Below are 70,021 nucleotides of genomic sequence, written 5' to 3'. Positions count from 1 at the left end.
AATTACCGAATCTTCCTTAATTATATGTGGCTTGCGGTCAAGGAAGGAGTCTTTGAGTGCAAGTAAAGTTAGTTAAGGATAAAAGATAATTATCAAGTTTGGATTAATTATCTGAATTAATTATTTTATTAGCAATCCTAGTTATAGTCTAACACGTATAGGTTTGGTTATAAATACCGAGTTATGGTATGGATTGTAATCTAAGTTTTTGAGTTATTTTTCTTGGATTAATAAAAGTATTGGAGAGTTATTCCAAAACCCAGATATTTTATTTCTGTTAATATCAATTCACCTACGTGATACCTTTGTTTCTCTTCACCTGCATGTCGCTGCCTCTTATCACCTCCATTGGCATTGATGCTCCACCGCCCCCACTACCTGCTACTCCACCTTTGTTGCTGTCGTCACTAGCACACGGTACTACCAAAACTGCTGCCTTCACCAACCACCACCACCACCCAGAAGGGGGGGGGGGGTGAATAAGTGACCCCCTTTTTAACCAATTAACAGCCACAATTTAACACTTATTAAAGGGAACACATCACAAGATTGGTTTGCACAAGAATAGTTTATACTAAATTGCTTGAGAACATTGTACATCTGTTTGGGCGTTGGCTTGCATGCGTGTGTATGCAAAGTTAATGTTACTACATATAAACCGATTCAAATATTGATTGATTTGTAAATCGATATTTGATTCCCAATCTACCTTTAGTCATATTAGAAAAATAAAATTATGCACAATGTCCACGGGTTTATTTTTACTGCCACATGTATCCATTTTTAAGTTCCTTTTGCCCCTATATACATATACTACAAACAACTAAGCTCATTGCCTATACATATACTAGAAACAGTTAACGAAGCTCATTTATATAAATTTAGGAAATATAAATGTGATGGAATCATTTCTCAAAATCAAAGTAAAGCCTTTTTTTAATGCTTCCCATCGTAAACATAACCGAAAAAGGTCTCACTTTCAATGGACGTTTATTGAAAAAACATTTATATAAATTTAGGAAATAGTAAACAACCAAATTGAATACAGTCAGCACAATATAATTCATAATAATTTCACGCATTGTCATGATAGGAAGACAACCAAATTGAAACTTTCATCTGAGCTAGTAAACCTAGAGGCACAAACATAACACTTTGCTTCCTCCAACCGTTTTTCTTATACGTATAATTAACCGCAAGCATCCTGCAAAAGTAAGAAGGTGAAACAAAGCATTTACGTATAAAATAAGATGCCCCGTAAAAATAAAAAGGTAAATATGAAAGAAGTAAACGAATTATTCCATCGTTTGCAAAATAAGGTTATGCCACAGAAACTAGTAATGAGAACTTGTCGATCTTGACTTTTCCAGTTTGCAAAATAAGGTTATGCCACCGAAACTATATGTTAATATGAATATTCATAATAGTAATCTAGTTTGCAAGAACAAGTGACTATGTTTCCAGAATATCTTTAATTCTTATTATAATTTCAACCTGTCCATAAATCATTTCACGAATATTAAACAAAACAATGAGAATAAACATGGAAACAAATGTAATTAGGAAACGTCTGTAAGGATGAAGTTAAACATTCTTACATGACTAAGGGTCCAAGTAGATCAGTTCCGCTTTCGATGAGGCTCTAGGGAACCTCATAATATCCTTAACAATGCTAAACCTTCTATAAGCTTCCAAAGTTCTAAATGGTTGAATGATAAACTTCTCGAGAAGGAGAATGAGCAAGTAAAAGCTTTATAAAAAGCAGTTGGGGTCTTGATCCTTGTAAAGGTTATAGTTCCACAGTTCGCAATTGATTAAGTGCTTGGTCCAAGCAGTCAGGTGATTCCAAATGATTTGATGTTTCCACCTGCATCCATTCCGACTTCTCCTGGACAAAATATATATGCAACACTAGCTTAGAATCCTACTCTTGTAATATAAAGGGAAAATAGAAATTTTACCGTCTGAATATTCACTATACGTAATTCTTCAAGATTCGGTGAGTTTCAAAGCAAACAAAGAACACCATGGAGATGACGCATATCACCAGTTGAAAGATCTTGCATCCTCAGATACTTTAAACTATTATTTGCATGCGGGAACCACTTTGGCGTTTCTGTAGTGACAATCTAGAAGTTGAAAGTCAGATTCTAACTTCAAAATTGTGTAAAACAGTAAAATTTCAAATACAAATTTTGTGGCATACCTTAAGAAAATGACCATCAGTACGAAAGGATTGAACTTTAGGCATGTTAGCGAATATCAATGCAAGATTCGTCCTTTAAGTCTTGCAAAGTCTTTTATGAGTTCGCTAAGAGTTATGCAAACCGAGAGGCAAGACATTGGCTATGCAACAACTCAAGCAACATGGCATCAGGGCAATTCTCGACAACCAAAATCCGCAATTTTGTAGCCTTGATTTTAAGATTGTATACGTTTGTGCACGAATGCATTACCAACTTCATAAGTTGTGGTAAGTTGATCATAGCACTGCCTACTTCAGTAGTAAAATCAATGTTATTGAGAATGGGACTTTCAAGATGGAGAAATCCTTCAAACTGAATTGGTGGCTTCAAGATACAATTATTAAGTTCCAAGTTCGCAGCTCGAGACAAGAGAACACACAAAATGGAAGTTGATAACGTCGATTTGAGTAATTAGCAAGAGTGAGATCCTCTGCATGTTTTGTTGATAAGAAGAATATCCATTGGTCAACTTCTTGGAAGCTATCAAGTTGCAAGTACGGTATATGTAGATAAAATTTGAAGGAGCAAGACATGGTTTTTGACCTTATAAGCCCATGTCCACCAAAAGCTCCATATCTTGCCAACGTTTTGGAAATTTGCTCATCAAAAACCACTGCACTTATTGTGGTCCATTTGTACCTCCACTTTTTACAGAATGCTTGTCCTTACAATATCCCGAATTGGGAGCCGCTCTAAGACTGAGTCCATTAAATGCTCCGGAAAGTTACCGATAGTTACCAGCCTCTTATTAGTATCTGTCATTAGATTTAAGAAAACATAAATTGAGTTATTTATAAGAGAATGGATGGGTATAAAAAATATAAATAACTTGATACTAGTGTTTTTTTGGGGAATGCGGTTCTCTTAACTGTAAATTTCAAAGATTGAATCAATATCAAGAACACGAAACGAATAAACAAACGCACACAACAACTATCAATTTATAGTAAGGAAAACAGTTCAAAGATCGGTTACAATAGCTCTCAATTTATTAAACCCTTCTTAGATAATCGAGGCCGCCCATTACATGGCTCACTTTCAATTTTATGGTCCATATCAATTCATGCTCACTTTAGTTAATAAATCCAATGAGGTTTTGAACCAAAGCAACATGCAGTTTGAATTTATAAAGAAGAAAAAGGAGGCAAGGAACATTTTATTTATGAAAGGCGTAGCAAAACATATATTCGACACATATATATAGTATTATAGTATGATACTTATAAATATATATACAAAAAGGTTAGCTTTAATGGCAGTTCGCAATAAACTATTAAAATAAACTCAACCAAACAGCCCCAAAGGTATCAGAATAATGGTTTGGCTTGGTCTCCGGTTAACCCCGCCTGGATATATAAGATTTAGTGCTTATAAATATATATAATTAGCAAACCGGTGCATAAAATTTGTTCTGGTGATCATTGACAACAAACAACGAAAACCAAAGTAATTAGCCATGTATGAGGATGATGAAATACTGAAATAGAATCTTACATGTGAAACCCATTTATAGTAGCTACCACGAAGTTCTTTTGTTTTAGGGTTTATAGGATTAAAACAAGTATATATATCCCTTTCAAACGTGATTTGAAACTAAAATAACAAGATGTTTATTAATATTGATCAAAGAACTTATGGAAATAATTGACTTACAAAAATAGGCTTAACTTTTTTCCTATTGTCCCAACACTTCATTTCTCACACAACCCCTACACCTCATACGCCATTATTTTCCTTCTCCTGCACCATATCATATGACGCAACACATCACATCACATCACATCACATCACATCTTGCTCCATTATCGGCTGAAAACGAGAATCTCCTGCGCCAACTTTAAATTCCCGTGCTATACTCTCTTGCACCACCAGTTCACTATTTTTGTCTCCCTTCGCCAAAAAGATTAAGTAATTATTTTACAAATTCTATTTTACTGGTTTTTGTGACATTTGTCAATTTCGGGTTATTTTATACTTGTATTCTTAACGTAAACCCGACCCGTTTTGTATCCCAAACCTTTCGATATTATCAAAATGATGAATTGTATGTTAAATATTTGTTTTATAGTTGTTGGATAAAAAAAAAACACCCTTTTCGGTTCTTAAAATTACCCGAAAATGCTCAAAACGAACTCCAGGGACTAAAACTACCAAAATGGAGACTTGAAGGACCCATTTGTAGTTTGTGCTTTCTTGGGTCTATAACCAAGCCATTTTCATGAAACACCCTTTATGAAAGACCTATTCAACTTACCCTATATATACATACCCATCTTTTTCATTTGTGCTTGCTCATTTTTCATTTCTCTCTCAAAAATTCTTGAATTCTAAGGTTGTTCTTCATAAGCTAATCTTTCATTTTAACTAACTTCTTAATACTTAAAGCTTGATGTTACAACATATATATAATATACACTCCTTGTTTACCTTCGGTCTTTCATTTCTCCGGTCTCGGCGGTTGAAATGTCGGGCTAGTAAGGCAAGGTTACATAGAGGACTTTGTAGTCCTTGTTTATATATTTAACAAATCTAACCATATAACTTGTTATACTTGCTTAATTTCTACATATTTTAGTTTATTGTTCATATTTGTCAAGTTCCATGGTATTGGGTATGTGGTGACTAGCCTCGGTTTCATCCCGAGTTGAGAACCGAACCAAAAACCGAACTTTTGTTTAAAAGCATTATTGTTAACTTTTTTAATGTAAAACTTGATATTATTATTTATAAGTTATTTTACAAGTTCCATGGTAATTGGGTATGTGGTAACCATCCTCGGTCTTATTCCGAGTCAAGGACCGAACCAAAAACCGAACTTTTGTTTAAAAGCTTTATTGTTAACTTTTTGAATGTAAAACTTGAGTATTATTATTTATAAGTTATTTTACAAGTTCCATGGTAATTGGGTATGTAGTAACCATCCTCGGTCTTATTCCGAGTCAAGGACCGAACCAAAAACCGAACTAAACCGAGTTCACTCGCTTAAGACACACAAGTGTGTTTTTAGCCACCAAAACTCATATTTTTCTTCAAGATTATATTTTAAATCAATTTTAGTTAATTTCTAAACATACTTGGCATGTCGGTAACCAACTTGATCTTATAACAAGTTCGAACCGATAAGGTCGTATACTCGCTTAACGAACGTTAAGGTTCTTCACAATAGAACTACATACTTGGTTAAGTCTATTTTGATTTTATTGAGTTATCTTATAACATTTATTATTTTGGGAAGTTAACTGTGAGCTTGGTCAATTATCAAGTCTCGAACCGACAAACCCGAACACTCGTTTAAACCTCGTTTTGGTATTCTTATAACCAAGGGTTTTGCAATATCTCATTTTAACCCACATTATTACTTAACATAGGTTGAGTAAGAAAAGAAAAAAACTAATGAATAGAATACCGAGACCCGGTTTCGAGTAAACTTATTTTACAAAACTCGTTTCTTTAATTTCTCAAATATTTACATTTTAAATCCTAAACTTTATTTATTTACTTTATTTGTCATGTATTTTATTTTAAGCCCTTCCAAGACTACCTACTAACACAAGACCCGTTTAATATAGATCAAAACCGATCTCTCCGATTATTCACGACACTATCTTTCAAGTTACTTGTTAATGTGAGTACTTTTTCATCCCCCGTTTTCCATCTTTCGTTTTGGGGGTGGCATTGCATACTTATTCAAATTCAAATGATTTATACTTGAGTCTTAAACCACAACACCTATTGTATATGTTTACTTAAATAAATGCTCGATTTGGTGTTATATGCTTTACATGATTATGTGCAAATTCTTGAATGATGCTAAGGCGGGTAGCCTCATCAAAGTATGATCATACGTTAATTCCGAGTATATATGGTATCCCCATATAGAAAGGTGTCGTCAATGTATTCTTATTAATGATTTCATTATTGTCGTCAATGTATTCTTATTGACGGTTTTATTATCTAAATTGTTGCTATTATTTATTGTTTTCATATACTAGTTGTGAATTTCATACTATATACTTATTGTCCAAAACTATGAAAATTGCTCACCAACCTTCGTGTTGACAAACTCTATTTTATGCAATGTAACAGGTTTGATGTTAGCTTGATTGGATTACTTGAAGAAACTTATTATCTTGGCTTTAGGATATTAGAGAATAAAAGAACAAGTTATTTGTTTATCTATCTATTTGGCATTTTGTATAAACAATTGTTGTGTTATTTATGATAATATGGATTTAAATGAGTTGTTTAAATATTGTAACTTTATAGTGTTATTGTGCAATGAGCAATCATGTCGCGCCTCGACGTTTCCGTCTTCATTGGTCGGGGTGTGACAGTTTTCTTATCTAATTTGTGATAATGGATCAGAAAACATGTCCCACTAGAAGATCAAGGTTGGTCGGCAGTGCACCTCTTATATATATACCTTCTAAACAAAATGCAAGCAGACAATAAAATTTTTTAAGGAATCATAATTTTTCAAAACCCTATCAAATGATGTCGGATTGACATGAAATGTTGCGTGAGGCTATGAGGTGTTACCGGGGCTTAATTTGTGGGGACAGAGAGAGCAACAGTGGGCCATGGTGGTTGTACTTTCTGATTGACAGCAACAACAGAAGAAGATTTTAGTACTATATAACAAACCAGCAGCAGATTATCTAGGACATTACAATAATACAATTAATTTTAAAAAAATTATGTTAATGGTGGGAAGCCGGGTTGTGCTTAATATTCCTCCACATGATGGATGTTGGTGAGAAAAGACCAATCTTGGACAGTCTGAAATTGTTTTTTGAGTAAGCATCGGTGAGTTGATCATCCCCAACAGTGTGAGCTAGTGACCCAAATTGTCCATCTTGAACTTTTTCACAAACAAAATTGAAATCTTACGCAAGATGCTTCATTCTTGAGTGGGAAACGGGATTTGCATAATAGTGATTGGCGCTCTAATTATCACAATAAAAGGTAGTAATCCAAGTTCATACATTAGAGAGTTTAACCATTCTACTTCTGTTGAGGTTGAAGCCACTGCCCGGAACTCAGACTCCATAGAGGAAATGGCAAAAGTTGATTGGTTTATGAAAAAAGATGAATTTGAAATAGTGGGTTTAAAATGAAGTGAGATCATATAGGATTTTAGTTCATCATACCAAACAGTGGGATGTGATGATAAGTGATAATCAGAGGATGAACAGAAGATGGGGTTTCAATTGAAGGAGTTATGGACACGGTGGTGGCAATGCTGCTTTGGTACAGGTACGTTTACTCGTTACATTATGTAATAATGTTATAAACCAGTATATAACAATATACTGGTTATGAATTGAAACTTACAAATCCTATAAACATTTGTTATTCTACCCATCTTTTACTAGCACTATATTTAATGTTTTTTCTAATTTTCCTAGAAAATAAATTTCTTGAAATTTTTTTATATGTAAACCACAAGATTTGCAAATGGAAGAAAATGTATAGATGAAAAGATTTAGAGCTAAAGAAACTACATAGCAGTGTTATCATGATATGATGGCAATAAGGAGGCTAATACCTTATTTGACCTCAGTAATGAAATCATATATCAATGTGATTTTATAGATAGCATTCAAATTTTATTTTTGCAAACAAAGATTAAGAATCTGAAAGAACTTTGGTGATATTACTCTGCACAGTTGCAATGGAATCCACTGCCGATTTTGCAAGCCAACTGATCCCAACTTTAACCCTGTGTTCATCAGTTGGTAGTCTGATCAAGTAGGCTAGTTTCCTAGCTGCATTTTGTAACAGAAAAGAGCCATCATTCAATCTCCGAGGTTTAATGACAAGTAGCAATGGCAAAATAAATAACGGGTCAAAACATAATATTTGGTATGGGTGAGACTTGAGTGGGAGCGGGTCGGGCTGGTTTGACCAAAAACACTTTTTTGTCCAATTTATCTTTTTACTTTTTAATATATAATTAGTTGTCTTGATTACAAAAACTATATTATTTTATTAATAATCTTACTTTTGAAATGAAAAGATATACTTTTGCTAGCTTTTGACCCTGTTGACCCGTGACCTTTTAAGCTAAAAATGAATGGTTTTACCAGTTTGGCCACAGGAAAGTAAATGGGTCAAAATTGCCATATATACCAGTAGGTAATATACAAAAAGTGAAGAATAATTACCAGCATGGCCAATGGGACCCTCCAATGTTAACCCGTCAATAAAACTTGGTGTAATGGCAGCATCGTTTCTCCCTAGAACCATCATCTCACCCAAATTCTGAAATCTGTACACATAATATGTATCAGATATTGAAGTATAAGTACAAATGTGTTTCATTATATTGTGAGTTGTTACCAAGCATTATAATGGTGCTGCAAAACATAACAAAGTCCCATGAAAATTAACATATATTTTTCTTTATTGTTTGTTGTAAAATAAAAATAATATGTGTTCACTATCATTATTATAAATAAATGGATTGACTTAACTTGGTCCATCCGTTTTAGTTAATTTAAAAAATAGGAAAATATGTATTGTGTGAACTGTTGAAATTGACGCAGAAAGGAAGTGATATTTTAGCATCAAACCTAAATGGCAGCAGTGGACGGTTGTTAATAGCAGCCCAAATGTTCCAACCGGCAAAATCTGCTTGCTGAAATGCAACCTGAAAAATCATGACAGCACATCACCAAACACAAGATTAGGACAAAATTATATACTCCCTCTTTTCACACTACTACACTAAAAATCATAATTAAAAAAAACAAAAAAACTAATTATTTTGATCACAAGATTTTGGGGTACTTCAAACAATTTGTCAAACTATGACCAGTCAAAGGTCGGATTCTATTTTGGGACAAAGAAAATTGCAGCATCTTAAAAAGATTACAAGTTAAAATCTATCCAGTAGACTATTGTCAATTCGTCATAGTTGCATATATATTGATGGCAATGATTATGTTTCCCAAGATTTCAATTGAATCTTATATAAATTATTGTTATCAACCCACCATTTGCCACCTCTGCTTTTAACATATTCTCATATATAATACCTGTGCAGTGGCTGGAAGCACTTTTCCTTTTGGATCTCTTAAAGCGGAAGAATCACCAACAGCAAAAATGCGTGGGTGACCCTTGACTCGAAGAGTTTCATCTGTTTCTGCTTGACCTCTACCCGTTACAGGAAGCTCAAAGGGCCAGCCGTTTGGTTCCAACTGTGGAAGTAATGGTTTGTTTCCAACAGTCCACAGAACCAAATCAGCTTCTAGAAGTTGTGTTTTTGCACCCTTTTCAGTAGGCTGTACCTCCAGAACTAATTGTTCAGGATTACTGTCCTTTTCTGCAGCATCTGAACTTGTGAAATCACCTGATTTTCCTATACGGCGCACAAAATATCCTAGTAGAAGTTCAACTTTCCTCGAGTTTAGAACCTGTTAAATAGCTTTTACTTTAAGATGTGTTATTAATATAAGATTCATTAAGGCTTCAGCATGCGATGTAAGACACAATTTAATCTTGACACATTAGGCTATAACTAGAGATGGAAACATGGGTTTGTGATCCGAGTTGGGTGCAGGCCAGATGGGTTCGGGTCAAAAAAGACTATTTATGAGCATGTCAAAACAATTCAGTTGTTCCACCAACATCTTTTTGTATTTTGTGAAGAATAAATATGTCAATTCTGATCACAAAAACTACATATTTATTTTTTTTAAAAATGATATATTTTGAATAAAATGATTAAGAACATTTTAAGGATTTAAATACATGCTAGGTGACTATGATTCATTTAGCCAGTTTAACCAGTAATGACATCATTTAGCTAATTTCCTACATTTGACCCCTTATCAGTAAAATACAACGTGACTTGATCTGTTTTCATATAAGCAATTTTGATCCGTTTAGCCTCCTTCGGGTGTCTCATAGAATCACAACGTATATTTTCGAATCTATACAAACGTCTAGATTGCTTATTCAATAATTTAGATCATCATTGCAATAAAGGTAACTTTTCTACCTACATTTAACACATTAATTACTACCAAACGTCAAAAGGTGATTTGTGGGTCAACTCAACCTGACCATTTCAAATCATAGTAAACACTAAAACACCTGTGTTATCAACGCTTTGCCCGGCATCCCAACCCAACTAACCATTTTACCACCTCTAAAGTAAATGTGTAATGAAATCTTACATGTAAGCTATATAATAGCTTGCATAAGAATTAATTAGCAATAAAAAGTCTCCTTATTACCTTCAAAGCAGCTTCTTTATTTCCAGGAGGTGCAGTTGGTAAGATTGAAGAGTCAACACTGATGGCTTGCACAACTCCTTTACCTTCTAGTCTTTCGGACACTGTAGCTGCCAGCTCAACACCCGAGTAACCGAGTCCTACCACCACCACACGAATTGCTTTTGCCTTACCAAAATACTCGCGCTCCAACTTTGTTAATTTCTCATTTACTTTCTGTATCACAATGTACAAGCTTCTAACTTAGCCATCAAGTTGCAAACATTTGTAGATAATAAAGATAACATAAACTTACCAAAGCATCATCAAGGGTCGAGAAGGGTAGTGCAAATTCAGCAGCACCTGGTATGATATCAAGCTTCGGTTCAGCTCCTAAAGAAAGTACCAGCCTGCCTGCCCACATACAAAAATAGAATTAGCAGCTGCACATGAGCCCAAAGTAATATATTTTTTTAAAAATAATAGAAAATAAAAACAGAAAGTTAATTTGTGGGGTTTCATACCAATCATATTCGATAACAAGTCCACTTTCAAGCTGAACGGTTCCTCCACATCCAGATACGTTAGGCCCATTTGTTCCCACATGGTCACATGGACTGAGGAGTTTCACCCTGTCTTTTAGAAACTGCACGCCGGTGTTTACAAGAAGATCTGAAAACCGAGGAGCAATCTCCCATGCATCTACTTCTAAAATTACTCAAATAAAAATTATATTTAAAGCAATCAGTATACAGTTGTCAAAATTGAGCATTAAACCTTGAATGAAAGCATTTACCTCCGGTTAGAAGCTCATACAACATGGGCTTAAAGACAAAGCGTTCAGATTGATCAACAAGAATCACCTGCAGCAATTATTAAAAATTTGTATATGATACAACCTGCTATTAGGAAAAAAAAAAAAGGAAAGTTATCATGTCAAAAGTCCACCAGTGTTACCTGCGGTTTCTTATCATCAGGCCATGTGAGTGATTCCAGCCTTAAAGCAGTATATAGTCCTCCAAAGCCACCGCCAAGTATGCACACCCGTGGCCTCTATAACAAATAAGTATACAGTGTTAATAAAACGATGATGATTGATTAACCCGTACGCTAACACATACAAAGTCTGGAATTGACGGGTTATTTATAAACATTAATAAAGGCTTGCCTAAGTCCTAACCATACTTGAGTTTTTGAGGTTTGATTTCCTATCTTGTATCTATGTCGAGTAACAAGTAGAATAAAACCGATAAGAGAGTGCAACCTTTTTATCTGGCCATGAATAAGGTTTCACATCCTCTTCTTGAGAAACTTCGATGCTGCCCGCATTCGTCTTCCCCACCGACGTAGAAATAACCAGATTCCTTGAACTACTCGCGAATAACAACGAATTAGAGCGAAATTTTGCGAAAGATGAGCAGTGGAACATTCTTCCCCAGTGAACAAGTCCACCTGAAATACATACAAGATTATTTATTTAAAGTCAATAAACATTTAATCCTTATGAGAAATTCAAGTGAATGATGCTCTATGATTTCATTCAATTTTGAAACCTAATAATCAATTAAGTAACTAAACTACCAGAATAGATTTGATTATTCGAAAAGAAGCAGAGTATTTGAAAATGAAAGCCCTAATAATCTGATGTTGAAATGTTTATAAAGAAGAAAACTTACGATTGAGACGAGGGAGGACTGAAGCGGCCGCATTGAGATGAAGTGCCATTGCAGCGATAATAATAATAATAATAATCTGGGAATTATTACAGACAACACCAACAACAACTACAACAAGATAATGATGAAGAAGAAGAAGAAGAAGAAAATAGAATGATGTGGTGATTTTAACTTCCACGTTCGACTGCTAAACTCATAAAACGAAGAAATTGTACTTTCTATTTATATTTTCCACATAACTATGGGGGTGTTTGGGTTGCTTATTTTTTCCAACATTGTGTTTGGATAAGTTAAAAGTTGTGGGGGTGTAGCTTTTCTACTTATACTATTAAACCAAAAGCATATTTCTACGTATTATTTAATTAGATTTTTTCGTGGCTAGGTGTATAAGTTTTCATTTTTACAATATCCACTTCATGAATGATAACATAAAAAATATATTTTTGGTGGAAATCAAACTCACTACCTTGATTTTAAAATGTTTGTGACTTAATAACTCGAATAAAAATTATTCTTACTAATCTATGTATTTTAGGAAATTATTGATATCTTACGAATCCATAAGATATGTTAGTATGCATATTATTAAATTACCTTTTGTTTTACTTTTTTAACCTCTCGTGTATCACACGATCTGTATCCTAATTAGTTACTTATAACCCTTTAATTCATAATCAACACTTTTATAGCTATTATATTAAATTACAAACTAAATTCACGCTTTAGGTTTTTAATGTTTAAAGGCTTTTAAAGCAAATGTTAAAAGGGTCCAGGTAGATAACGCGGGCTTTTAACCTTAAGGGTCTGTTTGGTATGAGGTAATGAAATGGACGGCGGAATGGAATGAATGTGGTAATTGAATGGACAAATGAATGGAACAAGTTATTACCATTCCAATGAGATGCTTGGTTACCACATGAGAATAAAATTAATGATTACTTTGTATTGTTTGGTAGGTAGGAAAATAAGAAAAAATAAAATTAAAATAGTAGTGAGTGGCGGTGGTGGTGGGAGGTAGGTGGCGGTCGTGATATTGGTGGGCGGTGATGGTGGTTGGTGGTGGCAAGTGGTGGTGGGCAACGGGAGATGATGGTGGTTGGTGGTGGGTAGTAGTGGTGGTGGTGGGAGTGGGTGGTGGCGGTAACGGTGGAAGTGGCAGGCGGTGGTGGGTAGTGGTGACGGTGGGTAGCGGGTGGTGGTGGCGGTGAGGAACGAGGGCGGCAGTGGACGGCAATGGTGGTGGTTGGTGGAGGCGGTGGTGGTGGTGGTGATGGGTGGTGATGGTGGTGGAAGGGTGGTGAAAGTGATGTAGGGTGAAAGAGGGAATAGAATGAAAAAAAAAATAGGGTATGGATGAAATGAAATTGGGGTGTTTTAGAGGGAATGGAATGGACTAGGTAATTGGTCATTCCATTCCTTTGGTAAACCAAACACACTTTTTTCCATTTCCTTACAATGGATCATTCCATTCCGGTCTCTATTCCTGCATACAAAACGCTACCTAAAGTCTTGTTATAGTTTAAAGCTCCGTAAAACTTCACCCTTTAGATTTGACCCCACCATTTTGTCAAAACTATTTCTTTATCGGGCGTTGAAATTTGAAGCTCTCTCCCTTGAAGCCCATCCATTACCGACATGGTGTGATGTTGAGGGCTTTAAAGACCTGTCATGTTAGTTTGAAGCCCCTTACTACTGCATCCTCTTTTCTTTTGTAATCAATTTGTTATTAATTACATCCTTTACACTAATCAATAATCAAAGTTAGCTTTTGAGTAAAGTTTCATTTTCATCCTTGTGGTTTGACACATAATGCGAATTTAGTCTAAAAAGTTTATTTTTTGCATACGGACCCTTCACGTTTTTCAATTATTGCCAAGTACATCCAAATCACTAACCCTATTAAATTTAATCGTTAAGTCAGGGGTAGACATGTCTTTTCACTCTTTCTTTATTATATGAGTAAATTGCCAAAATCGTCCCTAAGGCTTGGTCACATTTGCGAATTTCGTCCAAAAATATTTTTTTCGCAAGCAGTCATATGAGTAATTTTCCCAACCATTGCCAATTTCGTCCAAATTGTTACTCGGTCTAAATTCAACGTTAACTCAGCGGTGTTACCGTCCTTTTACATGCCTGTATAAATTATTATTATTATTATTAATACTACACTGAGCTAAACCCTTTATATGACTAAAAATAAATAATAATAAACAAACGGATACTATATTGGATTCAAACATAGGAATCGTGAGATGTTATATATGTCATCAAACAAACACATAATAATAATAATAATAATAATAATAATAATAATAATAATACGGTTGGGAAAAACCGAGGGTCTACTTACGAAAAAAATATTTTTGGACGAAATTCGCAAATGTGACCAAACCTCAGGGACGATTTTGGAAATTTACTCATATAATAAAAAAAGAGTGAAAAGACATGTCTACCCCTGACTTAACGATTAAATTTAACGGGGTTAGTGATTTGGATGTAATTGACAAGAATTGGAAAACGTGGAGGGTTCATATGCAAAAAATAAACTTTTTGAACTAAATTCGTATTATTTGTCAAACCACAAGAACGAAAATGGCACTTTAATCTTAGCTTTTTGTTTGTTAAATGCTGACATTTATCTGAGTTGCACATGAGAGGATTAATGTAATTTTGCCTCCCCCTTTTTAATTTTTCATAATTTACTTTAATTGTTCCTAGAATATTTTTAATTCAACTTTACATGAAATTACTTTAATCGCGTATAAATATTTTTTTTTTTTAGTTTTTGTGTCTAGTTATGTAATAACGTAAAAGATTCTAACAAAATTATTTTTCATATTAAATATTTTTTTTTTAAATATCTGATATAACATTAACTTATCTTCAAAATTAGAAGGTTATATAACTAGTGTAGTCATAAATCTTAATATAATTTTTACTGTGTTTGGTCTTTAGGTCAAACCTGGCCAAGTTGGCTAATTGGGCTAACTAGAGGTGAAAAAACAACGGTTTTAGAAGTAGAATAATAGAACCGGAACCGGTTAGGCAAGAATAGACTTGACTCGTAAGGTTGAAATCAAGTTGCAACTCTATACATTGAAACTGGTTTGAACCCGTCAAGCCCAACCTGGCCTTGTTAAAACCCAATTTTAAACCCGGGCAAATCCAACCTTTCTCCTTAGAAAATGATTCTGCTTGTTTGGGCCAAAACCTAACTTTTGATATTTGTTAATTGGTTTCTAACAGGTTTTTATGTGAAAATTCCTAAACAGTCCCTACCTTTGATTAATAACAACTAGGTAAAACCCACCGTGTTGCGGCGACATAAGTTTGGTCGGTATCGGTTAAACTCGTTACGGCCCAAACTAAATCCAAAAAATAAAATGTAAACGTCAATAATAGTATCAACACCTGTACAACTGATCATCAAAGAGACATGAATTCAATCGGTTTGACTCATTACGGTATTCGCATTAAACCAAAAAAAAATTAAAAACAAAATGATAAGAAAAAAAGCATCTTTAAAACAAAAATCGGTATAACGTGGACGTTAGTAAAACATGGTGTTGCGGTGGTTAGTTGATGTAGGTATCGGTTAGGTTCGTTACGATAGCATAACTAACCTCAAAAGTGAAATTCGTAAATGAACGTATTTAAAACATAAATCGGTAAAACACCGGCGTTGTTGCGCCTAGTCGGAATCGATAATGTACGTTACAATATCAAAACTGAATCCAAATTTGATTGGCATCGATAAGATTCATTACACACCCGAATTGAATCCAAAAAATCAATGTATAAAAAACACTTTTTTTAAATCAAGTAAAGTATTCTAGAAACTCAATTGCGACACCCGCTTCCGATAATTATCTATAGTATAACTCCGATATCTTAATGTCTTCATTATGACTGCGTTGTTTATTGTATATTATTACACAACTCAATTTTATAACTAATAAAATAGTAAGTATTAACAACAAAGTGAACAAAAAAAAATATTCCTATTTAAAACTGAAGAGGCTAAATTTGCAAACATAACAAAAAGCAAAAAAATTGAACTATTTAAAACTACAGGGATCAATATGTAAACACCAAACTTCTACTAATCATTTCCTTTTCTATGCTTGAAAAAGAACCAAAAATGCATTACTCAAATCTTAAGGGACTAAATATGAAAAAGTTAAAATTGACTACACAGTTTATGAGATCTTTTTTCTTACTTTTTATTAAAAGAAACACTGAAAAAAAAACTATAAAATTACTAAAATGCCCCCAGTACTATAGCAGTCCATTCTCCTTAAATATATAGTATAATGCTCATAACAACAATACAGTATTGACCATCAATACCCCCATTGTTGACATTTTGGTCAACGTTGACTGTTTCCACTCATTCCAAAAACTCCAAAACTCAAAATAATAATAATAAGGGTTAGGTTCACATAAGAAGTTTGATTTTCCTAAGAAGGCTAGGAAGGAGGGTATTTTAATCTTAACACTTTAATATCAAAACCCACTTAAATTAATTTCAAAAACCCACTTACATAAAACCCACTTACATCTTCACTCATCTCCTACAACCACCACCACTCCACCGCCCACCGCCACCACAACCGTCGCCCACCGCCACCACCTTGCCGGAAAAGTTTATGAAAATTTCGCCGGAAAATTTCACCGGAAAAGTCATCAGAAAACAATCCCCCAGAAATTTCGCCGGAAAAAAGCCACCGGAAAACGGACGCCGAAAAAAGCACAATGGAAAACACTATGAAAAACACAATTTAAAAAACACAATGTAAAAAGCACAATGGTAAAAAACACTATGAAAAAAAAACACAATGATAAAAACAAAATTGTATGACACAATGTAAAAAACACAATGAAAAAAAACACTATGAGAAAAAAAAACACAATAATAAATACAATTGTATAACACAATTTTATAAAACACAATTTTGGTAAAACACAATACGTAAAAAACCCACTAATTTTTTTTAATTTTATATAACAATATGGTACTCATATAAAAGATAAAAAGACACTTGTTATTATGGTGAATTTGTTTTCCAATAAAAATGTCATAAAAAAAAGTTATGGACGTTTTAAAATGATGGGGGAATTGGGCATGTGCCTTGCATGTGGAGAGAGAAAGTCAACAAATGTGTTACTCCCTCCGTCCCGGTCAAAGTGTCTTAGTTTGAAAAACACAAAGTTTAAGATGGATTGAATGATAACTTTTTTTGCTAACCAAATAACAATAATGCCCTTGAAAAATGGGTCCACCATATTGTTTATTAATGCTAGTTGTGTATGCTTGAGGGTAAACTTGAAAATTGGCTAATAAATTTTGAAAGTGAACATTTGTAATGGGACAAATAAAAAGAAAAATATGAACACTTTTAATGGGACGGAGGAAGTATTACTTTTATGCCTTTTACCTTGTGTTCACACTTGATTTCCTCATAAACTAATCTCAACCCTCCATGTTCAAAATCAATTGACAAGATTATTTCTTATACTTCCTACAAAAACTATACTTCCTATTATAACCTAATCAATAATAATAATAATAACCAATTTTTATCCTCAACTCAATCAAATTTGACTATGGTCCATATCCCACTCTAAATCCAAATTAATAGCGTGAATATCGCGTACATATTTGTCAAGATTGTATAGCTATCAATTAGGCGTGTTATTAGCTGTACATTATTATGTTTCGATATTATAGGGTCAATCTTGTATTATAAATTAAGAAGGAATGGAACAAGGAAGATCATTCAGAAAATTAAATTTTCAAGGTTGACCCTATAATATGAAAACATAATAATGTACAGCTAATAACACGCCTAATTGATAGCTATACAATCTTGACAAATATGTACGCGATATTCACGCTATTACAAATTAATCTTTAACTTAAAATCATCCCCTCTAAATCCAAATTAGGTCGGTGCCACAACCATATTTAAGAAATAAATTTGGTATCACAAATAGATGGTGCATCCATAGCATGTTGGTTGTTGATGGGTTGGTTAATCTTTGTGATTGATAACCTTTGCTGTCCAAGTTCAAATCCCATCACTTGCAGGTTTTCTTTTGAGTTCTTTTTTTCCATTTTTTTAAATTTGTTTTGTTTCTCTTGAATGGGTCCAGTTTTAGGCCGTTCACAAGAAATTTTTTTGAATATTACAATGAATTTCATTCTCCTTTTTTGCTTTTAATATGTAACTTTTTTTTTAGATATGGTACTGTAATGTAACTAAAACCGATTGAATTCGTAATGCCTAGGTTTTACCGGCCGAATAAACTTCGTTTGAAATGTGTGATAACCAAGACTGACCGAATTCATGTCGAGTCCCCACCGCAATGTCCGGGTTTTACCGACCGTATAAACGTCATTGTAAACATGTTATTTTTGTATTGTAAGCTATATGAGTTTTTTAGTTCAGGTGCCATAATGAACATAACCGAAACCGACTGAATTCGCGATGGGTACATAACCAGATCCCAGTTGCCCCGGCGCAACGCGCCGGGCGAAAAAACTCGTTAATCTTTAACTTAAAATCATCCTCGTAGAAATTGTGCACTTTACTATCCAACACTTCCCTACGAAGACCATCTATCCTGCTTTCACTTTCATTGACTTTTTGGTCAACACCAACCAAAAAATCAACTTTGACTTTTGCATATTTTGAAAAATAAATTTCCTTTTTTATTTCCCTTACAATAAAACTTTTTTTTATAGGTTGAACCAAATCCAATTAACCAGCTTACACCAGTTCTTCCTTGTAGGATTGAACACCTGATAAGTGCCTTCCATTCATTTTACATCTTTGATCTATAAGCATTCTAAATCTTTCCCTATATTTTTTTATTGTTGCATTTTTCTAGCTAACTTTTCGCCACTAAGATTCAAACATGGTTTTGTTGGGCCATAGGGTTCACTAGAAATTACAAGGAACTCAACATGAAGGAATAGATTTAAATACAATAAATACATGTAGCATATAGAGATTTTAACGAGTGAGGTGAATATATTTACATACAGATAGTAAAAATACAAGTTGAGTTAGCTTGGCTTGTGATCTCCCATTTGAGCTGAAAGTTAAGCTCATATTCAACACTAGCGAGACTTGGCAGGTTTGGCTCATTTTTCTTTTCAATTTTTGTTTTACATATTCAAGTAATGAGCAATACATATAATAATAAGTCTACGATGCAGATTCAAGTTAAACTCATTGTCTCTGCAGAATGTTTAATGCAATTCAAATATTCTACCAAATGTTCAACGCAGATGACAGATCCATAAGTTTAATGCATAAACAACCATTTTGTATGTTCAATCCAACCTCATGTTTTTAACTACCTGTTGGCCCCAGAATGATCAATACCGAATCAAATGTTCTAAACAAACAAAATTTGTATGTCAAAAATAGATAAAACACAAAATACATGTTTCCAATACTAGCAAATACATTATAAGCAAGATCTCCTAAAGATTCAAATTTCAAAAGTATGAAATAATATATGAAAACAACTTGCATCCTTCAACAACTTGCTAAAACTAGATTTGACCAATTTAGTCAACTATTTCATCAAATGATCAACTAAAACTAGATGTTGTGCATTTAACTCTATTCATTATTTGGTGAGGGTGTTAGAAGGTAGTGTCCGTGACTTGAGGATACTTCAAAAGCAGAGAGATCCTTACCGAAGATGTGTTTCCATGACTTGTAATAACCCATGGGATCTTCTTTCTCGTCCCCACCATCGTCATCATCATCATCATACACAAGGCTGATACCATACTCCCTGACATTTGCATAATCTGGTCCCTCGCCACCATAGCACATATAAAAAAGTCCAGCAGCTAGATTATATTTCACAGTAAAGTGAATGCTGACTTGATCACCATCTTCAAACTCATTATTTCCAAGCATCCAATGGCTTAACCATACTACAACTACTTCATCACCATGTTTAAACTCATCATCATCTAAGAGAAGATACATCCTAGGTTCGTATGTCCATGAGGAGTTCTTTGTCAAATTCCTTATTTCAATTCTTGAAGGACCAACTTCTTTCATGCTTGAAACCGTCCTCACAACGCACACATTTAGCCCCCGAATCTTACCATTTTTAGGAGACGATTGCAAAGTAAACAATGACCCGTTGCTCCTTTGAGTGAACCACTTTGGAACCCCTTGCCCTTGAAGATATGTACTGAATATTCCATGTTCAAAAAGCATCTGTTGCATGAAAGTTTTATTAGTTTGAATCACATAAATGCATACTAAAAGAGGAAAATTAATTATATAGTAAGAGACTCTACCTGCATTGGAATTCTTTTTTCGGTGTAAGTGTAATATCCATGACAATCGGCAATCGAAAACAGAAAATATTCCAAATATTCTGTATTAATGATCCAGCCTAAACTGCTTAGTACCTCCTCACCAATCTCTGATAGAGCTTGCATTTTGAACTTGTACTGAATCTCAGCCACGTTAATAGAATCAAAATACATGAATTCAGGTAGAGCTGGCTTATCTGGATCAAATGTTATTTGCTCCAATGAGTCGCAACGTTCTATACCAAAATATGTTAATTGAATTGGAGCATGCAAGATTGTTTTCAGGTTACTACACCATGTAAAAGTTAGTCTCTCCAACTTTTTGAGGCTTTTCACACAATCAGGCATGGAATCAACTGGATTTCCATCCAAATTCAACTCCTTCAACATTGGAAGGCTACTAAACTCCATTGGAAAGAATTTATTAGACAAATTACAATTTATAAGAGACAATGTTACTAGTGATCTTGGTAAATAACTCACAAAGGACTCGGAACTTATTGGCGATTTTGGCACATGACTCACAAGGGACTTGGAACTTGTTGGTGATTTTGGTAAGTGACTCACAAGGGACTTGGAACTTGATGATTTTGGGGCATGACTCACAAGGGACTTGGAACTTGTTGATGGTTTTGGTAAATGACTCACAAGGGACTTGGAACTTGTTGAAGACTTTGGGAAATGACTCACAAGGGACTTGGAACTTGTTGATGGCTTTGGTAAATGACTCACAAGGGACTTGGAACTTGTTGATGATTTTGGTAAATGACTCACAAGGGACTTGGAACTTCTTGGTACCGTGGTAGAGAAAGAAGTCCCATGAGACTTCAACTTAATATCGTCATCCTTTCCAACTTTAAATAATTCATCAAGATTTGAGGAACCATCAAATAGAAGTTGAGTGAGGTTCTTTAATCCTTGGATGCTTCTTGGAAGTCTCGTCAACTTATCGCATTTTCTGAGATCAAGGACTTCAAGTTGTGGACACGAAACGCCAATTGATTCACATACCTCAACTAGATTTGTACATCCTGCAAGTGTTAACTTTTCAAGTTGAGGGAGCCCGGAGAAGTGGCCCACTCTAACAAGCTCATAACAATTACTAAGATTGAGAAACTTCAGCGAGCTTAACTGCTGTTAAATTCAAAAATAAATAAAATAAATGTTAGCGTTGCAAAGATACTAAACCTACATTTATGTAAGTCTTAAAAAGTGATCAACAAGATGCTGTATTTTTTAAACATGATTATTTAAACATAAGAGTTAATAAACACATTCAAAATAATTGTTAATATCTATTATCTAATATATGAATTTTTGTTTTCTATAAAATTAAAATTTTATACACCTAAAGATTTTATCACATATATAAAGAGAACCATGAATATAATAATCATCATCGTATTCAATACTTGCAAGATCACAAACCATATAGACTCGATTTTTATATCACATCAAAAGTTCTTTATTTCTTTTTATAAACTATAATTTTGTTAAATAAAAAAAAGAAAAAGAAAAAACTTGTTACTGTAACAACAAAAATTCTTATATAAATATAAAGAATTGTTTTGAACACATTTATTTACAGTTATGTTGAACTAATCAAGTTCAAAGAAAATAAAACATCTTGTTGATCACTTTTTAAAGCATCAAACAAAATAAGTGGAATACCTTGGGCTTCTTCCAAAGTTGTTGTAGTTTGCTATTAGACATGTCAAGGGCTACCATATTCTCCATTTGTATGTCTAAAGGTATATAACTCAAAGGGAATCCATGCATGCATAGCCATCTTAAACCTTGGGGAAAATTCTTGTAGGGTCCACAGAATTGCACATAGTTAAGTTGGAGCAGTCTTAATGTATGCATCTCACTTAAAGCATGTGTCTCGAAACAACCTTTTGTTACACGAGATCTTCTCATGTCAAGGGCAAGTCCTTGAATAATTGTTGTTCTCTAAGAATATTTGAAATGACAAATGATTAAGAAGTTATGTGTATATATAACAATTAACCATCAAAGTACAAATAATATGTATATTTGATTACCTGTTTATGTTGCAACACATCCAAGCACTCATCATGTTTCCATAATATACTACGCTCCCATGGCATCTCAGGTGATTCTTGGCGGACTATATCCCGCCCCATGTCTTGAAGAAGTTGATGCATCATCAATTTATCAGGATATTCAATAGTGAGAAGGCACCTATTGATGAGAGTCTTAACCCCAGATGGTTTGCATACACCACAAGCTTTTAGTATCTCTTCGGTGAACTTTCTATCTTCACCAACGAATAAACAAGCAATATGTTTGAACAACTTCTTATCTTGTTCAGATGTCAATGCGTCAAAACTTATTCTTAGGACCTTTTCAATATTTGGTTTAATTTCTTTCCCTAGTGATTCCAAGATGTCATCCCATGTATCATCATCGTTACGAAAAGAACTGCCCAAAACTTTAAGAGCCAACGGGTGCCCTTGACAGTATTCTACGACCTTTGTTGCCTTCAATTTGTCACTTTCATTGGGTTCATTGCGTCCAAAGGCATGCCAACTTAAAAGTCGAAGAGCTTCCATATCTTTTAAGCCTCGAAGCTTGTGCTTCGTATGCTTTGATGGAGCTTGTGTTTCAAACAACCTACATTTTTCTGTTAACAATTCGTTCTTAGATGTTATAATGACTTTGCTTCCTGTATGAAGGCCTTTTGTCCCTAGTAACGCATCCAGCTGCTCAACCGTATCTATACCATCAAGAACAAGAAGAGTTCTTTTCCCAGAAATTGAGTTCTCAATCCTCGAGGTGCCCACGCTAACATCTTTTATGTCCTTCCAACATCTCGCTTTAGTATCTTCAAGGAGCTGCTTCTGCAAATCAAGCAATCCATCTGGTGATGTACCCTTCCTTTCGGTATCCCGAAGAAAGCAGCTTCTATCAAACTTTTGATAGTGTGACTCAAAGATATAGTCTGCCAAATACGTCTTCCCAATCCCAGCCATTCCCCATATTGTGAGAAATTCAGTGCTTTGCTCGGATCCATCTTTCAAGAATGAAGTGATGATCCTAACTGAATCCTCCATCCCAAACAAATTTGGAATTTCACTCCTTTTGTGTAGCTCTAATCTGCTACTTATATCTTTAACAATTACTTCAATAAGTTCTGTCTCCCTGTGGAACAGATTGCATTAGAACAATTAAGAAGATACCACCCAAGTAACTAGATAAAACAAAAATGATGAGCTTGTCAAGAATCATGTATAATTTGACAAAACTATATAAAAGAGCGTGCAATATATATACATCATAACATTTTTTCCATAAATGAAAAGATTTTTCTTTCAAAATGGGTAGAGAAAGATAGAAAAAACGGTTTCTAGGAGAGAAAATTTTTTGTGTTTCCAAGTGATCCGCCGTATTGTGCATGTGTTAGCAGCTCTTATATGGTGACATGAAAGTTTCGTCAGTGTTTTGTCATTTCAAATGGTGGAACTAGTTTAAATATTTAAGATTTGCCATTTAAAATGGTCAGATCCCAAGAAATGCTATTACATCAAATCAAAGATGTACTTAGTTGTCACATTACATCAAATCAAAGATATACTTGTCTGACGACTATGATTTAAAATATGTCTTCATATGACAGTTCCATAAAATATTCAAACTAGTTCTGCCATTTTAAATGACGGAACACCGATTATACTTTTATTTCACCAGACAAGAAATGACAACACTTGTACAACTCCACAAACTAAAATCATTAACTCTCTTTATTTCAGCCCCCCCCCCCCCCCCTTTCAAACAAAATTCACTAAATAAATAATGACCACATCCAAATCATATTCAGAAAAACTTAATAAGTTTTATCATCCACCGAGCATATACAAGTTCTATAAATTATAACTACCTGCCATTCGCTTCCACTCCTTTCATATTAGCAACATCCGCTAAGGCTTTCTTCCATTTCTGAATCTTCTGAGCCAGTTGACTTCTATTCTCTTCATTTGGCTCCACCTCCATCCTATGTGTATGCTCAGCCATGGCCTTTCCGAAGCTGTTTCGTTGCTTCCTGACATCGGAAGGGATGACATGATAGAAGATCGGGTAAACAATATGATCTTGTTGCTCCATGATGAGTGCAAGTTCATCAAGGCACCATGTTGAAGATGCGTAATTCTCAGACAGCACAATGACAGACGACTTAGATGATTTAATTGCATTCTCTAGTTTAGGTTTTAAAACGTCGCCTATCCGAAGTCCTTCATCGTCGTAAAACGCGTTGATGGCGGCATCCTTCAGTGCATTGAGGAGATGATCGGTGAAGTTATAACGAGTATCCTCACCTCTAAAACTTATAAATACTTCATAACCTGACATTTCAGTAAGATGAACAATGGTGAATAATATGAAAATGGAAGTTTGACAATGGTTTTGTAATTTGATAATGAAGCAAATGGTATGTTGGTTGGTTGATTATTAGATGTCTGATAGTAGTTGAAGTTGACTTTGTCATGCCATCAAAAGTCAAAAGTCGTCCTTTATATTTTATATTTTTTGTTTAATTTAATTTCTTTGAAACCTTCCAAGTAATAAAAGACTAGTTGTATTGTTTTTTATATATGCAAAACAGGCTTTTAAATTACATTCATATTATATCTTGTGTTTAGTTGTTAATACTTTGGGTGTTAAGGACATCATTCGGTATGCATGAACCCAAATCTAGCTCCAAAGCAACCCTATTAAATTAGGTTTCTCAATAGGTTTCATGAACCCGAGCCTACAAATAAAGAATGAAATGTTGTTGGTGATGTGAACGCTTGGGACACGTTGGTGTCACGTAGCTTTAAATCTCCATAACTATTATGTGACCATCCCTCATTGGTTGGTTAACTTCTTGTGTTTACATCCTTTTATATACTTAAAACATTTCTCACTACTATTAAATTTTATTTGATCAAAATCTGATTATATATCCGATCTATTAGTAAGAAACTATATGAAGGTGAATAGGTTTTTGTTAGATCTTTGCTTAATCATTGTAGATTCGAGGATTATTCAAATATGAATACTTATAATAACTTATCTTAACATGTGAAGTTGATTAGATATATCCAACATAAGACTTACTAAACATGTAATGATAAATGTAAGTCATCCTTCTAGATCTATAATCAAATTTGCATTCAACATTGTGGTTCAACCTCAACAAAAAGGAGTTGAAGTCGCAAATCAGATTTGCTAACAAGATGTTAGTCTGAAATATATATATACGATTTGAGACAATATGTCAAGATCTTACGACAAGAGAGATGTTGCCACACAAACAAGATGCTAGCTTTTTTCGCAAACCTCTAATGCATAATCACAAAATTAGCAATTCCTTTATGATGTCATATAGAATCATCCATAAGCAGAATCAGGTGTAAGGCTACAATACGATTTCACCAATATCAACTCAAACAGATTGCTTTTCAAGAACCAAATATGGACTTTAATTCTTTAAACACATTCATTTATTCCAAATAAGCTCAAAAAAGGACAGCATACTACATATACAATACAAACCAACAAACTATATGTTTATATTAGCCTATAACATACTTTTATTTGTCCGGTCCAAATAAACATAAAAAAAGGTTACTTTTTGTTGAATCACCATACAAAGTCATTGTATCCTCATAATTTCTAACTCCATTAGCACTCGCCTAGTAGATCATAGAAAACTTGTGGCTTCTTGTATTCGGCCTCGCACAATGCCTAAAACAAACCATTTGTGTAAGCTAGGAAAAAAATAGCACAAAGAGAGTATGACTAACTAGAGTTCGAGGGTCCACCTCCATCGCGTATGCTATCTGGATCAACTTAGCTTCAGACCATGGTTTCCCGATAAACTGAATACCAATGGGTAACCCGAGTTTGTCATACCCAATCTAACAAACATAGTTAACTGTTAATCCGCTTGGTTTAGATAATGTGAAGACTAGGGCCTACACATATGTTAGTTACACAACTACAAGAACCGGTTAAAAATAGAAATTGAGCATACCGGAACGGTCACAGCAGGCAATCCAAGAAAATTTCCAGCTATTGAATATCGCACGAGTGCAGCTGCGAGAAAAATAGATTAAAGATAAAAACCAAGTGGAGACTAAAATAAATAAATAAAAAAACAAGCATAAAGTGGCAACTACACACCTCCATTAACATAGTCCAATTCACCAGTCTTCTGAGCATCATCCTTTATTTCATAGGCTGTTACACTACCAAGAATAATAAAGGAAGCCATATTATCTCAAGTGGGTCAAATAAAAATAAGTTGCGCTTTTAACCCGTTTGTATTAATGATCTGGTGCGGGTGGTGTTGTTTTATCTCAAACGGATCAAATAAAAATAAGTTGCAGTTTCAACCCATTTTACTTATAAATGAGCTGATCATGTGCTGTTTATCTCAAGTGGGTCAAATAAAAACTAGTTGTAGTCTCAACCCATTTACTTACGAGTGAGCTAATCCAGGTGTTGTTTATCTCAAACGGGTCAATATAAAAAGAAGCAGCAGTTTCAACCCATTTACTTATGACCCATCAAATTCTCTCAAACAGGTTATATAAAATAAGTTAGCTAAAGGTACAAGATCATACCCGACCGTAGGTGAAACAATGACATCAGCCATGCTGAAAATCTTTTCATGGAACCTCATTTGACGGTTTCTACAGTACACACATAGATGAATATTTTAAAACCAAAATGGGATTTTGGGAGAATTTAATCCGGTGGAATCGGTAAACTAATACCTGATCCTCTGTGCATTCAAGTAATCCCTACTGTCAAAAGAACCATATATAGAAAGTGCAACTCTTACATCCCACCCGGATTCTGGCCTGCCTCTGATTCATTTCTATTTTATAAATTCATAATCATGGGATTTTGTAAACTTTATTAAAAATTTAAACTTAGTACAATGTTTAAGAATTACATACTTATTTTTCAAATGATGAGCAATTGAAGCTGTGCATTCGGAACCGATTGTAACATAATGCGCCAGACGCATTACTTCTATATCTGGTATGGTCACCTCCACAGTTTTTAATCATGTACCAAACAATATAAATGAATTATTACATCTCATTCTAGAAAACTCCTAAGTGAATTAAATTGGACCAAAGTTGAATACCTCCCATCCGTACAACTTTTGAAGACTAGCTAAAGCTTTTAAACAACAAGATCTAATGTCATCAGAGCAATCACTGAACCACTGATGGATCATGGATAGAAAGCCAAAAGGTTAAAGTAAGCGTCATGAAAATTTATATATCGAAACGTCAGATGTACAAAAGGTCAGCTTTTAAACATCCAAGTAAGAACCTCATCATATTTAGCCAGTTTGATACTAGACGACATATTAGAATGCTTTAATATTGGCAACTTTAGTCTAGGCTGCAAATGTAGATTACAAAGAATAAGATTATTAGTGCACGACGTCTAAAATGGGGAGAGGTTAATGTTTTATGTTATTAAGGAAGGTACCACAGTTGGTTGGTGTTGTTCAGATTGACCACTGATAGCTGCATAACTGAAAATAACAAGGAGGGGGGGGGACATTATGAAAACACATAGAAAGTCGTCAACCATGTACAAAATATTTGAAAAACGATAAAAAGAGGGATGTGTAAATCAAGAACACCAACACTATTAGAGAATCCTCAACGGTGCCTGCTAGTACTCCAACCATGCCAACTGTCCAGTTCAAGGGAAGAACACTAGAAAAAAGTACATAAAAAAAAAGTTTGGTATAACAGATTATGATCTTGTGTGTAATGTTTAGCTAAATTCTTTTTACTCACCCAGAGTGCGGTATGCGCCCATAGGATGGCTTTAAACCAACAACCCCACATAGGGCAGCAGGCATTCTCACAGATCCTAGACAATTAATGCAGGCAGTAAAGTAAAAATAAAAAATAAAAAGTTAGTTTAAACAGTAAAGGTCAAACGGTTGGGATGGCTAAAAGTTGCCAAAGTTTATTTTTAATTAACAAAAGCTCCAAAATCTTTTGTTCAAAACTTAGATTATTATTGAAATAAACATTTGTAATCATATTTGACACAATGCGCATTTATAAGTAAAATATATCGGCAAAAAAATTTTTGAGTCAACCCGACTGCCCTTTTCAACCGTTCCCGTAAGCCGTCCATTTTGACACCTCTGCTAAATAACATAGGGTTTAACTTGTCGTTACTACAGTATGAGTTTTATTTACCTCCCCCGTCAACACCAAGAGCAACTGGGCACAATCCTGCACATACAACAGCAGCTGATCCACTTGATGACCCACCAGATATCCGCTTAGGATTATATGGATTTCGTGATGCCCTGAATCAATAAAAAAGAATTAAGAATATTATTGTATATGATTTAAATATTCCGGGTGTTTAGGAATTGTTTCCAGAATAATTTTCTTTACCCATATTGAGGATTTATCCCACTGGTTCCTGCACCGAGCTCGTGCATATTTGTCTTCCCCACAAGTATCGCACCACATGATCTCAGGCGTTTAACGCAACAGGCATCTCCTTTGCAAGGTCTTACTTTATGCAACCAAGTTGAACCTCCTATAAAAGTGTCAGATATGCCACTTAAGAACGCATCCGCATACTAAGTTATGAGGTAATGATTTTAAGTTACTTATGATCGAATTTGAATTTAAATTTGTCCAAACTTGCTAAAAAGCTTTATATGTTTGAGAATTATTTGGTAATATTATAAGGTTGATCTCAAAGCTTGCACTTATATACTTGCTTTCATTCTGAATCAAACCTAAAGTGGTATACCAAAACATGAAATTACCAGTAGTTGGATACGGCGAGCAATCTATTTCATCTTTGACAGCAATGGGAACTCCATCCAGAACGGAAATCGGTCCGCCTGCACACCTCAATATTTAAATCAAAAAAATCCATTCAAAAGCTCACTATGTTTAAAGTTGATGATTCACACTCATGTTTCAACTAAGAAAGTATCATGAACCATAGACCTGATACATTGATTTGTAAGTTTGTTTCAGCAAAAACAATTTGTTTGACGGTTACCTCTCTGGTATCGTAGAGTCGACTCAGTTGCTTGCCTTAAAATATCGCGAGCGTCATAACTAATGAAAAATGACATATCCGTTCCTGGATCAGAAGATTGCACGACCGCTGATATTAATCGCTCTGCAACCTGAAGAAATATAATAAAATCAACTACTTAAGAAGCACACTGGTCTAAAATATTCAGCTGTGAAGAGAAGTGGCAAAATGAGAAAGTCGGGTAACGAGTTAAAGTCAAAACTGGTTATTAACTAATGCTGATAAAAAAAATGTTTGGGACTGAGCATACCATAAAACACTTTTTCATTATTCCACAGTTAGTAAATAACTAGAAGCTTTTCATTCATTTGAATACAATTCAGATGACTTCTAACTTAATCTATTGAACCTGTTATCTGTTATTGTTATAGCATTACACATATTGGCCCGTTTATAAGCAAACAGGTCAATGACCTCTAGCAGTAAACAATCAACTAGCAACAGAAAATATATGACAACATACCACAAGAGGAGTCATCTGTCCTGATGAATAAGCTCTAGAGTAATCCATTATTTTCCATCTGCGAAAACTGAAATGAGATTCTTGAAGTTTCGCGTCTGGTGACTGCAAACAATCAATGGCATGTTGAACTTGTTCTGCTGGTGACATATCAGGACATAGGCTTTTAACTTCCTCTTCTTCAGTGTCTGCAGTGCCCATATTTTAAATATAAATTGTAAAAGTGAGGCTTTTTAGGTTCCATAAATTTGTCATTTAAGAAAATAGTCATGAAACCAACCTTCTTTATAAGGATGCAAAGGAACATAAAGAGGTGCATCTTCCATCACTCCAAATGAAACTAGCTGCATAAAACATATAATCATTTAGAGATAATATTTACAAGGAATAATAAATTGATATTAATTCCTATTATATACTAATTCAAATATATTAAGTCTATTATAGGAAGTAATTAGTTAAGCTGCTCGTAAACTACTTGAGACCGGCACACTTAAAGCTCATGTCAAGTGGAACGTAAACGAGCTAGAGCCAAAATTAGAGTTCACGTGATAAACGAGCCCGAGCTTCATATACAGAAAAGATTAGTCGGGCGACGGAATTGATCAGTCAGATTGTAGATCTTGTTGTTTTGAGGACACGTGTCAAGATCTTATTGGGTTATAGTTCCATAACCCGTCGGATGGCATATTTTAAACGGTCGGTCTTACCGTTCTTGGAATAACCATTTTGGGTATTTATAGAATTGATGGCTAATCAAGGAATCTAGTTAGTTAAATGGTTCATTTTAGATATTTACCCTTAAATAAATGTGATCATTTTAATTAGATATAATAAAATATATTACATAATAAATATTATTATATACAATACTATGATACAAATAGCTAAATAATATATTATGCTATATAGACAAAATTATGATTATGCATATATATACAAATAATTGTATATATAATTCTCTATGTATATAAAAAATATTTATATATCTAATAGATGGTAAACGAGTGAAATCCAATCAAGATCCAACTTGAAAACTTAAGCCGAGCTCGAGTTTGAAAAACTGATTAACAAGCCAAGATCAAACTTAAGAGAACTCAATCTCAGCTCGACTCGACTTGTTTAGACCCTACAAGAACATAACAAGTAATGTCAATAACTGGTCATTCATGTTATTATATATGGACAATAATTGGTTATTCATGTCATTATTTTATATGTATTGTGACAATGTGTACACATTAGTATTTTAAGTTCCACGTACTTTGTTGTTTAGTTTCAGAAGAGTTAAATGAATTTGCTTCTATAAAAAGAATAATAAGCAATAACAATTGGATTCAAATGATACTTTTTCTTGCCTTTCGGAATCTGTATTAGTAGTGTGATAAATTCATGTATAACCTGTGTAGATGATGTTAGTACATCCTTGAAAATATGTCAAAAGAAGTAAATATGTAATAATCTATAAATGTAACTACATTTAGATTACATAATTAAAAAAAAACAATTAAAGTGGAACTAAGTTGGTGACTTTGAGTCTTTAACTACCATATTAGTAGAATGAAAAGGACTTTGATAGGAACTAAACAATTTGGTCATGCTCATGTACTATTGACACACATAAGCAAGTTAAAGAAAAATAATATAAACTGACCGAAAGTTAAAGAAAAAATATCAATTCTTATACCAAACCGATGACCGATTTGACGGTTTGTGATTATTTTTATATATAATTCCATTATATCTTTAGTTTATTATAACTAAATAAGTAAAAGTAATAGTTTTTAAAAATTTTATACTTCTTTTTATATATATATATATATATATATATATATATATATAAAAGAGACTCATTTAACCTCCCAACCCTAATCTAGGTAGTAGACCAGCTACCAGCCCTAATCTAAGTAGTTGGTCCCATTTAGTAAATAAGCTTCCATTTAGAGCTGATAGCCATCTCCACTTTGGTGGGATGGTAAAGGCTTAGGCCTTTGGGTGAGAGGTCCAGGGTTCGATCCCTGGCAATGGCGGTTTATTGTAAACAGTAGGAGGCAAGCTTAAACATTCAAAAAAAAAAAAAATTAGAGCTGATAAAAAGTTATTAAATTAAGATAGAATGTCAAAATAAAATACTTAAATACATCTCATGCAACTTTTACTTTGAAACTTTGTGCATCACACTCTTAATTCTAGTCCCATTCAATATTTCTAGACAGCATGGCGTAATATCTTAATTCATTTGCATTTATTATATTCTAGGCCATATATATGTTAGGCATTCTGAAATAAAATAATTAATGGCTTGGCAAATTGCAAATAAACAGTGTATGCCCAATTTTAGCTAGTAAAAAGTTATTTTGGGGTACATTTATATAAGTAATTACTTTTAAATATAAATTGTTGTAAAAATCAAATTATTCATTTTCGGGTAATTAAATTTTGATAATCACAACTTCCATCAGACCAGGATTAATCCAACTTAGGGAATTTTGCAAATCAACAATCATATACTAATTGAAAAGTAACTCGGTTAGCTTTTTGATGCATAGAAAGACGCAATTATTAACCACCTCGACCTAATCAGAGTAAATAGCATTGTCGAATCATGCCATCCGTCGCCTTGAAAGAATTCACACAAGAAGAGGATAGCTAGACTTTCAAAGAACTTTTATTCCATCAACAGAAGTTATTCCAGCAACAGCTCTTACTGTAGAAGCTTTCTCGCTTACAAGGTTTCGAGTTCCTATTTCTGAAGAGAAGATTGGATATGGTTTCCACTGATTTGATTAGTCTTACACTGTCATCTTCTCTAATCTAGTCAAATCAAACCTTTGGTCATAGAATGTCTAAGTGCCTCCAACCCAACATGTGAAAAATGTTTACAGGATTACTAATGAAAAATATGTTTAAAATTGAGACTGTCTGTAAACAGTTATTAAATTAGGATTAATCCCTCAATTAATAAGTCTATGCTAGGATTATTAAAACCTTATATCCCTTCAGTTTTCTTAATCTTAAAGAAAGTAAAAACAAAAACGATGTTATATATACATGTAATAACTATTTTTATCACGCCTCACGGTTATTTATTTATTTATTTTTTTTAAGAATGAAATAAATTCGTTTTAGTATTGGTTTATCCATACAAGATTAAAATTTTATAAATAAATTAGTTTAATCTTTTGCGTACATAACTTGCATATTTACATGTAATTTTATCACTGTCGTGTTTTCGGGCGAGTCTTTACAGGCATTGACGTTAGGGGAGGATTCTCCAGATCAGAAGAGATCGTATCCCGATATGATAAATTTAGTCGGTAACACATTTAAAGGACTCATTAACCGTTCAAAAAATAATGATTAAAGATTTTAACAATTTAGATTTGGCTCATTTAATTTAATTATCATAAGGGAGGGAGTGCCCACAAGATGCTAGTCACGTCAACAAATTGGTACACATGTACACGGCTGATATTTCCCCAAAGTTCAATTCATACAAGATGGTGCACGAATGATCTATCTATGAAAAATTATTACATATAATTCACACTCCACCACTAATCGTCCAATCTATATATATGTTTATTATTAATTTATTCAGTTTATCAATATCCACCGACAGTTCATGAGAAAGAACGGATATATCGGTAGCGTAATAAGCTGACTATTTTGTGTTGTTTTGACATAGTGTTACATTTTACTTTGTTAGGTGTATTGGTTTTAAATAATTTCAATTATTGTCTTTTGGTCGTTGTCGGTCTCAACTAATGAAATGATTGGTGATAGTCCCATCTTTTAACATGTTTGCGTCAAATGATCCACGACTGACGGACGCGTAACTCTGTTAGTCTCTGGTTTCCGGAGAAACGTTTTTGGCCGAAAAACTTCTTTTTCTTTTTTCGCATGAAAACATAACATTTTCGTCCCAAACTTCTTTGAAGCCTTAGATCGGACGTTAGGAACATTTTTTTTAGTAAAAACCCCAATTATTGAGGTCGTCGGACCCTAGGTGGTGGTCGCTAGAGAAGCGTTTTTGGCCGGGAAACTCCTTTTTTAGGTGGAAACTGCTGATGGTGGGAAGCGGTGGTGGTGTTCGGGCTACTCAGGTAGTGGTGGTCAAAGGTGGTGTTCAAGTGGCGGTGGAGGTGTTCATGTGGTGGTTGTCAGTCGGCGACGGCATTGGTGTTCAGGTAGTGGTGGTAGTATTCAAGTTGAGTTTTCCAGAAAAAAAGGAATTTTCTAGCAAAAAAACGTTTTCTCAGCGGCTGAAGACTAATAGGGTTACACTTCTATTAGTCGTGGATCGTTGGAAGCAAGCATGTTAAAAAGTGGGAGTGTCACTAACCATTTTGTCAATTGAACCGGCATCGACCAAAAAGTGATAGCTGTGATTATTTAAACCAATATACCTTCATTCAAAAATTATATTTAAATATCTATATATTCTTTTGGGTGTGTAATAGAACTAGTTTGACAATTTATGCAGTTAATAATTTCATCTATTTGTAATGACTTATCTTGTTTGAATGTAGTAAATTAGTAATTGAACCAACTTGCAACAACATATCATTCACGTAATTAACACGTTTCAATTATTTATATCTAATAAATATCAATTTAGCTTTACCCTATATTTTACATGAATATATAAAAACAAATATTAGGAGTACATCAAACAATAATTGCTCATCAAATTCTAGTTACATTACATATTACTAGAGCAATAAATGAATAAGTACATTATAAAGTGTATATATACATTCAACTAAAAAGGTGTTTAAAATTGATTAAATTCGATCATTTCTATTTTAATGGGGTGGTAAGGTGGTTGGTGTGTGGAATAGAAGTCTTGGGTTCAAACTCAATATATTACAAAAAATATAGTCGTTCTGAAAAAAGAAGTAATAAATTAGACACGAGATATTAATTAATGTCCACATTAAGAAGAAGATTAATGAAAAGAAGTTACAACTCAAGTAAAGTTAAGAATTTCGTAACCTAACTTTGCTCACTAATTAATCGAGCAAACTCTACATAATTGCAATAGCTACCTTTAGATATTAACTATTTAAAGGTTCCATGTTATATATAATCAACATTAATTTAACGGCACACCGGTCCGGCCCTTGGCCCAAGTAAACCATGCTAAAATATTATTCGTTTTGTCTGGTGGATTGTCAATCCAGAAACTCACGATTTTGTATTCATCCTATAAATTGCTTGCTTAGGCAAAACACGTCTTAGTAAAGAAGGTTCCCATCCTTTATAAGAAAGGTTTCGTTTTCCTTCTTCTCAATTGACGTAATACTTACGTTATAAAATAATATAAAATTAATGAACGCAGTGACGGATTTAGAATTTTTTTTTATCTGGTTCGCTATTTTAAGATGCTCTAAATATATAAGAACGCGTATAAAAAAATTGGGTCGGGTTGACGATTCGGATTGGTTTAACGGTTCGGGTCAAGTAAGATTAATCATATAATAAAAAACGATATAATAACTAAAAAACATCATCATTAGAAACTAAAAAAACACGGGACTTAAAAACGATAATCTTTCGAAATAAAAAAAAAACTAACCTTATAGTTGTTCTTTACGAGTTTTCATCTTTTGAAAGCGTTGCATTACATCTTCGATCGAAACTTGTAGTAAAAACTCTCTTTCAATGTAGCAAATGCAAGAATCATTCATGTACCCGTCACCCATCCTATTACGTAGTTCCGTCTTCACGTGCTTCATTGAAGAAAAACTTCTTTCAACACTAGCCGTTGCAACCGGTAGAACTAGTGACAATTTTATTAAACGATAAACCAACGGATAATCAATGTGTTTTCTTGTTTCCACCATCATTTTTGCAAGATCACTTACCCCTTTAAGATTGTCAAACCTCGAATCTTCTTTCACATTAGCAATGTAGTGGCCAAGTTCAAACATGAGTTTGTCTCTTTCATCAAAACTAAAATCATACGGATACATCTCGGCCAACTTTAGCAAGTTTAGCTTATGAAAGGCGCGAAAATCACGACACGGGCTCAAAGAACTCATAAACGTAAGCAAATCCGTGGTTACCTCATTAAAACGATTTCCAAGCTCTTGAATTTGCATATCGAGAACCGTATTGAAATTATTAACCACATAATGGTGACGATTAGTGATGTTTGTTTTTCTTCTTCGGTTTTTTGGGTCAACATACTCATCTTCCATGTTAACAACTTCAATCTCATATTTGTCACAAAAAGATGTAACATCTTTTAAAAGAGAGTCAAAACCTTAAAGTCGATAGTTTTCAAGAGCTTTTTTGGTTGATCTAACCAGCTCAACTGCATTCATGATGTCTTGATCCTTTCTCTGAAGAGCTTGAGACAATGTGTTTGTAACTCCCAAGATGTACTTCATCAAATGTAGATAAAATACAAAATTAAAAGATTTCATGTATACATGAAGGCCATGTGCTTGACTTTTCTGAGCACGTATCTCTCCCCAATTTTCTATGTACTCGAGCACATCAATAACGGTAGGATATAAAGCAAGCAAACGCAAAAGAGTTTTTTCATGAGAACTCCAACGTGTATCTCCAGCTCTCGCAAGTGACAATTCTTGACTTTTTCCACGCCCTGTTTCAATTTCCGGATTCAAATGTAATCTCTCTCTTTGACTTTCTCTAATCAAATCTACTCGTTTGCAAGAAGCACCAACAACATTCGTTAAATCCGACACTTCATCAAAAAACTTATAGATGTCATGATGCTTTGTCGCAAGAGCTACAACAACAAGTTGAAGTTGATGAGCAAAACAATGAATAAAATATGCCGAAGAATTTTCTTTCAAAATCAAAGCTTTCAATCCATTAAACTCACCGGACATGTTGCTTGCACCGTCATATCCTTGGCCTCTAACCTTCCGCAAACTCAAGTTGTAACGAGCAAATAAATCATCAATTGCAGATTTAAGAGACGACGCGGTTGTTTCCTTGACATGGACAAGGCCAATGAATCGTTCTTTTACAATTCCAAATTGATCAACGTATCTTAAAACTATGGCCATTTGTTCCTTTTTAGAAATATCTCTCGATTCGTCAACCAATATTGCAAAAACATCATCACCAAGTTCATTGAATATCTTTTTTAATACTTCTTGTGCAAAACAATTGCAAATCTCTTTTTGGATGGATGGAGCGATCATTTGGCATCTCCCCGGAGCGTTACTTAATATAACCTTAGCAATATCTTCATTTATTTCTCCCAACAATTTCAAAAACTCTATAAAATGTCCTCTATAGAGTGAACTTTCAGATTCATCATCACCACGAAAAGGTAATCCACCATTCAACAAACCTTTTGCAAGTCTAACTGAGGTACTCAAACGGAGTCTATAGTCCCTTTTTTGTTTATTAGTTTGTTTGTCAAAGACAACATGTATGGATTGTTCTTGTTTAAGTAAGTCCTCACCTTTTTTACGTGCTTTGTTGTGAAGGCTTCTAATACCACCAACATGTGAGGATATTCTATCAGAATGGCTCCAATTACCAAATCCATCGGTCACAAACGCATCTTTTTGACCAGTTTCTGGAAACAAATAACAAAACAAGCAATATGCTTTATCCGTTTTAACACTATACTCCAACCAATTTTCATGTGTCTTAAACCACTCGGGACGAAATTTTCTTAAGCAACCACTAAAATCTCGTTGCGGAAAATTATGCCCAATAGGTTGACATGGCCCTCTTAGCAAATATGTTCTTCTAATTTCATCTTTTTGATTAGGATGATATGATGAAATCGGCTTTCGATCTGAAGGATCCCATGGAAGATCATCCAATTCGACTCTTGCCAGATTATTACTACTAGATGGTGAAGGGTCTCGTGGCCTTCTCGATAAAAAACGGTCCATAATCTATCAAATTTAAGTTCTGTAAAAGCAAAAATAAAATTCAAAGCCCTAAAAAACTAACATCTTTTTTGAACACTCAATCATCAAAAGTCTCATTCTAGTAGGAATTTGACAATTACCCACATCAATTTTTCTCAGGGTTAACTAACGAACTACAAAAGGGGCGGGAACGCACCTGAACGCGGAGGGTATCGGCGACGGCGAGTTTCTGGTAAGTAGAAATCGAAGAGTTCTCGTGCACAATGTGTCAATGTTGACCGTCTGATCTAGCACCGGCAGCGCAGCGGGTCTTATGTAAGGTTTTGCAGTGCATTTAAGGTGCTCGACAAAAGTTCCCAATGGTGGATCTCTTGTTTATATTTTGTTTTGAGTTTTAATAGCACCTTCTTCTTTCTTTCTCTACGCAGAAGCGGTAGAGGTGGAGCAGGGAGGGAAATTGGGGGTGTTTAGGGTTTTTAAGAAAGGTGTATAAAAGTAATAGAGCACAAAAGAAAAAGGCAAAAAAAAATAAGGTTGTGTGAGACTCGAACCCGGGTCTGCACTCAAACACAATGCACGCCTTGCCACTAAGCCAGTATATGTTTTATGTATATATTTGAAACAAATTATATATATGGTTCAGCCCAGAAAACACATGGTTCGCTAAAAAAGTCGCTATTAAATGCTCCACTACGGTTCGAAAAACACCTGGTTCGCTTGACCCGGTACTCATGTGTATAAATCCGTCCCTGAATGAACGTACCTTCTGAATTCGATTATTCTTCTTCAGAAAATACACCAAAACGTTGCCGATCAGCTTCATCTCCAGTGACCACACGAACACCTTTGCGATCAATCCAGCCATTCGAGGCGCTGTATATATGATACATAAATTAATCATATGCATAGATTGAAAATAGATTTGACGGTGAAATGATGAAAGAGACCTTTGACGTCAGCATGGAGGTAGATTTGATCGGAGTGAGGGCCGAGATCAACGTCGTCGACAGGCTTGTAGACGACGCCGTTGTCCGTAATGATCCCCATTAATTCCGTGAAGGAGGACAGTCGTGGTGGGAGGAGAGCAAGAGGAAAAGTATGAGACTTAATAACGTGAACCTTCAACTAAGTAGTTGTTGTATTTATAGTAGCGGTGTGGGTGTATGCGTAAGAACTAAAAAGTCCACCTATTTTACACACACTAAAATATATAATGTTTGTAATTGTATTGTATATGTGTTGAATACTAGTATGATATTTGATTTGGTATGTAAAGTAACCTTTTAATTAATAACACAATAAACAATGAAAGAAAATGTAAATAATCGTAATCTCAATATATATTTTAATATTCTTTGAAACCACCCTTAATATCCGAATAAGCCTTCCTGAAACGGAATGTCAACCATTAATACTGATTTTGACGCTTCAAGTTTGACTCACCCAGAAACACTATAAAGGAGGAAACTTGTCGCTATAGAAAAACCTCATCGAGTCGGGTTTTAAATCTGAGACCATAAGATTTCAAACCTTAGCCACCACCCTATGACATTAGATCGGAAGAACAATATGTTTGTAATAGACTAATAGTAAAAGAGAAAATAAAATATGAAATGTGTTAAATTATTTGCATATTTTTAGTTAGCATTTAGGTATGTTTTGATCTTTAGATTCACGCTAATTATTACTACTAACTAGTAACTTTAAGACCACGATCTAGTTTTTTTTTATACACACTACTAGTAGCGTTTAGAAAAGGCTATAAACTTTTAATATTTTAATTACTTAAATAATCTTTTAAATTAAGTACATTTAATATTATTTTTTTTATTTATGTCTATTTTGGTCATTTTATATATTTTGTTAAAAGCTCCATCTACTCTGCTAAACATATAAATATATTTATAAAACTACAGCTACCAGTTATCAGCTACAGCCACCAGCTTTCAGCTACAGCTACCAGCTAATTTTGCCAAACATACTCTAATTGTTATTCTGTAACTAGTAACTTAAAGACCACGGAAACAAACACAGTTGGCGATCGTTTGTGATAAAAAAAAAGGTAACATTGTTGCGGTTAGTTTTTGGCAATAAGGGTTTCGTTTGTACATCCTCAAGGATGCTCGCTTGTATAGATTTGTGAGTTCGTTCATTCCGATTACTTGCATTATGATCATATAAAACTTTTTCATATTAAATTATATATAATTGTCTGAAAATTGGGATTAATAGTTAAAATTTGAGAAACAAAATTTTATTTGTATGGTTATGCTCTAAACATAATTAGCTTTTAATCTTTTTTTTTAGAACGACGGATTTCTTTTACTTTGGCTACCGTACTTTTCAAATTTGGAGAGCTGCGATGCCCCACTCTAGCCAGACTATGTTGTCTTAACCGGGTCTACGCTGGTTTTTAAAGTTTGGTTTGGTCGTTCCCCCGGGAAACCATACCACCGGCTGCCACTTGACAGTCGTTGTGTCACCACAAGAACATAATTCTCTGGCATAACACACGGTGGGACGAAAATCCGGGGTGGGCTCAGAATTGAAACTGACAAACTTATATAAGGCATAGCTCAAATTCTTCATTGTCAGTATACCCCCAAAATGATACAAGTGTGAATCGAACTTAAGTCTCTACTTAAAAACCCAAGTCTTTCTACACTAGGCCACAAGTGAAGGATTAGCTCTAATCTTTGTTAATGTTGTCCATTTTGTTTTTACTTGGAGACATATTGTATGTTGTCTAATGTCTTAAGAGTGATTGTGATTACTTTATGTTAATAATAATAAACTAATCATATCTTGATCACACTTTCATCGCTTCATGATGAAATTTTTATCCAACTGTTTGCGTGGTAGTATGTGACGCAATAACCATCTTTACGTTGTATAATAACTTTCATTAAAAAGAATTTCAATTCATACCAGGGATCTTAAGAACCAATCTCTAAAAACCCGATGCTTGATAATCGTTGGGTATATGTAGTTCGGTTAGGTTGTTCTTTACGAACATTATGAATTAGACTGGTAGCAAGACTTTAAAAGACAACCACCAAATACATTGTGTTTGTTGGGTCTACCAAAATAGATTAGTTGTAACTAGAACATCTTTTTTTGGAATCTTAAGTCTATTACAACTTAAAAGTAATAAATATAAATATGGTTCATTAATATAATACATGTACATAAATGCATATAGCAAAAAAGAAAAAATATACAAATACCAAAAGATTAAATGTTCCATTCAGTTTACATGACCGTTTCAAATTTCAATTAGACATCAGTTGGCCGGACTATTGAATGATCGAAACTGGAACATTTAACTGTCCAACTTGCCAGACTTGCGGCTTTGATCTGAATGATCAGGTCGACTTTAATTAACACTAGGATGCAGCCCGTGTAATACACGGGTGGTTAAAAAAATACAACAAAAAAATTAAATTTAATAATATATGTAATAGCATACCTTTTGGATTCATAAGATATAAATAATGATAAATAATATTTTATAATTCATAAATATCTAAAAACTTCATTTAATACAACATTTAAAGCTACATTTGTAACCTTGTTAGTAATTCTATAAATGGTAATAATGGTGGTTACTCTAATTGAATGGCATGTGAAATAAGGTTTTGCTTTAATAGTATAGACAGATGTTACGAACGCTTGTAATATATATTCATAATGCATACTAGACAAGTTCTAAAAACCTAGAATCATAACCTGTAACCAACTATCAAAGAGGTGTACTTCATGTTGTAAAGCAAGTGTTGAACTGATTAATTTAACTTCGACATCACATGTGTTCCTTTAAAAACTACTTTTTTCTAGACAACCAGAATATTTAATTTCATTATTGTTTTACATCAGATTCATAAATATTAACCTTAACTATCATGTAAGCACATGTTCCACTCCATCAAAGTTCTTATTTTTGAAACTTGTTTCAACTTGTTTTCTATAATAATCTATTGAAGATTACATGCTCAACATGAAAATAATTTTGTAAGCATATGTGCCCCTCGACATAAAACTTATTTTTTTAATCTTGCTTCCACTATTTCCGTACCATAATATCTTAAATGTTACGGGGTCAAGTTACTCTACAAAGGAAATAAAAATGAAAAGAATGAGAATGGTTTATAGCTGCAAAAAAACCCATAAAAAATTAAAATAATAATAATAAAAAAAATTATAACTCAAAATTTAATAAAAAACGAAAAAAGTAAACACACAAAAAATGTTTTCACCGTCTTCCTCGTCAAAAAAAAACAATGTGAGGTAAAAAGATCATTGTGTGTTGTGTTTATTTTTATCATTGGTTTTGTCTTTTTTCCTTGACACTGTGTCTTCTTTTCTTAGTATTGTGTTATATTACTTAACACTATGTTATATTTTGCAATCTATTGTGTCTTTTTTAGTTATAATTGTGTCTTTTGTTCATTTTCGTTATTGTGTCTTTGATCTCGGTATTGTGTCTTTCCGTCGCTTTTTTTATGAAACGAGAATGGCAGATGAAACATTTGAGTTTTAAATTTTTTTTTATTTTTATCTTGAGTTATGATTTTTTTTTTATTGTTTTTTTTTTTGAATTTTTTGTTGAGGGGTTTTTTATATAGCCACAATCTTTATCATACTTCTCAGTTTTGTGTTCCTTTGTATTTTAACCATTCCAGAATGTTACTATAGAGGTAGGGTCAGGAAAAGACCCAATAAACAGGTGTTTTTTAGCCCAAATCCTTCTCATAGAGTTAACCATTCTCGGATAGGACCCGCGTTTCTTCATTTGAAGATCGTAAAATTAAAATAGTGTTACTCACTTTTTGAAAGGTATGCACCTTGTTTTAATTTTACGATCTACCGAACGTATGGGTTGTTACCCTTAGTCCTTAAAATTTTCACTAAAAATAAAATAATGTTTCGAATATTTGTATTCTTTATTTTTATTATTAGTTATTTAATAAATTTAAACATAAAGATATGAAGACCACGAATAAATAGATATGAAGGCCGGCCGGTGGAATAGATATGAAAGGCGCCGGAATAAATATGTTGGTCGACAGAGTGGATATGAATGCCTGACGGAATAGATCCGTTGGCTAACCGTTTTAATTCAGACCGACCGTTTAAAAGATTTTTAATCCGTTGGACCGACTATTTAATAAACGGTTGACGCCATAACTAAACGATCGGTTTTTAAAAAAAACGGCTGGGCCCGACCGTTTAAATGCATACGTGTCTAGATGTTGTTGGTTAAAATACGGAAGGGTGTCAGATGGATCCGTGGGGCGTCGGTTCTAATTTGATGGATCCTCCATTTTAGAATGTGGTCATTTTAAGTATTTTTAGTTTGAAGGGAATATTCAAGAAATCAGACTAACAGCAATCTTCAATTCTGATCTCATATTAGGAGAGGAAGTGAACTGGAAAGGTAAATCAGTTCTAGAATTTGCTTGGTAAAATGAGTCATTGTAGTCATTTTTCCTTTTTAATATTGTTTATGGGTTTTTTTTTATTTTAATTATTTATTTTATTTTTTCTTAATAATTTCAAGTAAACACCATAATATATATGTAATTTACATTGATGACTTTTTCTTAACAGAATACGGAGTAGAGCTAACCTCTTAAATAAAGGGTCAGGCGTTTTGTTTATTTTATTTATGTTTTGTGCAAAAGATATCAAAACAACTCGTCATTTTTTTACCTTTTGTGGAATAGCTTATGCGGTTTGAAAATCGATTCTCGCTTGGCTTCATTTGTCGGGCCAAACACAATGGAACCAAAAAACATATATACCTATATGAATCAAAATCATTTAACAAAGAAGAAGAAACTACTTGCAAAAGGAGTTCTCTTTGCTATTTGGTGGGTCATTTGGAATGCGAAAACAAAGCGATTTTCAAAGCCAGCAATTTAAATACTTGGATAGTATTCGATTCTATACATTTTTCGTTTCTTTGAATTGTAACAAAAAAAAAAACCGACCATAATTTGGACCGAATGATTTCAAACTTAACCATCTACTTTTCATGTACTTATCTTATTTGATTGTTTGGTTAGCTTTGTCTAACCAACAACATTTTTAGTTAATAAATCTTTGTTAATAATGATAACAATAACATAGGTACGTGCGTACTTAAGGAATTAGTGCTTTTGTACAAATGTTTCAAAATCTTTAAATAAATAATATAACTTCAAACTGCCAAGTTTAATCGATCAACTGAATTTACTCATAGAGACACACCTAATTAACATATTTTTTTTGACAAGTATAAGGAAATAAAAATATCTTAATTCATTTTATTTTATTACAATTTACAAAGCCGGCCGTGTGTTACTAGGTATATATGAGAGTGATAACTTCTCATTCAAGCTGTTTTAGCTTTCAATATTTTCATAACAAAAAGAATGGAATATTTGGAATGGGCAATCGTCAAAACTTTGGCTGAATTTGAATGGGTCTAGTTTCGTTTTCTTATAGTTTGTTTTTCCTCTTTTCAAGTTGGGTTTGACGATTGCAAGAGTAACAAGATATGCTTTTGTTATCTTGTGATTAAGGTTATACTTTAGTTAGTTGTTCGTTGGGTGAGAGGTGCCTAGGAAACCTGTTTTTTAGACCATAATTTATTAGTTATTATATGTAGTGTCCTCAATGGCTTATAATAAAATAGTACAAATTGGGTTAAAATACAATAAAAATTTGAGGATGATATATTATCATAGGTAATGCATTATCATCGTTTTTGTAAAAGTAAATGTCCATTTTCATTAATGCGATTTGGTTTATTTTCTTTCAAAATTCTTTTTTCTTGCTTGACTATTTCTATGGTTTCTTAAATTTGTCATTTTCATTCCTTTTATTAACCTCATCCAATTTTCTCCATTAAATTTGAGGTATTTAGGTCTTTTTATTTAATGTGCAAAATTCTAACGAACATTTACACGTTTTTTTTAATATGAATAGCTATCTTTCATTCTACATATCATTTCTATAAATCAAACACTCCTTTTCATTTTCTTCAAAAGCTGGTTGTATGGTTTGTTTAAAATATAATCTATAAAATTTGTTGAATGTATCCATTGTTTTAGAAAAAAAAATTTCAATGGTTAGATTACATTGAAAAAGAAGGCAAGCGGGCAACAAGCTGCGCCGCTACCCCCTTTTTGAATTGCAAAACCCAATTTTTTAAAAGCTGCATTTGCTAATCTTGGAGTCATAACATTACTATGCATGACCTGCTGAACACGGGTAGGTAACTCCACAGCTTCAGGCGCGAGGAAACCAAAAATATCAAAAGCAAAAGGAATAAATACATGTTGGTTGTCAAGACATGCCTTCTCATGTTTTGTCACCTTGCCTGAAGCAGCTTTTAATGGAGCTTGACCGACTGTGAAACCACTACTCCCTAAGCCCACCAAAGGGGAGACCCCTGTTAAATCCACACACACATATTTTCCTCATATCCATCCAAACACCAAAATGTCAGCCGGTCGAAGAAATGATATTCCCTCTAACGGGTCAGTTAGAAAATTCACAGGTGCTTCTTTCTTAACAGAAATTCCGGTCCGCCTGAGTATATCAAAGATCACATCCCTAACCAGATTGTGTAGATACTTGAACCTCGGGAGCTCTTTACAATGCACCGCATGCTCCCTATATGAGTCTAAACACACCTTACGACAAATAGGACATATCTCATCAACCGGGAATAGAGGAATCATGAGACGATATTTAAGGATAGTACGATACTCCACTGGAGACATATGCTGGTCTAACCCATTTATAGGGATAGCAAGAAGAAAATTTTGAGCATGTGGTGCTCGTAGACACTCAAAATGGCTTTTTGTCTGCTTGTCGTGTCAAAGTGTGGCTCCATGTCGTGAACAATTTTACTAAAAAGAGCGCTCGTCAATGCATGCTGGGCTTTAGAGGGGGCGGTCTCTTTGTTAGTGAGCTGCTAAAATCGACGCTTGGAATCATATCACGAAGACAAGACAAAGCACAAGAATAATCATAATCCATCCCACATATACTAAGATCATTATTTTAAATAACAGACCGATTAATAAACGGATGAGATGCAACATAATTTAATAACTAAATAAATAAATATAAAAAGTATATTATACTAGAATTAAATAGTTAGAAAAATAATATTAGATGTTAAAGAAATATGCATAAGCTTTTATTATCATTGTTCAGTTGGTTGAGTAATAAGAGAGTTATTATAATTGAAGGGCTTTTTTTCTTCTAAGTTGGTAATTGTCATAGTTTAAACGATGCATTGGCCACTATTAATAAAAAGTTACATTTAACTTCGGTCTTTAGAAAGTGACATTAAAACTACTTTATCCATGTTCAAGTGCAAAGAAAACCGACTGAAGAAACACATATTAATCCTAATATTAAAGCCTAAGTCTCAATTGGGTAGCCACCTGTAAAACAGAGCACCGTGAATCTTTTTATGAGAAGGAGGGATGGTGAATCTTCACTAACCACCCTCCGGTGTGCGAATCAGTATTCTAATTGCATAACGTTTAAACGTTGGTCCAAATGCGGTCATTATAGCCGGAGAGGCAGAGAGATGATTAGCTGAGTTGTCACTATACTATCCAGAGCAACCTTTTGTTCTCATTTGGGGGTGGGGGGATATGAAGTCTCTGACTGGCTTTGAGCATATGACAGTTGGCTGGTGTGTGTAGCCGTTGGCGGAGGTACAGTGCTAGCATCTCACTATTGGTCAATCGTGCAATCGTGATTCCTTGCTAACATGGCTTTCACCATTGGGGAATCTTGGACTCTGATTAGCTTTCCGGCCTACCATTGTGTACCGTTTGTCTCCTTCGCGCGTGGCTGGCCTTTCACCCGGGGTGGCGCCTGCAGGCTCTTTATATAACTTATAAGGCTGTAGGGTCAGGCCCGCGGATGCGATCCAAGACCATTTAGGGGTTTACTTGAGCTCGCATGAGGGGTCTGGGAGCGTATCTCTTCACCGACCTATTTTCCAACATTAATAAAAGAGTTACATTTAATTTTGTATTAATAAAGTGATATTAAAACTTTTTTAGCCAGGTTCAAGTGCAAAGAAAGCCGATAAGTTGTCTAACTTTTAGCATTTATAAAGTGATTAAAACTTTATAAATAAAAACAGCTACAAAGTTCTGTGACAATTTAAGATATTTGACATTTTAAAAATCCCCTTCTTTGGGTTTGCATTTAATCCTACATAATAATGAATAAATTCTATAAATAAAAGAGTTTGACTAAAAACTAAAAAGAACGTGGCTGGAACTTAAAAGGGTCAATTGCGCAGCTTTCCTAGGCCAGTCTTAGTGGCATCCTACGTTTTTATTTATGAGTTACATTCTTAGGCAAGTGTTAACATCAACATTAGAGCTTTGCATCCACAAAGGGGACGGGTAATGGCCGGCCATTTATAGAATGATAATGATAATTGTAAAAGAAATCTAAATAAACAATATGCTTTTAATGAACGTATCATAAACCGACCGAATTTGGATAGAGTCATCGTCTTAACGTTCGGGACTGGCAACACTCGGGTTTTATCAACACCCGGCTTCTACGGACTTATGCCACCCTGCTGGTCCACCTAATTCTTTTTGAATTTTTTTGTTTTAGTTCCGATACCGTAACTAACGTAACTGATACTAACCGAATTCACATAGATTCGCTGTCGTAGCATGCAGGTTTTATCAACGCCAAGGTTTTGCCAACACTTGAGTTTCAACACTTGGGTTTTACCGACGTCAGTGCTTATTGATCAAATAAACATGCTAATGCTTTTTTTTTTTTTGGTTTAGTTCCGGTGCGTAACAAAAGTAGCCAATACCGACCGAATTCGTGTTAACTCACCACCGTAATGACTGGGTTTTATTGAATGAATTCGTCGCACAATACATGGGTAAATAGCTATAACTATTATATGCTTGTAGATGAAAAAAACTATTATTTTTTATTATTTCTTGTTAAATAGATTAAAAATATATATTTTATTTTTTCAAGGCAAATTGAATGTTAATAATCCCAAATAAATGTTGTTGGCAGATAATAATTCCAACTTAGTTTATTACTATTGGTGGTTCCAAATTTAAAAATATTGGCTCTCAATGGTCCCTGGTTAAAAAAGACTTAATAGCGTTAAGTTCTTCCGAATTTCAAACTGATTTTTAGGGCTTTTGATCGAAAAGATGATACGAGTTGATTCATGTAAAATTTAGCTCGAAATGGTGCTTCAAACAACTTAATTTTTGTTAATTTGAAGTTCAAACATCCGTTTTGAAGCATTAATCAAGCCGTGTGGAGCGTCTTTTCGAGCTAAAGTTTACATTAATCGACATGCATCCTCTTTCCGATTCCGATCAAAAGCCCATAATATAAGTTTGAAATTAGGGAAAAACTTAACGCCGTTAAGTTTTTTTAACCGGGGACCATTGAGAGCTAATTTTTTAAAATTTGGGACCACCAATGGGAATAAATTAAGTTGGGATTATTATTGGCTAACAATAGTTAGTTGGGATTATTAAAATCCAATTTCCCTTTTTCAGTGACTGGCTGATTCCAAATTGTAATCAAACCATGAAACTCGGTTTTTCAAATATAAAACGAACCCTATTACTTTAACCCAATTGAACCATCAAATTTGGCTCGGTTGAGTCGATCGGTCAGTTTCAACGAGTCTTTTAAACCCCAATTGAAACAACTGAACTCTCTCCACGAAGAACTGATTTCCTCCACTTCTGAAGCGTCATCTCTCTTAAACATTTGTCATTTCTGGAGCATACTAACTTTCATTATTGGTGTGCTATCTAAAAGCGAAAACAATACGACAATAACCACATCTAGTAAAATATTGTATTAGTAAGTTACTAATATAAAAAAATAATAATGACAAATAAAAACTTAGATAGAGACAAAAGTGTAGAAGCAGGTAAACCATTAAGTACCTATGAGTAGGATTTATTTATTTATTTTTTGAAACGGCCAACTAATCCTTTAAATAAACTATTGGTTAAACTCATTATATTGGGATATATTCACCTTTCAATCCGGGAAAACTCTCACATAAGGGCAACGCTCGTGAACACTCGCCTGAAGCACGACAGTGCCCAGTTCAAGATCCAACTAATGAATGCCACATTCTCGTCTAGTCTCTCATCACCACTCAGGTTTCGCTGAAACTAAATGCCGGGGGTAGAAATCGAACATGGACCACATGAAACAGCAAGCCTTTTTCTTACCATAGTTCATTGCCATAAGTGGGGTTTATTGTTATACACATTCTTTTAATATACTTATAACTTGTGTGGCTTAGTGTGAATTGCATATCTCATTTGTACTTATTTTGTTTCGCCGCAATCAAGTAAACGAAGTGTAACAAACCGTTTTATTTCTTAAAATATTTATATTTTTAAGTTTTTTTCAACAAATATACAATCCCTATATATTACTTTTTAAAATCATTTAATGCCTATTTTACAAGACTCGAACCCGTATCATCTTGGATAAACACCTGATGCTGTTAGATTGGGTAGTCATCAACATTTATTATAGTTTAAAATTCTTTTGATGCTAAACGTTATGATATTATAAATTTTAAAAAATGCTGTAAACAAAAGACCTAGTCTATGATCTCAATAAGGCCCCAACCCGGCATCCCTACTTTAGCGTTGAATTTATTCATAAACTTAGTCTGATAAAGCGAAAGCTCATCCAATTTGCAGCGGAAACTAAAACTTTTACATAATAACTTCTTTTTTTAATCTAATCTCCAATATGGATAACCTTATACGCACCTCAAGCTTGCCAAGCCATCAACCTTTTGCTTTCAGCCTTTCTTTCAAATGGGACAGAAAGACATCGACTCCTTTCATCATACCTGCATGTATACTAAAAATAAGTTATGCACTATATGAGTTTTAACGTTTTTGTGTTTTCCTAAAATACGATTTATAAATAAATCACATATTTTGAACATTCATACATAACTTATACTCATTCATTATTTACTTGTTTCTATGTTGGCCTATCAATCGATCCATAACTATTCTTGTTCATAACCGAACCATTTGTTCTTGCTCATAACCGAGCTATCTATTCTTATCCATAAAAGGAACATCTACTCATATCCATAAAAGGAGCATCTATATTCATATCCATAAAAAGAACGTCTACTCATATCCACCAAAGGAACTCTATATTCATATCCATAAAAGAAACCTTAGTGTCTAATTACGTAACGTCACCTCGTATCTATAGAAAGAATAGTAAACGCATAACCATTAAAGAAAAACTTATCACATAACCATATAAGAAACATACATTATTATTACCGAAGCAATAACGCATCAACTATCTATCCATGGAAGGAACACATGTCTATCGTATAAGCACTCACATACAGCCTACAAGCATCATCATCATGTGGACAGGTATAAGGTATAACGACCCCCCCCCCCCCCGATGCACACGTTATGACTTGCTCACATTCTTCATATACTTCACATAAAAGCGTTAAGTGTGTTTATTATGTTACCCATTTCCTTTCTCCTAATAAACATGTCACATTCATCTTTTATCTTTTTTATTGAGTATGCATACAGCCCCAATCATTAAGAGTAAAAATGGGAGCTAGAACTCACCAGTATCCCGATGTGTTCTGAATTTATATTAATTATCTTCATCAACTGTGCACATCTAATTGTTAAACAACTAGTTGTTAATTAATGATTCTACCATTTAATGATACTTAATAATTAATTTAGCTAAGCTAACTGGTTCAAAACCCCATTAACTTAATTAATCTTATTAACATTTACTAACTTCAACTGAGCTATCTATGATGTTTAAATATCTAGCACTGGGTATTTCCAAACTTCATTTGCAAAGTGTATTCCCATTTGCAAATTAGTATTAGAATTCCCATTTGCAAATTAGCATTCCTATTTACAAACTACTATTCCCATTTGCAAATTAGTATTCCCATTTGCAAACTAGTATTAGAATTCCCATTTGCAAATTAGCATTCCTATTTACAAACTAGTATTCCCATTTGCAAATTAGTATTCCTATTTGCAAACTATTATTTCCATTTGCAAATAGTATTCCCATTTGCAACTTCGTATTCCCATCGTAAATAGTATTCCCATTTACAACTTAGTATTCCCATTTTGCATTCGCATTTGTCCTAAACTTGTTTAGCGTAAAGCTTGAGAATTTACTGAGCGTTTCATCCTGATCTAGTGCCGTAATAAATTTCATGTAAAGCCGATGTAGCATCCCCAAAGTTTAGGTCTAAATTTGACAAATTTATGAAGATAAAGGGCCAAAAGTTTTCATGAAATAAGTAATGGAGAAATAAAATTAAAGTATCATAAGTTAAGGAAATAAGGAAACTTCATCACACATGGAAGGAAGTAAAAAAAATGGAAGCTATTTATAAGGAAGGAAGTTTCTATAGTAATATTCTTATGTGGCTAACCACTCTCACTAGTTCTATTAGAGGGTGCGAAGCACTCGAAGCGCACGGGCACGGCTCGGGCGATGGGCGCTTTGATGGCGCAATTTGCACTTCGCAAGCCGCTTGAAAGCCACATTAGTATTTTTGAACTGTGGAAGAAAGATCAAGACGTGATGAGCTACCAGGGATTAAAAATGAAAATTTTTAGATTTAAATTCCTTCGCGCGACGCAAAAGAAATAGGTAAGAAAATTTCGCAATACGCGAAGTAGCCACGAAGTAACCTTATCAGGTGCTAACACGTGTCACCACGTGGCGACATGTAGCAGGTCTAGGAGATGACACACTGGACCTATCTTTGTCCTTCGCGCGACGCGAACGACTATCGAATTAACTTCGCGATACGCGAAGGAATTAAATAATCAGAGGCGGTTAGTTTGTCCTTCGCGCTACGCAAACGACTAAAATAAAGTTCTTCGCGCTACACGAAGGAGCACATTTCATCCACCCACACACTCACTTTACCTTGAAATACGTGCCTGTGACGTGTTCGTTGTCTCGAAGTGCATGCAAGTAGTGGAATCCCTTGTCGGTTTATTCTTTTAATTTCCCGACGATAAGTAGAAGTGCTGCCCACATCAAGCTTAAGCATTTCGTATAGACAAGCCATACAAGATAGGAGTTCTTCCGGATTATTTAATTATATATAGCTTAGACCCTAGTCGGGGGTATGGTCTATACCTTGATTAAATAAATAAGTAAAATAGAGTTTTCATAAGACAAAGTTATAGATGGAATATTATTCTTTATTTTATATAAAGATATTTCTTATAAAAGAAGAAATTTGATATGCACGTTTCTTCATGAAAAAGAAACATATAAATGTTAAACATATGTTTTATAAAACAAATGAATATCAAGGTAGAGGTTATGCAAATAGACTAAAGGTCTAATGCTAGATTATAGATTTAGTTATTTATAAAATATTATTATTGTACTATAGGTCCAAGGTAACAGTCAAAAGGTGAATAAGTCTAACCTTTTTATAGTATGATTATGTTTAAAAGTTTCTCTATGACGTGAATACGTCTAATGTTATGAATATGTACTATTTTTTTAAAGATATTTACTCTTTTAGATTATGGAGGGTTATCAATATGTAAAGAGTTAGAAAAGTATTTACATAAGAGTTGGTTCAAATCCTCTAAAACATTTTAATACAATGTAGTACTAAACACTCAGGCTAAAATACACATGTGTCTGGATCCTTACATATATGATATGTAGTGATCACACACTATAGACATACTGACCATGAGGCAAGTGACTGTCTCTAGGGTGAGTGAAGTCCAATTAAGTGGTTTGTGCGTATGGTTAGTTTCGATGAGATGGGATTCAGACCCACTGAGTCGTTGAACGCTATTGGTGTTGTGTCATAACGAATTGTGAAAACCTTTTATCGAGTCAGTGTGTTCACCAGCATATAATTGACGTGTTTTTAAAAGTGTTTTCAGGTAATCAGGAGCAAAGTATAGAGGTGGATATGCCGGTGGAGATAGAAGATCACTAGGCATAGAATACAGTTGGTGGCTCAGCTAATTTTGTAATGAAGCATATGTGAAACTTATTTTTAAACAAGTAATTTTGTAAAACGAAAAAGGGTATTTAATTCACTATGTTATGAAAATAAAATATTTTACTTAACATTTTCCGCTGCAAACTTTAATAAATTGACATAATTGGTACCAACTATTGATCATACAACTAGGCCCTATGGCCGGGTGATGACCGTCGTTTGAGTCATGCAAAAACCTAATTAACCTAAGCAGCTAGGGTAAGTTAGGTATCGTATCCACCAGGAGTATGTGGTCAGTGTGAAGTGAAATCAATTTCTAAACTTATGAAGTAATTCAATTAAAGTGCTGATCATACTAGCAAATGGTTTATATGTTGTAACAAGCAAGCAAGTAATCACGTGTTCAATCAATTAAAAAAGACAAATCACACCCGGGAATCCAAGTAATTAACTTAACAGCAAACTCATGCAACTTAACAAATTAACAATCACTGATTAACACCGATTGACTAACTAGACAAACCTTAGGCATCAACGCTTACTAACACACGGCACTGGTTATCAAACAGTCCCTGCCAGTGTGACTCAACTAAGGGAAAGCGTATGCTTCATCACATTCAACTAGTCAAAACAACCCTACGAGCAATTATTATAGCAACCGGCAAACTAATCGTTCTGATCGACAAAAACCTAAACCGACTGAATGCACAACAATACTAAACATCAATACTCATAGATTAATCAAAGATCATTACAATCAATTCATTCTAAATACATGAGAAAAACTGAAAGATACAATACTCTATATCATTGTATGACTTTAAGAAACTAGCCGCGCATCGGCATCTCTCGGGCCTCGGTTATGATCTGGTAGGCCATGTAGGACACTTAGAGATGATTGGGACTTGCTCTTCTGCTCTGGAAATCGCCTGGAAGGTCAAGAATGGCGTCTAGGGTCGTCAAGAACGTAATATAAAACAAACCCTAACTTTCACGATTCTGGGGACCATCGCGTAGCGCGATGGCCTCCTCTCCTGGTCCATCGCGCTACGTGATGGACCAAAGTCAAACCAAGAACTTACAGGGCATCGCGTAGCGCGATGCCCCACCTTCAACACCCATCGCGCTACGCGATGGGCCTCTTTTCTCAGCAACTTCGTTTAACTGCCTCGGTAAGCGTGCTGGACATCCCGGGTCTTCATTCCATGCTCATACATGTCCAAATTAAGCGCGTTAAGTACCTGTGACCTGAAACACAATAAACATGTATGAAGTACCAAAGTTCCTAGAATAAACGAGTAAAACAAATACGTTAACCCAAATAAATATGTACAAATAAACCGAACATCACATCCCCACACTTATCTTTTGCTTGCCCTCAAGCAAACTCTAAAGTAAACATTAACCGCCATCATAGGTCAACCAATTATCACCATTAATACTAGCAAGGTTTAAGGTCATACCCAGTTTCCCAGACTGACACTTTCTAGATTGACAACCCACAAATAAAGTTAATGCCACCATAAAACTATAGAATCGCCCAGACAAGTGTACTTTGTTTCCGTTTAGGGCATACATGTTCATACCCCTCACACTATCAACACTCCACTCGGTTCAATATCTGGACTGACAAAAGATGTGCCAGTATATGTCTCTGCCCTCAATATACCTAATATGAGTTACAACTTAATATGCTTGTAGGTCAGTCTTATCTCCACCCATTAACCACCGGTTGCATAAAGACTCAGACTAGGGTTTTGCTGAGGCTTAGGTTTGGGTGCGGATTAGGCTTATTTAGTGACTCAGGTGGATGAAACCCAGTTAAACAAACCAATATACAGACTCACGAATACAAACAACTAAATACACAATCGACTGCTATTTACATACTCGACTGCTAATAATAACTGAAATACCAAACTAATAACTTCTTTTTGTTTTTTTGCTGATTTTTCAATTTTTTTTTTACTTTTTTTTTTCATCAATACTAACTGAAATGACTGATAATTACAACTCAGAACTTAACAATTTTACAACTCGTCTGACTAAGTACAACTCGATATATATACAACTCGATAACGAACTGGATTTCATCACACGGGTAAAAATAAAATAAAGGCCAAGGCTGAAATGGTGTGTAATGTTCAGTTTAACAAACGAAAAAGGAATATGGTCCAAACGGGCTCCTAGGGGATAATGTCGGGTAAGGAATTTATTTAGTGAGGAAAATATGTACGGAATTGGTTTTCTAAAGTTCTAATCTCCATACAGGTGGTGGTATTAAGATCTCGAAGAGCATGTGATAAGCAAGCTCTAATTCTGTAAAACATACCGGTTTCCCTCAATAAATGCCATGACATATTTTATATCTATTATATAATATGTGTATTAAGTATAGGGGCTAATCCCACAATATGTCTGGAAATATGGGCTGCCGATATAAAACATGTATACCCGTCCCCTTCACTCGTTATCCCGGCCTAAACGATTCCATTTTCAAACTTCTCATTTTTAAAAACATTTGTCGGGAAAACTATCGAGAAGCTGAAAACCAACCATGACCAAAAACCTCTAACTTGGCATTAATAGCAATAAGTGACAGTTAACAACTTAAGTTTCTGAATGCTGTTCATAACTTGGCATTTATGATAAAATTTGCAACTTTAACACTTATTACATCCCGGTCTAATATCCTACCAATTTTTATGGCAATCCGACCTCAAGTACATAACCTTTTTAGCTAAGACATACCGTTTCGAGGTCGGTTCAGATTTGGTTCGAGGTCGGTTTAGATCTGGATCTTGACACGCGTTTGATCTTGATCTTTCTTATAAATGCATGATACACAAATACTAGATGGTTCTTGATTGTTCCTCTTTGTTTCTAGATTCGGCTTTAGATGGAGAATGGAGTGTGTGTGTTTGTGGTGTCTGTAGACAAAAGATTAAATGAGGAGTTTGTAGGGTTTAAGGTGTTTTTATAGACAAAGCCCATGGATCTTAAGCCCATAGCCACACTCCTAAGACTAGCTTTATCAACAACCTCCTATGAGGTTGTTATACTATTTACATATTAAAAAAATAAATTAAATTAGCTATAGTGCACAACCCAAGTCATGAGATCAACATAGGCCATGACCCAACTTCATTTAAATATTCATTTTTTCATTCTTTTCTTTCAAACAATTTTTTTTGTATGTAATTTAATTTTTTTTATTAATCTACATTATTTAACTTATTTTAAAATTTTAAAAACATAGTCTTGTTTAGTTTATTTTTACGAGCATTTCAATATAAATTTTGTTAGAAACGGAGCACTTTTAAAAACATGTATTTTTTATAATATTATTATATGTAAAATTAGTTTTGTTACTTGTAAAAAATTCAAGTTTTTAAATATTTTTTATATTTAAAATAATACAATTTAAAAAATAAACATTTTTTTTAATTATAATAAATTTTATAGAATAAATTAAAACCTAAATAAATATAAACATTAAAATAATTGGATTGAGTTGGGAATGAAAGTGAAAAATTGGGTTAGGTTGGGTTGTATATGTGGAAGAGAGAGAAATTAGTTTTTTATTAAAATGTTGGGTTGGGTTAGGTTGTTGATAAAACTAGTCTAAGTCTATATTTTTATTTGTAAGCCAATCACTCAACTTATTATTTATTTAAAATAAATAAATAATAACAATAATAATAATAAAACTCTTTTATTATTATTTTTCTAGAAAGACGGATGTTACATCATCACCAAACAAAACCAACTTGTGAACCATGGTCCTCCTTCCGGGGATAACCTTGTGAACTGGTTGGGCCTGGCCAAGGCCGTAAATAGATATTAAGATCCAATCCATAATGATTGAAGAATAGTCACCAATCAATCTTCATATTCAACCCCAAGGAAACGAAGGAATGCAAAATGCTTACTCACAATGTAGACATCAACAATCCTACCCCGTTCACTACATGCTTTCCATATATAGAGTCCTTGACAAGAGCGTTAGAGACGAAAATTAGTAAGATAAAACTTACCGATATTTCTTATAGTTTTGTTAAATTACGGTTTTAGGAAGACCACCTTACGCAAGCTTACTATAAGGACTTCATGGTGATTATATCAAGCATGCTTAACCACTCTTTCATAGTCTTCAATACAGTATAAACAATTGGTGTCAATTCATATAATCTATACCCGAAGTTGGTTACATCACTTGGTTTGAATGTCATTTACAAAGCATCAATCATGAGTTACTGAAATATCTTTCAATTTTAATTTACATATAGTTTAAATAAACTTGATCCTACTTATTTCAATATTTTACTATTCGTATCCATGACCTAATGGTCTAGCAGTATGGTGCTCGTCCTTTCAAACTAAAAGTGGCACAAAAATATTTTACTACTCGTAAATTAATCAATTGGTTAGTTGGAAAGGAAAAGAAATGATAGAAAAGTTTCCTTTGTTTAGTAAGCTTGGGAAGTCAGCGTAACTTTACAGCCGACAGAATAATAATAATATATTCAACTTAGCGTCAAACAGCCACATTAATCAGTTAACCGTGAAGTTGAAAATATGTCACCAAGAAGAATTGGATTTGGAATGATGAAAGGAAGTTTGGCACAGAAGCTGAAATCAAAGGCTCTTACAATAACCAGTCGCAGACATTATTGCTCTTCTGCTTCTTCTACTGCAACTGATAAAGCTAATCTTCCTCGTTCGTCCAGAATGGTAGCTTTTGTTATTACTTAATATATATTGATTGATATTTATAATTATTTTTATGTAGCATGTATTATGTACTTCCTTTTTCAAAGTTTTATGCATAAAATTAATTATTAAATAAATATATATCAAATGTTATTAAAATCACAAGCGAGTTTGGAGTCAATAAGTGATGCTTGGGCTCATTTACTAAACAAGTTTAGTTTATTTTTAGGCTCTATCACATTTAAGCTCGGCTCAATTCGAGCTTTTTTCCGAGCCAATCTTGAGTAGCTTGTGAGTGGCTTGGCCTAATCAAATTTGAATTTGAAAGTTGTAGGTTTATTATTAGATATCAAGAGTTGATACTATTTGAAAAACTGTAGGGAAGATTACTTACAGGAGGCGTTATTGGCCTGGTTGGAGGAGCTTATTTCAGCACTCTGGATGAAGCAACATTTGGGTACTTAATCTGTATATGTTTAATTTAGTGTGTTGAAGGTTCGGTTTTTGATGATTTTTTTTTAAGTAAAACCGTTGGTAACAGTTTGGCTTATGTCTGGTTTCGCGGTTTAGGATTATTATGCCTTTATAATAAAAGATGCATAGAATTTGATCAAAATACAGAATCGATAATGTTAGTCTGACTTCATGTATTGTATTGTTAAACAAAGCCCAATCATGTGCATAACTTAAATAATTAAAGGCATGGCTAAAATATAAAACGCTACATAGCCCAAGCTTGATACGGATTGGTTTATTTTTGATCGGTTTTTCGAGTATAAACCGTAAACCAAACCGTTCTGTACGGTTTGAAAATTCATAAATCGACTGGCTGAGTAAGTTTAAAAAAACTGACCGCAGAACCAAAGTGGTGATCGGTTTGGGATGTTTTCACGGTTCCAAACCAAACCATGAACACCCCATCAATTCACAGTTTGTCATGTGGTTCATGACTAACCAACATGAAATCGCACATGTGTTACCGGCTTTGCATAGTTTCATTAGCTTTGGTTGCTAGTTGTTACCCTTATTGATGGACAATTCTGCAGTGGCTGGTTATTTTCAGCATCAAAGATTGCAAACCCATTATTTGCATTACTGGATCCAGAAGTTGCTCATCGCCTAGCTATCTCTGCTGCAGCTCGCGGGTTGGTCCCTAAAGAAAAGAGGCCAGATCAGCAAATTCTCGGGCTTGAAGTTTGGGGAAAAAGATTCTCTAATCCAATTGGTCTCTCTGCTGGATTTGATAAAAATGCAGAAGCTGTTGACGGTTTACTCGGATTAGGTTTTGGTTTTGTTGAAATTGGGTCAGTAACTCCTCTTCCACAGGAAGGTAATCCAAAGCCTCGTATGTTCAGATTGCGGGACCAAGGGTAAGAAAGTAATTAATAGTCAAATGTTTTTGTTATTAGTGTTTACAATCACTTATTGTTCTTTGTTTTTGTGCAGTGCCATTATTAACAGGTGTGGTTTTAATGGTGATGGGATAGCTGCTGTTGCAAAGAGGTTAGAGGCTCAACATGAAGCCAAAAATGGAGGGAAAGCGGGGCCCGGGATTCTCGGGGTTAATATCGGAAAGAATAAAACCAGTGAGGATGCTGCTGCAGATTATGTACAAGGTGTACATTCACTATCACAGTATGCTGACTACTTGGTAGATTACCTTTTTTTTTACCTTTATATATAGTTTTATTTACTGTGATTGATTCGCATTGACATTTGTTTAATCATGTTATAGGTGATTAATGTGTCATCGCCTAACACACCTGGACTCCGCCAGCTTCAAGGGAGAAACCAGTTAAAGGATCTTGTTAAGAAGGTTTGAGATCCGGTCAAACTTCTCATTTTAATCTGATTATCAGCTAATTTAAAGATAGAAGGCTATAAAATGTAAATCCATCACATTTTTTTGTTATAATTAAGGTTAAAGCAGCTCGCGATGAAATGAAATGGGGTGAAGAGGGCCCAGCTCCATTGCTAGTCAAAATTGCTCCAGATTTGTCAAAGCAAGATCTTGAAGACATTGCAGCAGTATTTATATCTTCTACGCATTATAATTATTATTTATTAAATATTGGGTTCTTACTTGTTTCATTTTGATAATGCAGGTTGCTCTTGACCTTAACTTGGATGGCTTGGTATGATTCTCTATGCGAATGCACAAATTAAGCAATATTCACTTAGACTTATATATTTGTTAGGAAAAAATAGTTGTAAAATGTATTTGACATTGGTTCAATGTGACTAAGGATTTATTGTTTTGTTGTAGATAATATCAAATACAACAATTTCAAGGCCAGAAGTAGTAGAAATAAACCCTGTGTCAAAGGAAAGTGGTGGATTGAGTGGGAAGCCTCTTTTTAATCTGTCAAATGACATACTTAAAGATATGTATATTCTAACAAAGGTACACCTGAGACTTGATTTTATAGCGCGTATCCTGACAGTCTATTGTTTTTATTTTTCGTACTAACTTTATATTGTTTGTTTTGTTTATGAAGGGAAAAATTCCTTTAGTTGGTTGTGGAGGTGTGAGCAGGTGTGTTTCTCATATTCATCTAAAGTTTTTGTTAATGACAACATGCTATAATTGTAACATTAGTGGATGCAATACTTATTAAATGTGTACTTGATGTAGTGGCGAGGATGCTTATAAAAAGATAAGAGCAGGAGCAACTCTTGTTCAGCTTTACTCAGCATTTGCGTATGGCGGGCCCGCTCTTATACCTCAGATAAAGGTATGACGTGGCTCAAGCAGTTTACTTCTTACTTGTGTATTTCTATTACTTCTAGAATGTTCTGTAATCATGATTCATGAGTCTGTATCTTTCATTCTGCAGGCTGAACTTGCAGATTGCTTAAAAAGGGATGGTTTCAAGTCAATTTATGAAGCTGTTGGTGCAGATTGCAGGTAATCTTGTCAAATTAGTTATATTTTTTTTACGGTTTTGTAAACATAAGTTACTGGGAGAATGCCTCACAGTTGTACTTTTAACTTCATTCCATTGTAATTTTTAATACTTAAAAAATTTAAGTTATTTTTCCTTTTTTGCTTTGTTTCTATAAGCAGTGGCTCTGATGTTTGAGGGAAGAAGAAAATTTGGAACGTTGCCTATCTGCTATCGATGATTATGACGAAGAATGGTATGCTGTGTTTAGCCTAATGAGGCTTTTAGAGTTTTTGGTTTGAGAGTAACCACTGCATTAATGCTTCATTTCAAAACATTGTGTTAGATTTATAGGTTTTTAACCAATTGTAATAATCATTTGAGAATGCTACAGTGAGCTTATGGGCAGCATGCTTAATCACACTCTTTAAGTGCTTTTCATGAGTGCCTTGTTTTTTTTAGCATTTACGTCCAGTTTGGTTACTTAAAAGCGTGCGGCATTTGATCAAACAGTAACAAAGAATTGGCGTTTTCATTAACCAAACCACACAGGTTATTAATTTAGTCTAAAGCTATCAGAATCGATCTGATTGAGTTACCCTTTGATATAACGACGCTGGTCTAAAACTACGTGCATACTTAACACTGTTAAAATGGTTATAAGATTGCAAATAGTGTGTAGAATGATACTATACAACACTAAACATAGGTTATATTACTATATACAGCTGAGAGTTAGAAAGATAACATTAGAATTTAGGTTTAATGAATGTTAAAACTTAAAACACAAGTTTTAAATTATGATTTAAACTCGTAAAGTTTGTGTTTCTAAACACAACACACAGGTTATATTTGTTGTAAAGGAAGTTGACAATGTGACTTGTATGGGAAGCTTTTGCCAATCTGACTTATAAGGGCCTTATATTTTTGGGTTTTTCTGCCAATTTGACTTGTTTGGGTACCATGTTGGGTATTTCCAAATTTTAAATCTCCATTTCCAGCTTCGAGCATATAAATTTAAGATGCATTTGTCTAGAACGTAGCTTCAAACACCATAACCAAGTTTGGAACAAACATGTTACGCCTTCGAAAATATCATAATTGAGCTTGTAACAGCATAACTGAATCATTTTCAACTTGAACAATAAAAAAAATTCATTTGACAATTAATCAAAACCTACCCATAACCAACGGTTAACAGACCATTATGTCATGCTCATGGTTAAGCAATCTTCCATAACCGAAGCAGGTTATGGCTAAGCCTCTGAAAAACGGTACCCAAACCCTACCCGGCCAAAACCCAAAAAAAAGAAGTAGAAAACCGATAAAATACCCAGCAATACCCGGAACCTTTTCGAATCATGGTTAAGCAATCTTCCCCCAGCTCCACCACGGGGCTTGATAGAATAGAATAAAAATAAACTAAACTGTTAATAAAGGACTAAAATAGGGATGTAGAAAAGTGAAGGGCGCATAAAGGTGAATAATGGGGTCGTTTGAAGGAACAAGGGTTTCCACGAAGAGTGAATGCCTTAAGCCGACACTCAAATTTCTTCTTCTTCTTCTTCTTCTTCTTCTTCTACGTCAATTAATTATTAATAATAATAGCGTACACTTTCTTTCTTCCCTCACAAACAATTCATTCATTCCCCTAATTAACAAATGAATTTGATCCTATTATTAATAATAACCCACGACGGCGATTTTGAATAATTTTGAAATCAAGACCCAGAAGAGAATCATTTGGTGGTGAAGGAAAGATGAGGGGAAGAATTGCATTCAGATTTGTAAGAGATTGTTTGACCCAGAAGCTCAAATCAACCACACCTCCCATTGCTACAGCCAGACATCATATGACTTCTTCTTCTTCTTCAGCTTCAACCTCTGCTGCTAATGCTAAACCCAATATTCCTCATTCTTCTAGAAAGGTCTCACCTTTTCTTTTCTTTTCTTTTTTTAAACATCTCCATTAAGTTAGGAATACTTTTGATTCTGCTTTCTGAGAAATCATATGAATAGTTTTGTCTGTCTTTCAATTTTATAGATATTAGGATTCCATCTAACACATTAACAGGACCTAGCTTTTGGGATTTAGTTACATATAAATAGTTCTATTTATTCTTTTAACAAAAATGACTTCTTTTTTATCAAATTTTCAAGTGAGGATTTTAGAATGCTTGTAAAGATGCAACCTTTGTACTTTCGGGCAGTTATGGATCAGGAAGTTAGTTAAATTTATATGAATATTGGATTCTACATTGCAGTTAATTAAAGATGCAGTTATTAGACACCTAATTTTTTAAAAAAATAAGTTTTTTATGTTAGTTTTGAAGTAAGATTTTGGATTTTTTTTTTAAAGATGCAAGCTTTATGCTTTTAGGTAGTTATGGACCAAGAAAAGAAGTTAGTTAACTTTATATGGATATTCAATTCTGAAATGCAGTTAGTTGAGGATACAGTTATAGGCAGTTTGGGATTTATTTATTTATTTTATCTTTGTTATTATTATTATTATGATTATTATTTTGACAATTAATTTGAGAAAGATAAGCTTTTTGTGTGATTGTTGAAGTAAAGATTTTGGAATTTTTGTAAAGATGCAGTCTTTGTACTTTTAGGAAGTTATGGATTAGGAAATTTTTTTAATTTGCATGAATTTAAGGTTGCAATTATATAAAGTTTTAGAGAAGGTTACTTACAAGGTCCACATAAACATTGATATTAGTGTTTTGGAAGACAATTAATTTGAGAAAAAATATTTATTTTTCATGTGGGTTTTGAAGTAAAGATTTTGGAATTTTTATAAAGATGCGACCTTTGTACTTACAGAGTTATAGGAAGTTATGGGTTAGGAAATTATTTGAATTTATCTGGATTTAGGGTTTTGAATTGCAGTTCTTTTATAACTGTAGGGAAGGTTACTAACAGGTGGAACCATTGGATTGGTTATAGCTGGAGGAGCTTATGCCAGCACTGTGGATGAAGCGACATTCGGGTACTTAATCTTGATAATTTTTTTTTGTAAGTATGAATTATATTGCATGGAATGAGCTGATTGCTGGATAATATGATATGATTTATTCTATATCTTATAAAATGTGGAACAAACAAATTTAAGACCCTTATATGTAAAGTTTGTTTTGGTCATGAAGTAATGCTTGGAAAATATTTTTAGAGATGGTAAATAATAGGAAGTTAAGTTATGAGTTTTGATGGTGAATGTAAAGTACTTTTATGCCAAGGACCTTACCATATGAAGATTAAGTCAAAATGTCTTCAAAGCTAGTGCCTTCACGTGTAAGGAGACTAATTGGAAAGGATCATACAAACATTTTGATTTGTAAATAGCATACTTAACATTCATAGCTTATGTTTTCTTTAGCCTCTTAGTCTGTTGTTTATATAGATCATAAGAAAAGTAAAAATTTTATCATGCACGGTTAAGGTCACAAATAGACTGTTAGATTAGATTGAATAGTGAATAATTGGTCAATTACGCAAACGAAAGGAGTAATAACTTTTTCTCATTTCGTTCTATTACAAAGATAAGCATTTCAACATGAATATATGCATCACATTCAAGTATACAACAAGTAAAAGACTTTACAGGATGCTGAAATAATGAACTTATCAAAATAAGGAGTTACTTCTATAGATACAAAAAAGCCTTTTTTTTAACATTTTATAGAACACTTGAGGAAGCTAGTGTAATTAAACCTCCTCCTCAATAACAACATTAAGTAATGCCTTTTTGACATCATCGTGTTGTGCAAGAGCCAATGATGGATATAATTATAATAATTAGTCCAACAACACCATATGTTTAAGAAACAGAGAGTAACCTTTGGCAACTATTTTGGCTTTGAGATCAAGACGAGGATATATGCATATATTAGTGAAGAACTACTTGCAATCTACTTGCTTATTTGTTGAAAGATCAACAGAATCCTATGTCTCATTGTTCTAAAGAGCATACATCTTTTAATAAGTTGCTTTATCAGGGACTCTGATGTACTTTCAAAACTGATACAAAGGCATAATGATATTAATGACTGGAGTACAAGTTAGCATAGTAAATATAGACGCTGTTCCTGGTAACTTTATATTTTAGGAGTCATCCAACATTTCGTTTTTAGCGATCCTTTTATGGCCTAAAAGAGCTCCATGGGTTTGGTTTTCTCTAATTTTTAAACCTTGCAATCTTTTTGCTTTGCACTGTTTGTAACAACTTCAACTGCGTTGACACCACACTACTTGAAGAATGATGGAACTGAATCTAACTCAAAGTTGACTAATTAAGTAATGTACCATCAGCTCAAGACATCTCCTTGAGAACTTGTTCAACTAGTATGAGAGGCACATCTGCATGTTGACAATTGGATGCCAAAAATGGTAAGCATGATTTAGTAGTTTTAAACCAGTTGCTGGTTGTGGGGTCAGGGCTCACCTCTAGAGACTTTTTTTTTTCTCTCTTTCAACATTTGGCAATTACTTAAATCAATCATAACTACTATTTATCTTGGACTTGAAAAATCGATGAATGGAAATCCCAAAGACAGTCCTCGAGTAAGGGTCATACATGTGAATTGTCATCATCTTTGTTTAAATTAATTTTCCGTAACCAGCCTTTTCCAAAAGTGTTTTCCACAACCACCATCATCTTTTCTTTTTCTTTGGTCAATTAGTTAAAGGATCACTATTTGCATTTCTAAAAACTTGTACCAGGGTATGGAGATTTGCACATATATAAACATCAGGGCACGACCCCTTTATGGGATTACTAGGAATATATATATATATATCTGATTCGAGAATTGAATCGATATAACTTTTTGGAACAAAAACTTTTAGAAAATGAATTTTGTTGCTTGCGTATCAAGCTTAGTGGTTGTTTACTAGTATGCTTAATATACAAATAACATATAGAACACTTATTTTGCTGGAATAGTGAAAAGTAGGGTGCCGGGGGAAATGGATGAGGAATCTGACATTATTATAAGCGGTAAAACTGTAAAATGTATTTCATTAATGAATGTTTATATTGGTTGTGATGCATATACACATTATGATTTTTGTAACATTCCAAACATGTTCATAAGGTTACAATAATCCCTTTAGAAGTATTTATTTTACAAGAATCATGTAACCATACCCCCTTTTTCTGGTTGTAATTCTTTAGCTTGGGTGGTTGGTTACATTTATTGATTGATAATTCACACAAGTAAGATATTTCTGCAGTGGCTGGCTCTTTAACGCAACAAAAGTTGTAAACCCGTTATTCGCATTACTGGATCCAGAAGTCGCTCATCGTCTAGCGGTCTCTGCAGCAGCTCGTGGGTGGGTCCCACGAGAAAAAAGGCCAGATCAGCAAATTCTAGGGCTTGAAGTGTGGGGAAGGAGATTCTCTAATCCAATCGGTCTCTCTGCTGGTTTTGATAAAAATGCAGAAGCTGTTGAAGGTCTTCTCGGATTAGGTTTCGGTTTTGTAGAAGTCGGATCAGTTACTCCTATTCCACAAGAAGGCAATCCAAAACCTCGTATTTTCAGATTGCGGGATCAAGGGTAAGAAATTAATAATAAAATATTTTTATTAATAGTTACAAACTTGATAATTGTTCATTAATATTTTTTTGTTTGTGGTCAGTGCTATAATAAACAGGTGCGGATTTAATAGTGAAGGAATAGTCGCAGTTGCAAAACGGTTGGGTGCTCAGCACGGTAAGAGAAAGCTAGATGAAACATCGAGCACTTCAATATCTTCTAATGATGATGTCAAACATGGCGGGAAAGCGGGCCCCGGGATTCTTGGGGTTAATATTGGAAAAAACAAAACCAGTGAAGATGCGGCTGCAGATTATGTTCAAGGCGTACATACATTATCACAGTATGCTGACTATTTGGTACCTTCTTTTTTTCCACTTTTTTTTTTGACTTCAATAATTAAATCTACAACCCTAATTAAAAATGTGGCTTTAGCAGATAATATTATTATGTTGCAGGTAATTAATATTTCATCACCTAATACACCTGGACTCCGCAAGCTTCAAGGAAGAAAACAGTTAAAGGATCTTGTTAAAAAGGTTTGAAATTAAGTCGATAATAATGTTTGATTGTAAATCGTAGAGAAAATTGCACAAATGGTCCTATGATTTGACCAAATTGCAAAGTTAGTCCAAACATTTGTAAGAAGGTTGCACGTCTAGTCCCCACCAAATAATCCTATAGTTAGTTTATAACGAAAAGTGATGACATGTGCCATTCATGTGAGGGCAATTGTGTCTTTTCAAATTTGAAATCCTGATAAAATACTCTTTCAAACAACAGAACTACACACGTCGACTTCATCATCTTCATTGTTTAAACTGTACCTTTGGTTTTCAAAAACCGAAGGTGATTAAGTCGACCCTTGTAGTTATGGAGTTTGAAAGAGTATTTTTACGATTTCAAATTTTAGAACACACAATTATCCTCACATGAATGGCACATGACATCACTTTTCCGTAAAAATTAACTGGATTAACTATGAAAAATAAATGTGAAACTCTGTCACAGATGTTTGGACTAAGTTTGCAATTTTTACAATTTGGGAACCAAATATGCAATTTGGTTAAACCACGGGGATCATTGAGCAATTTTCTCTAAATTGTAATATAAAAGGGTATAATTTATTTGTGTATTATTATAGGTTCAAGCGGCTCGAGATGAAATGCAATGGGGCGAGGAGGGCCCACCTCCATTGCTAGTCAAAATTGCTCCAGATTTGTCTAAGCAAGATCTTGAAGATATTGCAGCGGTATTTATATTTGCTACATAATATGTATTTGTTTAAAATTAGAGTTCTTATGTGTTACATGTTTCATTTTGATATTGTAGGTTGCTCTTGCTCTCCGTTTGGATGGTTTGGTATGTTTTTGGTTTAATCTCGATAAGGATTCAATAATAATCATGGATCTTGATTATATATATTTTTTTGTTTGCAGATCATATCAAACACGACTATTTCAAGGCCGGAATCAGTGCAGAGCAATCCCGTGTCAAAAGAAACTGGCGGACTGAGTGGGAAACCGCTTTTCGGTTTATCAACCGACATCTTAAAGGACATGTATATTCTAACAAAGGTGCATTTTACTTGCTACTTCATTCATATATGTTCCTGAAAGTTCATTTAAACTCCTTTATGTTCGTTACTTTACGTTTTTTAGGTTCGTTCGTTTATGCTTGTGAATATATTTGTTTAAATTTTCTAGGCTCGTTTAATAGCTCAACACATTGTTGTTCACTTGAAGTATTAATTGCTTTTAGCTTAGTTATGTTCGTTCATCTTTGTTCAGTTATATCCGTTCGTGAACCATTCATTTATAGTTTATACTATTTATGAACGAATATAAATGAACACGTTCATTTTCCTTGTTATTAGGGAAAGATTCCTTTGATTGGATGTGGAGGCGTGTGCAGGTTTGTGTCCGGTTGAATCTTGTTTTTTTAATCGATATAATTATAAAGTTATTAAATGAATCACTATACTAAATGTTTTTACTTGATGCAGTGGTGAGGATGCTTACAAAAAGATAAGAGCAGGAGCAACTCTTGTTCAGCTTTATACGGCATTTGCTTACGGAGGACCTGCACTTGTACCTCAAATAAAGGTATCTTATTACATTAAATATTATAACACATGGATAATATTAACAACTATTTTTTATTTTAGGCCGAACTAGCACAATGCTTGGAACGGGACGGTTTCAAGTCGGTATATGAAGCAGTTGGTGCGGACTGCAGATAATAATGGCATGCCAAATTATGACAATTTTGTGATGGTTTTTGTAAAGATAAGCAAGTGACTGGATGCATATTTTACTTACACCACCATCCTGAAGCTGTTGTTTTCAGGACTTAGAAAAACTATAAATCATTTCCTTGATTTTTTGTTTTGTTTTATTTTATTTTATTTTATTTTATTTTATTTATAAGATGTTTTGAGAGAGTAGTTTTGTTCACAATTTTGATGATTGATTGATGCCCATAACCATAAAGATGTTTCATCACAGCTATATTGGTTTTGATTATTTGTTGCTGCAAATTGCGTGAAGTATGGGATTTTTTAAATCTTAACACGTGATATGTTTGGCTATATTTAATTTCGATACTTTATGTTTATTTTCCATTTGAAATGCCGTTTTTTATTAGTAAACTGAAAGGCACATTTTTGCTACCTCGAATGGAAATATACAAAGAAACTAGCACGCAAGCGAGTTAATCAAATCGACGACATTTTTAAATCTTCTTGACGTTTTAACGAGTTAATTTATAGCTTTGAATTAGAGTTCTGCACTATGTCTAAGGGTCAGGATTCTCTACTAAGAGGAATAAAAATAAGAGCGATAAGAAATTTATGATCATAAACAAACCTTATAAAAAATCATAATTCAAAATTAAAATTAATAATAATAATAATAACGTTTCTTTCGTCTTCCTCGTTCTCTAAAAAAAGAAAAAAAAACTATTATGGGGAAAAAAGTTTATTATGCCTTTTTGTTTATCATTGTGTTTTTTGTTTATTTTCGTCATTTATTGTGTCATTTTTCCTTGACATTGTGTATTTTTTTTTCTTGATAATGTGTTATATTACTCAACATTGTGTTATATTTTGTTCGGTATTGTGTTATATTTTGTTATCTTTTGTGTTTTTTTTTTTAATTTATAATTGTGTTTTTGTTTATTTTCTTCATTATGTCTTTTCGGTTTTTTTATGAACTCGAAAGAAGGGGGAAACATTTTAGTTTTTTAAATTTTGTTGTTTTTTATTTATATTTTAAGTTATGATTTTTTTATTTTTTTTTTAATTTTTTTAAAAATTTGTGTGGTTACAAATTCTTATCAAACTTTTTATTTTTGTCTCTTAACCACTCCATCTTTATAGTTACACAAAAAACAATATATTTTCTCTCTACTTTTAAATTAAATAATAATTTTTTATGCTTTTATCATTACATTTTCTATCTCCTCCACTCACAACTACTTTCAATAAACATAAAAAAAATTAGAGTGGATGAACAATTTTTCTTCAAATTTACTCATCAATAAAAGTTTGTCTATATCATCCACTCATAACCACTTACAACGACTCTATATAATATAGAAAAATCACTCGCAATAATATGGAGGACGTGTTGAGAATGCTCTTAATGGTAAGTTTTGTAAACTTATTAAATAGTTACACATTTTACACACTTATTCTAGACCAACTACCCTCATGACCTTTTAATGATCGTATCTTTTTCGCACGTCAATATCTTTTTTAAAAAAATTATACCATAAAAACGAGCATCTTATTCTCTTTAAGTCGAGTATGATATTGTTATACTTTTTTAATTTAAAAAAAAATGAACATGTTATGTGATTACCGGTGAACAGACAACG

The 70,021-nt window shown here is 33.9% G+C and overlaps 5 protein-coding genes and 1 pseudogene across 5 annotated transcripts; 2 read left to right on the top strand and 4 right to left on the bottom strand.

Moving 5' to 3' along the window:
- Positions 1–1,602: 1,602 nt before the first annotated feature.
- LOC143557758 (F-box/FBD/LRR-repeat protein At1g13570-like) lies at positions 1,603–3,050 on the bottom strand (annotated as a pseudogene).
- Positions 3,051–7,874: 4,824 nt separating this feature from the next.
- LOC143557779 (alternative NAD(P)H-ubiquinone oxidoreductase C1, chloroplastic/mitochondrial-like) lies at positions 7,875–12,190 on the bottom strand. The gene is made up of 11 exons (XM_077046774.1): positions 12,142–12,190; positions 11,730–11,917; positions 11,423–11,518; positions 11,262–11,328; positions 10,990–11,173; positions 10,782–10,875; positions 10,490–10,702; positions 9,287–9,664; positions 8,822–8,898; positions 8,414–8,517; positions 7,875–8,014 (listed from the first exon to the last, which is right to left on the bottom strand). The coding sequence occupies exons 1-11, from the start codon at positions 12,188–12,190 to the stop codon at positions 7,875–7,877; spliced, it is 1,590 nt and encodes a 529-aa protein (XP_076902889.1).
- A 7,588-nt stretch (positions 12,191–19,778) lies between these two features.
- LOC143557778 (disease resistance protein RPV1-like) lies at positions 19,779–24,865 on the bottom strand. The gene is made up of 5 exons (XM_077046773.1): positions 24,396–24,865; positions 22,540–23,659; positions 22,166–22,447; positions 20,477–21,628; positions 19,779–20,393 (listed from the first exon to the last, which is right to left on the bottom strand). The coding sequence occupies exons 1-5, from the start codon at positions 24,863–24,865 to the stop codon at positions 19,779–19,781; spliced, it is 3,639 nt and encodes a 1,212-aa protein (XP_076902888.1).
- A 1,140-nt stretch (positions 24,866–26,005) lies between these two features.
- On the bottom strand, positions 26,006–39,193 carry LOC143557756 (fatty acid amide hydrolase-like). The gene is made up of 21 exons (XM_077046754.1): positions 38,890–39,193; positions 38,706–38,815; positions 30,352–30,415; positions 30,075–30,259; positions 29,573–29,702; positions 29,331–29,408; positions 28,948–29,095; positions 28,744–28,856; positions 28,330–28,405; positions 28,174–28,245; positions 28,008–28,058; positions 27,851–27,923; positions 27,663–27,740; positions 27,466–27,572; positions 27,280–27,372; positions 27,127–27,195; positions 26,684–26,748; positions 26,535–26,596; positions 26,323–26,418; positions 26,179–26,245; positions 26,006–26,128 (listed from the first exon to the last, which is right to left on the bottom strand). The coding sequence occupies exons 1-20, from the start codon at positions 38,987–38,989 to the stop codon at positions 26,183–26,185; spliced, it is 1,833 nt and encodes a 610-aa protein (XP_076902869.1). The 5' UTR covers positions 38,990–39,193; the 3' UTR covers positions 26,006–26,128; positions 26,179–26,182.
- An 18,418-nt stretch (positions 39,194–57,611) lies between these two features.
- LOC143557768 (dihydroorotate dehydrogenase (quinone), mitochondrial-like) lies at positions 57,612–60,628 on the top strand. Its single transcript, XM_077046762.1, has 11 exons — positions 57,612–57,737; positions 58,097–58,173; positions 58,763–59,086; positions 59,163–59,367; positions 59,452–59,532; positions 59,637–59,744; positions 59,822–59,851; positions 59,983–60,120; positions 60,215–60,252; positions 60,352–60,451; positions 60,554–60,628. Exons 1-11 carry the CDS (start codon positions 57,612–57,614, stop codon positions 60,626–60,628), a joined length of 1,302 nt encoding a protein of 433 aa, XP_076902877.1.
- A 1,733-nt stretch (positions 60,629–62,361) lies between these two features.
- LOC143557767 (dihydroorotate dehydrogenase (quinone), mitochondrial-like) lies at positions 62,362–68,441 on the top strand. The gene is made up of 11 exons (XM_077046761.1): positions 62,362–62,529; positions 63,514–63,596; positions 65,840–66,163; positions 66,246–66,501; positions 66,601–66,681; positions 67,287–67,394; positions 67,475–67,504; positions 67,582–67,719; positions 68,019–68,056; positions 68,148–68,247; positions 68,310–68,441. The coding sequence occupies exons 1-11, from the start codon at positions 62,362–62,364 to the stop codon at positions 68,382–68,384; spliced, it is 1,401 nt and encodes a 466-aa protein (XP_076902876.1). The 3' UTR covers positions 68,385–68,441.
- The last annotated feature ends 1,580 nt before the right edge of the window (positions 68,442–70,021 follow it).

This window comes from Bidens hawaiensis, unplaced genomic scaffold (assembly GCF_021521415.1).
Source record: "Bidens hawaiensis isolate Kalapana, Puna unplaced genomic scaffold, B.hawaiensis_p1.1 tig00019115_1, whole genome shotgun sequence".
Lineage (NCBI taxonomy): Eukaryota > Viridiplantae > Streptophyta > Magnoliopsida > Asterales > Asteraceae > Bidens > Bidens hawaiensis.
Note: the sequence above shows the minus strand (reverse complement) of the source record. Positions and strands in the feature narration are given on the sequence as shown.

Bases quoted from the DNA above. Each gene is read 5' to 3' on its own strand.
- LOC143557779 (XM_077046774.1), bottom strand. From the start codon at position 12,190: ATGGCACTTCATCTCAATGCGGCCGCTTCAGTCCTCCCTCGTCTCAAT. The intron at 11,918-12,141 runs GTAAGTTTTCTT...TATGTATTTCAG, and splicing joins AGTCCTCCCTCGTCTCAATC to GTGGACTTGTTCACTGGGGA. The intron at 11,174-11,261 runs GTAAATGCTTTC...GAGTAATTTTAG, and splicing joins GTATGAGCTTCTAACCGGAG to AAGTAGATGCATGGGAGATT.
- LOC143557778 (XM_077046773.1), bottom strand. From the start codon at position 24,865: ATGTCAGGTTATGAAGTATTTATAAGTTTTAGAGGTGAGGATACTCGT. The intron at 22,448-22,539 runs GTAATCAAATAT...AAATATTCTTAG, and splicing joins ATGTGTTGCAACATAAACAG to AGAACAACAATTATTCAAGG. The intron at 20,394-20,476 runs GTAGAGTCTCTT...TTCATGCAACAG, and splicing joins AAAAAAGAATTCCAATGCAG to ATGCTTTTTGAACATGGAAT.
- LOC143557767 (XM_077046761.1), top strand. From the start codon at position 62,362: ATGAGGGGAAGAATTGCATTCAGATTTGTAAGAGATTGTTTGACCCAG. The intron at 63,597-65,839 runs GTACTTAATCTT...ATATTTCTGCAG, and splicing joins GTGGATGAAGCGACATTCGG to TGGCTGGCTCTTTAACGCAA. The intron at 67,505-67,581 runs GTATGTTTTTGG...TTTTGTTTGCAG, and splicing joins CTCTCCGTTTGGATGGTTTG to ATCATATCAAACACGACTAT.
- LOC143557756 (XM_077046754.1), bottom strand. From the start codon at position 38,989: ATGGGGATCATTACGGACAACGGCGTCGTCTACAAGCCTGTCGACGAC. The intron at 28,406-28,743 runs GTAAATAAAACT...TTAATTGTCTAG, and splicing joins TCTTGGTGTTGACGGGGGAG to GATCTGTGAGAATGCCTGCT. The intron at 27,373-27,465 runs GTATGTAATTCT...GAAATGAATCAG, and splicing joins GCTCATCATTTGAAAAATAA to AGGCAGGCCAGAATCCGGGT.
- LOC143557768 (XM_077046762.1), top strand. From the start codon at position 57,612: ATGAAAGGAAGTTTGGCACAGAAGCTGAAATCAAAGGCTCTTACAATA. The intron at 59,533-59,636 runs GTTTGAGATCCG...GTTATAATTAAG, and splicing joins TAAAGGATCTTGTTAAGAAG to GTTAAAGCAGCTCGCGATGA. The intron at 59,745-59,821 runs GTATTTATATCT...TTGATAATGCAG, and splicing joins ATCTTGAAGACATTGCAGCA to GTTGCTCTTGACCTTAACTT.